This window comes from Mya arenaria, chromosome 17, assembly GCF_026914265.1.
Source record: "Mya arenaria isolate MELC-2E11 chromosome 17, ASM2691426v1".
Classification (NCBI taxonomy): domain Eukaryota; kingdom Metazoa; phylum Mollusca; class Bivalvia; order Myida; family Myidae; genus Mya; species Mya arenaria.
In genome coordinates, this window is record NC_069138.1 from 48,044,514 (window position 1) to 48,105,461 (window position 60,948).

Genomic DNA, 60,948 nt, shown 5'->3' on the forward strand with positions numbered 1-60,948 from the left:
ATGAGCGGTTTCATTAAACAATTGACTGTACAGAACATAGACGGAAACTGCGACATATTTTGCATATACCAAGGTATACGGTGCAGGACTTTTTTAAACCAGTCTCGAGCGATGTTTGATATTTAACCTTAGAATGCTCAAGGTCGTAGGTAACCGATTAAAAAGTTTTAAGTTATAAAATAATTATTGACAATCTTACTTCATGCCATCAATGTATTGAGTTATTCAACAGGTACTGATTTTAAGAGATGTACAGTTATGTACAAAGTAAATCTACACATAGATGCTAAGCTGGTATTGTCATTTGCAAAAAGGTTTGTACATTATCAAATATGATTGTAAGTTATCAATTATTAGACACGGCCTGGGGGCCGCGTCTATAGGGATACATGTTTGCAATTGTCAATGGGGAAGTGTATACGGATAAATTTTAGTTATGAAAAAAAGAAGATTTGTTAATGATATCAACTCTTATTCAACTTTACTTAAAAATTTCGTCAATAACCGTTGGAGGTAGCCGTTGATGCGTGTAAAGCTTCCAAAACGTCATATAAAACGAATAAGCCTAATGCTTAAAACAGGAAATTAAAAAAGGTTATTTTCTGTGTTTTTGTATTGATTGGTCGCCGGTCATACGAGTTCGTTATTTTAGAATTTAATTTCTGTGAAAACGATTTATATACACGCTGTGGTAGTAAATAAGCATGTGAGAATTTACGGGCATATTGTGAATAATAGTTTTAATTATTCATAAGTGCCTTAACACGACATTATTTGACTATTTTAAATTTAAGTGATATAAAATGGAAGTACAAAGCATAATTCACACGATTTTACTAACAAATATAAGTCGCAATAACGAAATTAACACAATTTAAATTTAACTGATGTAAAATGAAAGTTCAAAGCGTAATTCACACGATTTAAAACAAACATTAATGAATAAAAGTAGGCCGAAATGATATCTCGGCCGAATCGACCCGACACCAATAATTTTATCGGTGATAATGCAGGGTACTTGTCTAAATAATTTACGCATGCCGGAGACGATCGAGTAACTACGATCTAAAAAGTTGATTAAACTGTCATAGTTCGGCTATGTCCGTGTTTATAGCGTTCTCCTACATCTTTTTGCGGGGAAAGAAAACGCGAAAACTGATAATGGTAAGAGGTGTTGTACCGCTATGGCTCTGGTTGCATTATTAGCCTGTTTTAGTTACGAACACAACCACATGTCCTCATTAACGGCTGTCGATGTAGACTGTATACTGAATGAGGGAAATGCTTTGTATTCTATCATAGTTGAAAGTATAAACGAGGCTCGATATTTATCGCATAATGATTTGCCAACATCCGTTAGGTTTAGAAATGATTTATTTTGTCCGCAATATATGCTTAATGTTTACTATGGTAACGTAAACGGTGATAATGACGTCCATTTGGGTCAATCCCCATGTTTCATGAACATAAATAGATATATATTAATATTCAATAAAACCCATTCAGCCGAGTCTTTGATGCCTAACATCAACATTCGTCTTGTTATCCCTTGTATCTATTCTTAAGTAAACGTGGAAGGATAAGTGCGTTGGTAGTGGATTCGCCGGATCACTTGCAAAACGCCCAAACCAACTGAAAAACCGGGTGACTGGTTCTTCCCAACAAATAAATTATACAACCCTATTAACCTTTTAGGCCGACAGAGGCACTCCTGCCGTTTACTGCTGCCACCATTAAAATAAACCATAGAGGAAAGTGCCCGGAGTTGGGATTGAACCCACAACTGCCGAAACACTAGCACAGCGCTCATACAAACTGAGCTAACAGGGCAGCTGGTTATTACCCACACACACTACCATGCATTAGACAGGTTGTTTCCAAATTCTATTTTAACTTGGAATATCAAGATTTGTTTCAGCAAAACGTAAAAGTAGCCTGATCGTGCTCGGAGTGTTCGAACTATCCTGTTACCTTGACAACCAGTCATACCCCCATGCGAAAATCGCCCTGTTCAACTACCTACGTAAAGACGACGGATATTGACAGAAATGACGACAGTATCAGTATCTAGCATAGCAATGTGTACCTGAACAGAAATAACTAAATATTCAAGGAACCCAACAGAGGACAAACATCAATGTTTCACCTTAAAGACCACAGGAACATTGAATGAAGAGGATAAAGGTAAATAATGAGGGTTGACCAATTTTAATCGATATTATTTTTAAGTGATGTAGATACAATATTTGGTTAAAATTTGGCCAGTTGATATTGCATAACCTAGTTAGACTATTCCAAATTATCTTTTAAATATTTGTTTGTAAAAGGCTTGTTTCTAAAGTCAGAACGCCTCATTTTCAGTTCCAAAAAAAGAAAACGGAGGGATTTCTTTGAAACAAAATTAAATGCGTCGATGATGACGAATGGATGTGGATAATGTTAGGATTATCTCATGCGCGGTTCTGTAAGGTATGCGTCTGGCATAATTTACATTCCACACGTTGCGATTCTTAGTTTGTATCCAAGATTTGTCTTTATAGCCAGGTTAAGAGGTACCATAAGCCACTTTGTGTCCAGGAGGTACACTTGTGGGTTTGAGTATTTACGTGATCAGTTGTGTAATTGTGTAATAACTACCTTATTGTTCTGAACAGGCCCGGGGGATGATGACGAACCAGCCAGATATTAAATTGGTGTACCGCAACGTCTGGTAAGCATTTAGTGATTAGATAACGGTATGAAAGTTTCTTAAATACCAATCATAAATCCACATGAAATACGCACTACATATCACAAAAAGGTAGTCTGTACCCCCCCCCCCCCCCGCCCTAGTGTAATACGGTCGTACTCTACTGTCTGTCTGTCTGTCCGTCCGTCCGTCCGTCTGCCTGAATGTCAGGCTGTCTGCGAAGTGGTTATAGGACATGGCTAACCTTATCCTTAGTATGGGCAATAACCGCCTATGTAATATATTTCATGAATGTTCTCAAAATCGTTGAATTAATGATCTCATCTGCGCTATTTTTCAATGGTATGGCTACATATTGACTTGAGTATGCCTTAAATGATTGTGTACAGTTATTTGTTATCCATTAACAGAAGTATGTATAAAACATTGTGTCTTCTCTGCAGATTCTGGTGTGCCAATAAGTTTATCCACAAAGCAGTCAAGCAACGTGAGACGACGACATGCAGCTATGAATCAGATACTTCAGGTGGATGAAGATGTTAGTCACTCCTGTAAGACTTGTTTGTGTGTAGAAACATACAAAAAATGAATAGTGTTGTTTTCTTAAATGCGTGCCAAGTTAAGCCTTATAAACAGACACTTAAATATTAAAAAAAATCCGGCAAGGGATGTTTTTCTCTACAATTTCTGCATCATGCGGTCATCTGACCAATGAAAACACAAGCAATTATTATGAATCTTTCAGTTTTTCGTGATATCTTTCCATTTCTCATAATTCACCATTTTTCCGAGAGTTAATCAGTTTGGCATATTGTCTTTTAATACATGTCAATCTTTGCATACTGTTAAACTATTAAATTCTGTAAAATATGTAATCACAGGTTTGACAAATTTAATCTTTTCAATTGGACTCTGTCACTTTTACGTTAAAACCTAAGCTGATTTAACAAATAAAATATCTTATTCTGCTTTGAAAAGAGAACTTGCATAGTGGACTTGCCAGGTAAATGGGCTTCCTTTTAGACATCATCGAAATGTAAAGGTAAATGTAACTTGATATAATTCTTTAAGTGCATAAGGAAAAAATGGCTGTTATATATTTGACCGAAATGGCTATTGCTGCTTTGTATGCATTTCACAAAATCTAAAACTTGTTATCTACTCTGTCTGGGCATAAATGTTACTAAAATGCTGTCACAACAGTAAGAAAATGGTCAAGTATCAATATGGTTTTAAAGTTGAATCAAAGACAGGAGCGTTTTGTTTGCATAAGGCTTAACATAAGAACGCAAATTTAAACATTTAAAGTTACCAGTATAAATATGTAAACTATCATAGCCCTTGGAAGTCTGTAAATTAGTTAATTTATTGCGATCACATGTTGTGTATTTGATTTTTCATCAGCTGCCAGTTCCTTGTGTTATTAAATAGGGACAGTTTACAACTTTAAATCCCGATTAGTTTTGGTATGAGGCGTATAATAAAACTGACTATGACCTCAGGCTAGTGATACAAGTAATATCTGAGAGAAAATGTATTATAAACCTTTCACCAAAGGATTTGACATTTGTTTTATCTGAGTTAATGTAATATTTTCTGAGATATTAAACTGAAAGAAACAACACAAATTGCTTATCTTAAGTACACTTTATTTCAAAGCAATCATTCATTTCTTCATTCTTTTTCCGTTGTTGGGGATGACACGAGAGTTGCATAAAACTGTACTCGGTTCGATTGTCCGACAGATGTCTGCGTACACAGGACCTATACAACTTTACAGAAGAAAGAAGTGTATGTCTTTTCAGTAAAGTATTAAGTATTGGTAATGAAGACAAACATGCAAAGAGCAAAGCTGCACAAAACGTCTAAGTGCCGTAGTATGTGTGCTTCTGAAATTGAATCGCACAATGTTACCGCAATATATCAGATGCTTGAAATAAAAGGTAGGGATGAAGATAATTCATCGTTTCTTTGTGAGCACTTACACATGTACACAAATAATACAATTATATATCTTTCCAAGATTCTTGAGATACCAAGGCATTGGTTCCGACGAATCATTCTACATTTGCGTTAATGGAATCAAAAAGCTGATTTGGAGTGAATCGCAACAGTGGGTCCTGTATTCATTGAACAAACATCGCCTTTGAATAGAACCGGTCCGAACATTATTGTTGACTTTTTTTCTCCTTTACAGCACATAATGGTATTGCTTCTTCGCCGTATCTGGAATGGCGTCTAGATACATTTTCCCTGTACCCTACGTTCTCTTGTGGATGCCTTAGTTATAAACTACGCCGTTTACAATTACAAGATGCGGACAATAATCGCAAGATTGACATTAACAAGCATGCGTACAACAATGCCGGTCATTATCTTTCTCTAGTAATTGAACACTTTCTTCACCAGTCAAAATATCCTCCCGGACAAACTTTTATATCTGATATAGATCCACCAGCGAATAACAAGTGACAAACAACTCGGCGCGTATGACAATTAGTGAACCGTTGTACGTTGGCTAACGATTTATCATCAACACTGCATACTAAGCAGTTGTATTTTCGGAAGATGGATTTGTTCCCACAGAGAGCAAAGATCAGTTTATTGTCCCATTTGTAAATATATCTGGGATTGTAATAGAAGTTGAATATCCAACCATTGTTTTTTCAGATAACTGATGCATTTATATGACATGGAGATACGTGCGTCCGTGTCAAATTACGTTGGTCAATTGCGGAAAAGGCAATTGCTATGGCATTCTATCAATGGACGTTAGTTAGCTCACGACGAAGAGGGTCGAAGGATCCTTCTCACGTGACAATCTATTATCTATCGATATAACGGTAAGAATATGGTTTGGTTTCATTCCTCAACAATTGAAACATGCGGTTGTATATTCTTAATCTTAGTGTGAAAAGTCATATATTTGGAGCACAACCTACACAAATATGACATAATGCTGATACATTCATTAGTTTTCTACATGAAGACATAAATTTAATCTTTTATAAGGCGAGCTATGACTTTATCGTGCATTTCTTAGCTACCACTGTTTCTGAAAATTGACCTCATTTGCAGGTGGTGTTTGTATCCGTCCGTTCTGAATCGAAATTACTTTATCAGTTTATATTTTATTTTTTACTCTATCATTCATTGTTCCATGTTGATGCCTGTTCTGGTGAGGTTAATATTTTTAATTTTGTAATTTCTCATTAACGTTTGTACAAGTCTGAGGTTATTGCCATACAAACTAGTTTAAAAGTGGACTCGTGTTTCAGTGAAGTCGTGTTTCACTGACAGTTTCAAGGCGGTAATCCTAACATTTATGTGTAATTATTTTAATGAGTGTGTGGTCAATCTGGAGTGTTTGTATTGTTGTTTGGACCCTTACCTTACTCCTCTGAACAGGGTTTATTTTTTAATTTGTGACGATTGCTGTTCCTGTTGCAGACATATGAAGAAATATGTCCATTGATGGACAGGACAACACATTCTTCGACATATGACATAAATACATATACATATTAAGACTAAATAATACTTTGAACACAACTGTATCAAAGTATACACAGTCAACAAACAATTTTTGAGTAGCTGCAGAAATGTCGCAAAGACTAATGGTGCAAATGTTGTTTTCAACTTCCATACTTGATCTGAATCTTAGACGAAATTCAATCGGTATACCCTTTATATTCTTAATGTTTAAAGACACTTAACATTTAGTGTCGCTTCAGTAAATAACAGAAAACTCAATGATATTCAAATTTTCATTTAGCTTATTTCCAATCTCTTTATTTGATTTTTCACAGTTTGGATTTTGGCCACATGTATACGTTCCTACATGGCAACCTACTTGACAAAACAAAGGTATAAGGGGAGAAAAGGATCAAGTTACACACAAACGATAAAGAAATATATTTTGCAAGACATGATCATTTTTGATACTTGGTATTGGTTGTTTCCACAGAGTTGGTAACGGACACATCGCCACCCACGGAGGGAAAAACAATGAGCTAGTCGTTTCAATGTTTGAAATTACAGGGAAAACATGCATGGTTACACCCCGCGTTTTGAAATGCAGATGGACCTTGGTTATTAAGCTGACATATACACGATTCAAAGTAGGTCGGTGAACAGACTACTACTGTACAGACGTTATATCATTTATGGTTGTCGGTTTAATGCAAAGTAAATCAAAATGTGCATTCAAAGTTTCATGTGTATTAAGCCAGCATTCGATGTTGTCTTTTGACACTCAAGACTTTAAACTTTATTCCAGGCAGCATTTATTGAGGAGTTGTCAAGGCCATTGATGCCACGGGACATAAAAGTGATATTATGGTAACACCAGGGGTAATCATCGATCCTCTTCCACCCAAAGGCTACGATTGTAATCTATTGTAACCGATTTGAACAAGTTAAGGTCATTGCATTGTTAGATAATTTGAAGGATAATCGGACGAAGGCAATTGTTGCAAGTTAGACAAAGATGCATTTGATAGAATGAGAGGATTTATCGAAAATACTTTTGTAGACTCAGTTATTCTTCAAATCAATCGTTTCATGACCAGAGTCCAAACTGCTCTAAATTATAAACACATTACTGCAAATGATAATACTAATTTCAAAAAAACATCTTAGAAACAATTTATTGACAAAACAAATGTGCGTCTTTTATTGTAAACAAGCAAAGCTTTTCGTGTTCAGCAAATAAGACTGGATAAATGTTCACTTGAAGACAGTGGCAACTGCTAGAGGACTTACATTACACAATACAGAAACATCAAACGTACACATCAGGGCTACATACAATGGACAACATAGCCTCCCTATTCACCATCATCCATCCTCCTGCCTTGTCAGGTAAGACTATACAGTACCTAATAACGACTTCAAATACTTTTGTTATGTTTGCGAAATAATTTAGGCAAAACTCTGCTTTACACTAAAGTTTAATTGTGATAAAAATGTATTGATTAGTTTTTAAATACTAAAATAAAAAGTGCACAAAGAAATTAACTGCAAAAAGCATTATCGAATAAAAAAGAAAATCACACGGTATCAAATTATTAGACCGACCATTTTACTCAACGATTTAGACATATCAATTGTTTTAGGATTTGCGATGGAGAGTACAAACATTTTAGTTTAAAAATTATTTTACAACGATTGTGAAGGAAGTTATGAAAAGTTATACTAAGTCACTTTCGTTGGCACGATGTTGCGCGAGATTGGTGTCTTGTGTTGTAGGGGAAACATGAGTGCCCGGAGAAAACCCACTTGTGCACTTGTTCGGCTTGGTGACCACTAAACAAATTCGCCTTGGTGAGAAGCGAGTGCGCTAAACACTGCGCTAACCGGGAAATCAAACATGTTCAAAGATAGCATTATATAATCATGGTATATTTAATTATTATCATTCCGAATTGTCTACATTATGTCAATCTGTTTTGGTATACATGTTTAGAATAATTATACTGCTCGAACCTAGTTATGGTGGCTACATTGAACTTTAAATAGGATTGCATATATAACTATGTACATGATTAAATTGTTTAGTTGCAGCTTACCATGTTTATTTTGGTAGAAAAGTCAGAGGTCATGCCAAGTTAATCACATAAAAAAATGTGGGCTTAGTTAATCTTCTTAATTAGTACTTAATTTCTTATAAGGCTGACTATTTGTGATATTTTACAAACAATTATTAATATATTTTCAGGAATTCCAATGCTTGCATCTAGTAACAAACATTCCATACACTTCCGGGAATTCCAGTTTTGCATAGCCCCGTTGTGGGATCAAAAAAAGGATTCACCGATTCTTGACTTCTACTATTACACCGCACATATGTATGACATTTTGGCTCCGTCATCTACGATAATTTCTCCGAAGATATCAGAGTTATTCCTTACTATAACATGATTGTACATATCCAGTACGGATTTAGAGTGCTCACAGGACAATATTCACAATGTAATAATTTACTTGTTCTATGTCTTTGGCGTTTACCCAGTGTCATTAAACCAGGTTTATGTTTGAACCTTTTGCTACTGAGCTTGTTTCTATAGTTTTTGAAATAGGTATTGGTAGTGGAAAAGCGTAACTGTTGCAAATCTGTTGTTTTTTATAGTTCATTATTTAGCTTTCAATATATTCATAGCTGTGCCTTACTGTAGTTTGATGTTTTATCTTAATTTTGTTCTTGAAATTTATTTATTTTTGATATCATGTATCATTTAAACGTCAACTGTCGTTCGTGTATTTGCTGTATAATCATCTATGCTAGTGTTTATAGTTCTTTTGGCTTAGATTTCCATTGATTTACTTTTTATATGGTCGCGTTGCTGTCTGTTTTTAAACAACGTTGAAACAAGTTTGATTGTCGTTTCCTTTAAACCTAATAAATATCTGTGTGTGGTATTTTTGTGTTCCTGCAATAATCAATATATCTGATTGTATGACCTTAAGATTGCAAGTCATACGAAAAAAGTCAAACGATATACGAATTCCATACAAAATATGACAGCTTCATCACAAATCAAAAGAAACGTTTACGTACTAAGTAGTTACATGATTACTAAGTAATCCTTAGAGGATTTTTTTCAGAAAAAGTGTTAAATATTTTCAAAAATATATTATTGTAATGGTATGTGTTTTCCTGGCAATCAATTTTGCAACATCAAATAGTTATGGCATTTGCTTATTAAGTTGATATGATGACGACTTATTTTTGTCGACATAACCAATTGAACCTTACTAATATGTTGATTTTATTATTGGTATGTCGACATACCGTGTTAATCTGATTGTGGACATATATTTCAGCAACATATGTGTTAACTGGTTGATAAGTCGACATAACGTTAACACTACGTGATGTTATTACTTCTAATGTCGACATAAAACAAGTCGACAAGGCTATATGATCTTTACACATATACGATATGCTCTTCCATAATAGACATGAAATATCAGTTTACAATCATTTTTGCCTCGATTTTCAACTACGAGATCCTCACCAATACATCAATATTAAAATAATAAGGGATTGTATCAATGACAGCATATGTCGAATAAATGTACACCGAGTAGTTTCAACGGTGTTGCTAAGATGACTAACTGGTGGGCATTCAATGACCTGTTAGGAGAAATATAGTGAGGCAAACGATAAAATACAACCTCGCTGTGACGCAGGCAAATTCTATGGATGGTTAGACAACCAGGCGTGTGTTTTCAGACAAGGGACCAGATTTTCCATCAACATGGAATAAAAATCGCATTTGAAAATGTATTTCATGAATATGTATTTTATAGAAATTTTGAAGTTCTACAATAAGAAATAACTAACTCACATAAAATTAAATAATTATTTGAACTCATTTTAAAATTATTCATATCATGGGAGAAAATAGAAATTCTAGAGTTATTTAGAGGTGTTTGACTTAAAATGTGGTTTCATGTAACTGGGTGTCAACACGTTAAAAACAAAACATGCTGCTGAGACCTTGTTTATCATTTAATAAAAAAAACCGCTAGAAGCGCGGACGTGCAGCAGTGTAAAACATGCTACCCTGTACTGTTTGCCCGATGACCACGCCTAGAAAAGCGTACGTGCAGCAGTGTAAATCATGCTACGCTCTACTGTATGCCAGATTATCAAGTCTAGAAGCGCGGACGTGCAGCAGTGTAAACCATGCTACCCTGTACTGTTTGCCCGATGATCACGCCTAGAAAAGCGTACGTGCAGCAGTGTTAATCATGCTACGCTCTACTGTATGCCAGATTATCAAGTCTAGAAGCGCGGACGTGCGGCAGTGTTAAACATGCTACTACGCTGTACTATATGTCCGATGATCACGCCTAAAAGAGCATACGTGCAGCAGTGTAAAACATGCTACGTTTTACTGTATGCCCGATGATCACGCCTAGAAGCGCGGACGTGCAGCAGTGTAAAACATGCTACGCTCTACTGTTTGCCCGATGATCACGCCTAGAAGCGCGTACGTGCAGCAGTGTAAACCATGCTACGTTTTACTGTATGCCCGATGATCACGTCTAGAAGCGCGGACTTGCAGCAGTGTAAAACATGCTACGCTGTACTGTATGCCCAATGATCACGTCTAGAGGCGCGTACGTGCAGCACTGTTTAACATGCTACGCTGTACTGTATGCCCGATGATTACGTCTTGAAGAGCGTATGTGCCGCAGTGTAAATCATGCTACCCTGTACTGTATGCCCGATGATCACGTCTTGAAGCGCGGACTTGCAGCAGTGTAAAACATGCTACGCTCTACTGTATGTCCGATGATCACGTCTAGAGGCGCGTACGTGCAGCAGTGTAAAACATGCTACGCTGTACTGTATGCCCGATGATTACGTCTAGAAGCACGTACGTGCAGCAGTGTGAAACATGCTACGCTGTACTGTATGCCCGATGATTACGTCTAAAAGCGCGTACGTGCAGCAGTGTAAATCATGCTACCATGTACTGTATGCCCGATTATCACGCATAGAATAGCGTTCGTGCAGCAGTGTAAAACATGCTACGCTCTACTGTATGCCTGATGATCATTTCTAGAGGCGCGTACGTGCAACAGTGTAAAACATGCTACGCTGTACTGTATGCCCGATGATCACGTCTTGAAGCGCAGACTTGCAGCATTGTAAAACATGCTACGCTGTACTGTATGCCCGATGATTACGTCTTGAAGAGCGTATGTGCCGCAGTGTAAATCATGCTACGCTCTACTGTATGCCCGATTATCACGCATAGAAGAGCGTTCGTGCAGCAGTTTAAAACATGCTACGCTGTACTGTATGTCCGATGATCACGTCTAGAAGCGCGTTCGTGCAGCAGTGTAAATCATGCTACCCTGTACTGTATGCCAGATTATCACGCATAGAAGAGCATTCGTGCAACAGTGTAAATCATGCTACGCTCTACTGTATGCCCGATGATCAGGTCTAGAAGAGCGTTCGCGCAGCAGTGTAAAACATGCTACCCTGTACTGTATGCCCGATGATCACGGGTAGAAGCGCGTTCGTGCAGCAGTGTAAATCATGATACCCTGTACTGTATGCCAGATTATCACGCATAAAAGAGCGTTCGTGCAGCAGTGTAAATCATGCTACACTCTACTGTATGCCCGATGATCACGTCTAGAAGCGCGGACGTGCCGCAGTGTAAAACAAGCTACGCTCTACTGTTTGCCCGATGATCAAGCCTAGGAAAACGTACGTGCAGCATTGTAAAACATGCTACGCTGTTCTGTATGCCCGATGATCACGTCTAGAAGCGCGTACGTGCAGCAGTGTAAAACATGCTACGCTCTACTGTATGCCCGATGATCACGCCTAGAAGAGCGTACGTGCAGCAGTGTAAAACATGCTACGCTGTTCTGTATGCCCGATGATCACGTCTAGAAGAGCGTATGTACGTGCAGAAGTGTACAACATGCTACACTCTATTGTATGCCCGATTATCACGTCTAGAAGAGCGTACGTGCAGCAGTGTAAAACATGCTACTCTCTACTGTATGTCCGATTTTCACCTCTAGAAGCGCGGACGTGCAGCAGTGTAAAACATGCTAATCTGTACTGTATGCCCGATGATCACGTCTAGAAGCGCGTACGTGCAGCAGTGTAAAAGATGCTACGCTGTACTGTATGCCCGATGATCACGTCAAGAAGCGCGGATGTGCGGCAATGTAAAACATGCTACGCTCTTCTGTATGTCCGATGATCACGTCTAGAAGGGCGTTCGTGCAGCAGTGTAAATCATGCTACGCTGTACTTTATGCCAGATTATCACGCCAAGAAGCGCGTTCGTGCAGCAGTGTAAATCATACTACGCTGTACTGTATGCCCGATGATCACATCTAGAAGCGCGGACGTGCGCCAATGTAAAACATACTACGCTGTACTGTATGCCCGATGATCACGTCTAGAAGCGCGGACGTGCAGGAGTGTAAAACATGCTACGCTGTACTGTTTGCCCGTTGATCACGTCTAGAAGCGCGGACGTGCAGCAGTGTAAAACATGCTACGCTCTACTGTTTGCCCGATGATCACGCCTAGAAGCGCGGACGTGCGCCAATGTAAAACATACTACGCTGTACTGTATGCCCGATGATCACGTCTAGAAGCGCGGACGTGCGCCAATGTAAAACATACTACGCTGTACTGTATGCCCGATGATCACGAATAAAAGAGCGTACGTGCAGCAGTGTAAAACATGCTACGCTGTAATAAATGCCCGATGATCACGTCTAGAAACGCGGACGTGCGGCAGTGTAAAATATGCTTCGCTGTACTGTATGCCCGATGATCACGTCTTGAAGCGCGGTCGTGCAGCAGTGTAAAACATACTACACTCTACTGTTTGCCCGATGATCACGCCTAGAAGAGCGTATGTGCCGAGTGTAAAACATGCTACGCTCTACTGTTTGCCCGATGATCACGCCTAGAAGAGCATACGTGCAGCAGTGTAAAACATGCTACGTTTTACTGTATGCACGATTTTCACGCATTGAAGCACGGACGTGCGGCAATGTAAAACATGCTACGTTCTACTGTATGCACGATGATCACGTCTAGAAGCGCGCTCATGTCGCAGTGTTAAACAAGCTACGCTGTACTGTATGCACGTTGCTCACGCATAGAAGCTCGGTCGTGTTGTTATGTAAAACACTATACTGTATGCACGATGCCCACGTCTAGAAGCGCGTTAAAACCGCAGTGTTAAACATGCTACGCTCATGTTTCCTCTATGATCACGTCTAGAAGTGCTTTTATGCCGCAATGTAATTAATGTTACGCTCTACTGTGCGCATGATGATCACGTCTTGCGAGGCGTTCCTGCTGCATTGTAAAGCATGGTACGCTCTACTGTATGCACGATGATCACGTCTAGAAAAGCGGACGTGCGGCAATGTAAAACATGATACGCTCTACTGTGCGCACGATGATCACGTATAGAAGAACGGACGTGCGGCAATGTAAAACATGCTACGCTCTACTGTGCGCACGATGATCATGTCTAGAAGGGCGTTCGTGCCGCAATGTAAAACATGCTACGCGCTACTGTATGCTCATGATCACGTCTAGAAGAGCGTTTGTGCCACAGACTGTGGCACAGTGTAAAACATGCTTACTTGTATCAGCTCGATGTCTTGTCATTGTAAGGGCTTTCGTTGCAGTATTGCTTACTGCGTTGATTTGGAATTAAAAATAGCTGTTTTACTCTCGTTCAAAAAAGTGATATTTAATAGATTACATAGCTTTTGCTCTAGTGGGAAAAATACTTCATGGAAAAACGCATTCAGCCAAGATGACTCTTAATCTAATTGCAATAAAAGAGATCGAAGTATTTTAACTGTCATTTGGCAAATAATCTCTCTGTTTCTGCAGAAAAACACACTACCTGAGAATTATATGAATCCAACAACACTTTAAGAATAAAAAAAAGTTGAAATGTCATCCTCACAGGCTTATTTTCAATTACAAGGTTTTTGAAATGTTCTAGCGCCGGTGAAACCTTTATATAGAATCAACTTTTCGAGGACATTTTGGTTTGGTCGAAGACCGATGATCAGAAAAAAGTTTGACCCTTACATTTTTGCATCAAAATCAGAGGACACTTAAAGGTTGTTTTCATGACCGCAGTCACTTAAACATTATGAAGGAACATAATTATGTAAGGTGTAGTTTTACTTGAAAGTGTTTATTTGATTTTTAGACAATTTGTTATGATATATTTAGTTTAATAACGATTGTATGCGTTTTGTGTGTTTTAAATTTTGGCTCCATTTGTCATCGCATACTGCAATTATTGATAATAGTTTTAGGCAAATAAGTCATTGGCTATTTAACATGAAAACGAAGCTGAAATGCATAAGCCAACCTACGATATAAATTGAATGGTTATCTCATTTTATGTACTTAATACATGACACACACACACAAAAAAATGCCCAGTAAGTAAAGATTTTATTTAAAAATAATGAGTTATCGCGTTGAGATTTGACCTTGTTTAGATCTTCCACTATCTTGAAACCAATTCCCGATGTCCATTAAAATCAATTTTAGAAATGTCCTACGTTTAGAACAGTAATTCACAACGTTCAAAATGTTGTTGAATATGAACGATAAGATAAGGTGAAGAGCGCAATGCCTCATTTTGAAATAGGAAGTTTATGTTATCAGTCATATTTTCCATAGATTGTAGCAAATTTTAGGCATTTATTAGCATTGGTATTTTATTGATGCTTTCACCATCTAATTGTCTTCGAATTTAATGCTGATCAAGTTTGTTAAATGCACAAAATAATAGTTTCCTGGAGTGTATTTCACGAAGTCTTTTTTCCACGCCGACCAGTGTGTTAGATATGTTGTTTATGGGCAAAATGTTCAAATGCCATGTTTTATAACTTTAGGTTGCTTTTGATTCGCTGAACGCGTGTTCCATAAAATATCTCAAATTTCAGGCGTGGACATTTTGTTGCATTTATTTGGCAGACATTTGTGAAGTATAACAGATAAAATGAAATAGTATAACACAATACATACCTTCACTTAATAATTGCATTTACCTTGTTTGCACACCATCCTACATGTATACCTAAATTTTGTCAATGACTGGTATTTTTACCAAATGTGCTCATAGTTAGAAGATATATGGCAATGCTACTTATATCAATGCTGTCCATTTCAGTCCATTCAAAATAAGCCTCGGAAAAAAACGCCTTTAAGCTAAAAATAAAATGCGGTTATGCATTTTGGACATGGCCAATTATGCGATAAAGTTTTTTTTTATTGGTATTTTGCCGCGGTGTAAAATATATTCGTTCACATTAATTAAGTGGTCCTTATTAAGATAAAATGCTGAGTAACGAATATCAAGGATACCCTGGTATCTAGATAAGTAGGCGAACTCCCAACCATGACACGTCTGTTTTTGTTAAGTACTCTAGTCTTTTAAATTAATATCTATCTGTCTACCTAATAACCGATTATCTAACATATCTCGTCTAGTTCAATGAGATACTTCCTAGTTGTATTGGTATTTTGAATACTCAGGTTATCTAAAGTGCTTTTACTGCAATGTCATATAAGGGCAAGGATCTTTGAAAGGGTCTTGTCAAAAAATCAAATTAAAGTGAGAAGAAACACTTAAACAATTTCCGAAGAATGGAAACAAATGAATCACGCAAGTTGTAAAATGAACAAAATTAATATTGTTAGTATACATAAGAGTCTGAGTTGCAGGAAGTATGCCAGTGTTGTATTTTGTTTGTAAATTTCATAAAGCAAAATTTCGGTTTGTAAATTTTATAAAGCCTTAGATATTGTGTTTGCGGGTCCTGCTTCAGGGCAGTAACGCCAACAAAGTTTATAAAATGGTTTATTCATACATTGGGTAAATGTAAATAGATTATGTTGTCCAGTACGTGTTTTGTTATTTGCCTTTAAATACGTATTCCTTTTGAGACATATTACATATATTTTACTGGTAATGTTTGTCTTATTTATCACCAAAAGATAGATCTTAACAAATATACAGCAGGTTTAATTGGTACCAAAATACAATATATTCATTTTTTAAAAGTAAATATAAAACCTGCAATCTGTTATTCAGGCAGCAGTCTTATATCACTGGTTTCCATAACATTTGCACTTTAAAAATGCTTAGCAAAATCTCTCTTAAATAATCAATTCGCAAATGACTGAAAGATGCCCACAATGAGTGTTTTAGAGTTTTCTAATTTCACAATATCTGCTTTTCGCCCTGGCACCGATTAAAACTCGTAGCTCTGATATCTAAACATCTTAAATGAGAGGAAAATTTCCGCTACGATACTTTCTACTTGTTTAAGAAAAATGACATTCTCGACAGCCTTCGACAAAAAGTTAAAATATGTCAAAACCGTCAATCTATGAGGGTGCCGCTTGAAGTACCCGAAAGCTACAGAAAGAATAGGTAATCAAATGCGTGGAATCTTTTAGTATTGATATTCTATTACATTATACTAATATTACTTTAAATATAAAAATGTGCGATCTGATTTTTTGTCAGCAGTCTTATATAACTGGTGTATATGGTTTGCGCAAAAAATGGCTCGTTCCAAGACAAAAAATAAATAAAAAATTGACAAAACGTTCAATCTGTGAGAGTGCAGCTTTAACTAAACACTTCCTTATACGAGCGTGCATTACCATTTGGTCTCTTCTACTTGTTCAATAAGTGATGAACGATTCAAACAATAGTATGGGGAACAACGGACGATCGATGGTTTAAACGCTTTGTATTCACAAGTTTTTCTTTGTTGACTGTTATAAATACACCATTAAATTAGTTTATTTTGTAAACTGATTGGCGTCCACGTTGTCGAACAGTGTAAATTGGACACAACCTCATTTGAGGCTTGCCATTGAGAAAGTGTACAGAATAGTGCCCCGCCTTTTTTGGTAAGCCAGATTGTCTCATGCCATTGTATTGATGGTTTCTCAGTTTAAGCTGACAGTGTATGTTTTGGTAAGTAATCTAGATAAGAAGGATAATGCAGATATCACTCTGCATTCAAAATATGATTAAGTTTACCATGATTTAAAACTGTGAAATCTACTTCAAAATATTTTAGAAACAAATCGTACTCTTGTTTTTTTATGCATATATAGGGAAAGTGGAAATCTGTATATTTTTTTCTACTTTCCAACATGTATGTTTTACGAATTGTTCAATGTTTACCGCAACTAGTTTACAGTCCAAGAAGTGCATACCAAGTTGAAGCTAAAGATAAACACCTCAGCCATTGGTTCAAGCCCAACTTATCGTGTAAATATAATATATTCATCAAGCGCTTATCTATGCTAAAAGACGTTTTGACGCGGTTGTTTTCATTTGAAAGGAAATGTTAAGTCCTTGTCGATATCAATTGCATTAATCTTTGTTGAAATTTGACACCTTTCTTTCAAAATGTTTAATTCACAAGTCAATTGTTACCACGCCCCCCCCCCCCCCAGGTTCGGGGAATATCGGGGACTTTGACTTTCGGTCCAGCCAACCCCGGCTAAAATCCCTAACCTGCGGGGACGAACAGATGGTAAAATCCCCGCCAAATGCCCCCGCATCCCTAGGGACCCTAGGTAAGGCCTATTCCCCGCTATATTGAAAGCGAAGACTGCGGGGCCACCTGAAAGGTAAAAACACGGCCCATTTCCCCGGCTATCCTCGGTATACCCTCGGACCTTGGGGGGGGGGGCGTGGTTACAATTGACTGATGCATTACGTCAGACATTAAATTTGCTGCAATTATATGTCAGTCAACTCAACAAGGAAGCATTTTTTCAATAACTTAAGTTTTGGTTTTGGGAGTAGTCCAACAAAATAACCGTTTGTCATCATTTACAATCAGGTTCTTATCTCTCGCTGTTAACAAAGATAATTTAAAACGCGCATTAAGGCTCGGTAGTAAATACCTCTTACGTACCGCAGATGATAGTTTTGCGTACGATTTCAGTGTTTTATGTTATTCATCTACATATGTGTTCCACGAACGCAGCAAGACAGCTGTGGGCCTACCACTATCACATAATAAACTATAACATTAAAGTTTAACTCTACAGGCAGATATATCAAATGACTTTGATGTACATTAAATATTAGAACAATTTTCATATTCATGTAAAGCATTTTGAACATCATTAGCATTTTGAGGAATAAAACGGTACCGTAAGCATACAGATTAGTACAAAAACTTGTAATTATAACGACCTCTATCAAATTGCAAGTTTCACTCAGGTGATTAACTTAAAGCCATCATGGCACTCTTGTTTAATTATTCGACTATTTTCGCAATGCAATAGCATATAACTCATTGAAATGTCATCTTTCATTTTGATAGAGAGTTTATGGTGTATGTCAACATTTTGTTTGCTGCCATTTAAGAACTTAAATCATCTGACATTTCTTTTTCGCCAGAACACGTTCATCAGCATAAATCCAAGGAAGAGGTTTTCAATGACTCTAGTCGTATGTCTATTTTTGATAATGATAGTAGATGTGCCAATTGATTTGAGGTCCTATAATACCTTGTTATCATTGTTAATACACATATGCATATCTGCTTTTATACGAATCACGCGTGGGGATTCGGTCATACAAATATTTCATTTGACACTGAGTTGGCCACGCATGCAGTGGACTAAGTATGTTGTCTATTACTTTGCATCCACAAACTTATGTTCAGACGGTTCGGTGTTGCGCTGTGTATGAGGTAAACTTTGGTAATCATGGTCGGAATGTTCTAGAACTTGTGGAGGTGGCTAGCAAATTGTGTTACAAACATAGAATTACATATGAAACAACTGCACGTTTATATTAAAATGAGCTCGGCAGAATCAAAACCAGTCGGGGTTTCATGACCGATACCAATGCAATACCTAGTACTATAGTTGCGGGTTTGTTTGACCGTATTTGTGTTTAAGTAGAGTAAGGATGAGTAGATAGATTACTCAGATAGATTATGATCATTATTATACACTTACTTTTGCAGACTGTCTTTGATAATTCCAATTTGACAGTCCAGTTTCTTGGAATATATATTTTTTTCTATGATCATGGTAGCCAGAGTAAATTATTCTGTATTTTGTATGATGTATTTATATACTTTTGCAGTGTTGAGTATCTGTTTAAAAACAAAGAAGATTATAGCATAAACAGATACAAATATATAAACGCAAGTCCTTAACCAGTTACCTTTGAGGCTTTTATCAAAATTTACAAGCATGCTGCCTTAATGGTATGTTAACCTACTGATATGAATCAACTTCCCCTTATCGCTTCCTGACATAATCATGATGAAAATCTTACCATAAAAAGACACGTTCTCTTCGCAGTAGTTGATCTATCCGCGATAAAAGTGAGTTTAAATACACAATATCTTATTTTTCCTGAGCTCATAATCAGTAACATTAAGTCTTAAAGAGCGTCCTTATGACTTATACTTCCCTCCCTCGATATGTTACCATATGAGATCTGGAATCTCGCACTTGTTTTGCTATTTGATTTCATTGTCTTCATCAATGGCGTATTTGATAATTCAATAATAGTAACTCAAAGCTCTAAATACTGTTTGAGTTCAGCATGACTCAACGTATTAAACACGTTATATATTTTGAAAATTTCAAAGAAGCTATCAAAAACAAATGTTCCGAAGTTATCATGCTTTTTACCGATGTGGACTGCCACTAAACTGGGTTTATGTTTAAACGTTTTGCTACTGGGCTTGTTTCTGTAGCTTTTTGCAAAAATATTAACAGTGAAACTTTACAAGTTATCTTTATTTAGACCCGTGTCTCTCCAACTGCTTTAGCTTTTTTCGAAAGACGTCAAGAATCAGTCAATTCTACATTTTAGGGAAAGTCCAAACCAACATTCCATAGACCAACAAACAGACCTCATGTGTCTACTTCTTGGCACAGTTGACTAGTCACACTTCTCTTTTTGTCTCTATCTTGACTTTACCAACCTTTCTCACGAACACTTACATCAAACACTTGAACTACCTTTCAATATATATCTAATAAAGCGCTAGATGTCACATTATTATTTTTCTTATTTTTCGTTACACAAACCACAACCTATCAAATGCAGCTAGGACAAATGACAGAAGCGAGACCTGGAATAAGTTTTTTACATTCTTCTCAATTTTGTCTGAAGTATTCATTTACTACATACTTTTAGCATTTTGTATATCGGATGTGCTTGTATATCTCTTCGTTGTATTTACTTGCGTATCCGTAAGGTTCTTTATTCTAATTGCAAGTAATTTTTCTTTTCCTCTATCACGGCCTGTATTCATAAAACTGTAGAATATCATTATGCTATTGTATGAATGATGGTCTCGTGTATGGATCAGAAAGACATGTTCAAAATAAAGTATATTTTTACTGTTTTATCATTTACATAATTATGTGTCAATACTGCTGCAGTTGGATGCCCTGATGGTAAAAGTAGGTGTTAATGGACTAACTGGGAACCTTGGAGTGAATGTTCTAGGACGTGTTGTTGTGGATACAGATAAAGGTCGAGAGAACTTTGCTGTAAATCGTCGTGGTCGTATAATGAGTGCTTTAATGATTGTGAACTCTAAAATGACAACTATGATTCGGAAACTTGTAATGGAATATGCTATAATGGGGTATATTTAGCTCACCTTGTTCTTATACAGACGCTTTGTACGGATCTTGTTGTCAAACACGAAAATGATATCGTTAACTATAGTATAAATACATTTTCTAGCATACCGGATTATAAGTATCTTCCATGGCCGAGAGTGTAAGATAGGTTCATTCCGACCCGAGCGTAGGGTGTTTAGCGGAAACGGGGTTTACCGAGTTTCCGCAAAACACCCTGCGCGAGGGTCAGAATGAACCTATTTTACACGAGCGGTTATGGTAGATGCCTTCTCTCCCACCTCATTTAAACAAAATTAAGTAATAATGTATTTTTGCTGGAACTTTTGTGTGCTTAGTTAAAGTTATTGCGTATGGATATGCGATAATTCGTAGTTGTCATAGATATACGCACAGTGATACACATTATGTCAATAGCCAAATAGTTCTAAGGAGAGTGAAGCATTATTTCTTGAAAAGTGCGTGCAAACTGTTTAATGGTAACAATTGAAGCGAGAAATAAATAACTAGCGTTCTAAATATTGCCATAAGACAAGGTTTCCATGATGCTACAGACGACTGTTTTCAACAAGGGAGGTAATTACTATGCGGCGACCATTAAAAAGGAGTTCCATACGGGTATTTTATCTTCGCCCGTGGGCAAGATAAGAATTTCTAGCATTGTTAAATTTCGGATCTACTTATCTGAGGTTGGAGAAAAGCATTTCCAGTGGAATCAGTCGTGCTGGAAAATTCTATCTAGCACCCCGATGCTACTTAAGTCACGCGCTGTGATGCAATATTTTTTATTTGTTTTGTTATGGTCAATTATCTGAAGAAACACCTGTCCCCCTCCTTCACGAATCAATCGTTTTGCAAGGATTTGAATGTTAAAGACGGACATACATACACACTTAAAGTAAAGGCTATTGATATAGCTGGAAATACTCTAAGCCATAACCGATCTGTATTTATTGATCGCTCGGAGCCATACCTCAGCGATATTTGGCTTGAGAAAGATGGGCACGAACTGTTGTATGTACATAATAGCACGGATCTGTCTAAGATGAAAATAACATTCCATGCCCTTGACAAACACAGTGGAATTTCATTTGCCGATTGGATATTTGGTAGTGCAAAGTTCGACAAAGATCTTGTTTCATGGCAAATTTGTGGTCAAAAGTTTACGGTACGTAGCTTAAAATGATGAACGAACGTAATAATTAAATGCATTAAAACATTTTTGTCGAATTAGCTGTTACTGTTAAGGCCAAGGAACATTTAAGAGGTAAGATGTATGTAATTGTATACCTATTGCATCTTATTCAATTAGCATAAAAACGAAACTGCCCTGTCTGACAATTGGTTAAAAAGTGCCATTTGCTTCTTATTCCAGGAAATATGTGATAACGAGGGAACTAATAAGTGCTATTGTCCGCAGATTGGACATTGTGAAATTTTTAAGTACTATGTCGACCTAGCAGAATACATGAACGAGCAAAAGATCATCGGTGTACAGAATAAAGAATACTTTTTTTAATATATCGGTCATGAACACTGCAGGACTGATAAGTGAAAAAGGGATTACTATAGTTGTAGATGAAACTCCGCCACAATTGGGAAATGTGTTCATAGAACAATCAAATTCAAATGGTAATTCCGATTGCATATAATATAAAAATGTTATAATTAGTTTTGCTGTAGCTTTTTGCGTATATATTGCGGACATATTATGATTCATGTTAAAACGGTCAATAATACATACCTGATTTGAAGTTAAAGTTCGATCTTTCAGATGTTTGATTTTGTTAGCAGATTCATCGATCCTTCATCTCAATTATCAATTGTAATGAATTCTTAAAATTCTCTAATTCAGTTACCAATGATACGGAACGATACATAGCTGCACACTGGCAAGGATTTTCTGATCTGGAGAGTGGAATTAGATCCTACCGTATAAGTATTTATACCCGATGTCTGATGAAGGAGGAAATGTACAGTTACTCGAAAACAATAAAATCGGCGTTGTTTTATGAGCTTTCTTTTAAGAAAACTTCGAAAGAGATGTTTGACAATTTCACCTGTACACCTTATATCACTCTCATTGCATTAAACAACGCTATGCATCGGTCGTTTGTATCAAAGTAATTACAAAGAATGACAGAGACAGTTGTAAAAGTAAGTTTTGCATGACTTCTAACTTGAAATTGAAATCAACAAAAAATAATTTTATGAATGATGTTGTCATTTAAAACGCAATAGTTAATGTTCTTAATTGAATTTCAGGTTGGTAATCTTTCTTACTATTTCTAGGTTATGATTACCAGAATTTCAAAAAAAATTCTCCAACTTAAACACGTTAAATGCTAGCTATTTTTGTGCAATTTAATTTTTGAAAGATGAAACTATTTTGACCTTATCTAAGGATGCACAGTCCTAGTATACGAAGTACGTGTATATTTTATAAATGAGTGTTGCTCTTTTACCCGACGCAGCAGTCATGCATAAAGAAGGTCATACGGTGTTGGCAGTTTCGCTTTCCACTTCTGGAGCAATAGTTGTTATTATTGGGGCGGTTGTTGTTGTTGTTTATCTTGTGATAAAAGGGTAAGTAAGCCTGATTTGCTCTCATGTTATATAGCTAAATATGTTGTATTCACTTTGTTCTGGCTTTCATTGTTTGTGTTCGTTTTGTTTGATAAGTATATTTGTGGTATTAATCTTGTTACAAATTATTCCATTTGTCATTCGGTTGTTAATTTACTAGCACATATAAATTCTTAAATTTATTTAGTTTAACATTTTGAGATAAATGTACGTTCTTTATTGCAATTGAAAAAAATGTATTAGATTTACAAAAAAAACCTTTAAGATATAATTTTGAACATAACAGCATAATAATAAGAAAAAATAGTTGATAATCTTCTCAAGTATCTTCTCAGCAATTCATTATCCAGGCGGCGATCCAAGTCAGAAGCAAGAAATGAGTTTCGGGTATCTCATCATAAAGGTATCGATATTCCGTTGGCTTTACATAAAAACTTGTTTGTTTTTTTTTTGTTTCAAAGCATGTTTGTAAGTTTACTTATATGGTTTTAAGATAGATGCATCAGACTATCAAACTATTTTTATGAACAATATGGTCTACTTTCACTTTCGACTGTAGCTCCACATTTCGTTTCCAAAACATGTAATAATTTCACTTTACTGGCATCATAAACAATAAAAATCTGTAAACGTTTTGATTGTATGTTAACGTTTGTCTTATATATTGCCCCCATTTGAGAACAATGGAACATATGTTATCTAATTATAAAAAAGGTATCGCAAAACCCCAGAGAAGATATGTAGGAAGGCCTAGTTATCTGCTCAGTCTATGAGTTTTAATGTGCATTTATTAAGCACATTTTTATCGTTAAATAGGTAGATTACTAGTGTTGTACATTGAAGACCTGAAGTTAGTTATTTCCCTTGAAATACACAATGTTTTGAAATCACTCACTCATTTGATTATTTCCCTTGAAATACACAATGTTTTGAAATCACTCACTCATTTGAGTACTGTTTCTCAACAATTTAGGAAGTATTGTCAGCTAAAGTCTGTATCCCTAAGATAATGAAATACTTGATAAAGCCATAAAATTAATTTCATAGTTCATATTAAGTTTATTTAGGTCGATTGTGCCGCAAAATGAAGGACCATAGAATCAAGTGCGAGTTCGTTTGACATTCATGAGTAGATTAGCAAACCCATTAACAACCCTCAAAACGAATATATTTTTACTGTCAGATAATGTTTCCTTCGAAAGGTCTGAGCAACAAAATGATATTGCTCAATCACCGTACAGTGATTTAGGTAAAGGTATTGAGGAAAATCCCTACGAATCTATATTCGATGAAAAAAGAATTTCCTCCGTGGACAATGCAACATACATGAATCTCCAACTCAAATCATCATGATTTCTCGAAGGATCAGTTTGTGGTTAAATACATTTTTAATTCAGTTACAGCATTGATATCTTAAAAGTTTGTAAATTGTTCCGCCGATACCTATGAAACAAAAAGGAAATACTTATAACAATACGATGAAAAATACACTTCCTATATATATGCATTAAGCTACAGAAAAAAGCTTAGTAGCCAAGCCCATTTGCATGATTACATTATCGAATAACTTCCTAAAATACACAAGGCTAAGGCATAAAAGTCAACCACCGAGAAACACGCAAAGTACAAAACAATTCAAACGGGTCACACCAAAAATACGTTACATCTGGACATAATGTTTACCGCCTAGATCATATTAACTATACTATCCCATTTATGCCTCTCGAGGACCAACGCATAACATAGAATAAAAATCCCGAATAAGGTTATTGTCAAGTCTGCCGTAGTTGAACAGAAGACTCACCTCTAAAATTGTGTCAAAACGCCTTGATAAATACAAATTATTAAATTCTTAACTAACTCTTGAGTTAAGCGCATCTCATATATGATATAAGCAAGAGTAATGTAGTTTAACAGGAACGTAAAACAGCATGTGCAAGTATGCATAATGTGTATGGCTGCTCTCATAAAGTGCTGAGTTATGGCAAATGACTTTGGTAAACAATAACCTACATATATTTTTACGCACGAAACTCTGTCTCCGGTAGGATAACAGTAATGAGCATCGACTTCACATAAGAAGCATGTCCACTTATGTCGATATTAATTTTAACCATATAGAGCTTTAAGCTGTTAAGTCTGCATGTCATGTTAGATAGCATATGAAGATGTGCACCTAAGTTTTATGTCGAGATCACTGATACTAAAAAATAGGAAAAAGGTTTACTTAACTAATTTAACCACAGTGAAAAAATGTGTAGGTCTTGGTCTTGAAAGTTAAATGATTATATAGGAAGTATGTGCGGAAAAATTGCCCTAAGTTTTACGACAAAGTCAAAGATTGGAGTATTTCTGTTGTTCAATTACATTTATGGTTCAAATTAGGTTGAACAAATAGACAATTGAGACGGCTAAGTGTTGAGAATTTTTCAGAGGTGTTTTGGGTACTTAATTAACGTAATAAGATTGTCAAAGACTTTTATACTTATATTAACACACTGGGAAAAAATGTTCACATGAAATTAAGGAACCGGTTTACGTCTTGTACCCAATTGAATATATATGTATAACATGTGCGTGCAATTTTCAAACTTAGATGTGCACTTAATATGCTTTAGATTTGAGTTTGTGTTCGAATAAAGTTTAAGGTAGAACACAGTAATTGATTTACTTAAATCATTTCAATTTAACGAGACATATTATTGAGTATGTACTTATTGATCAAGTATCGTAATTGTTTTATATAAGTGAAAAATAAATTACAGTTGCATGCAACCTTAAAGGGCCGTCAAACATTTATCAATTTCAATGACGATGTCTTAGAAGCCATCTGTTTTTGTGAACGTTACGATTATGTTATTTATCTTCTATGTTAGCCTTGGTTTTATTTCTTGAACAATGTCACATGGGGAACACTGCAGTTGGCATGAAGTTACGATGACGTGTAACGACAGAAAATAATATTCCTCGTCATATTCCAATACTTTAGTGAAAATACTACGGAAACAAGCTCAGCAGCCAAAGGTAGACAAATTCCATATTTAATTCTTCAGTATCAGTATGAGGACGTTGTGTACCACATATTGTCATAGCACGCTTGACATGGAAGTAAGGATGTGTGTTTGACACTTTTTGAGAAATTAAGTAATCTATTAAATCTAAAATCAAAAGACATCCATTTAGTTTTATCAACGAATCGGCTTTTGTTCGCCTGGTTAAATTAGAAACGATTGATATTTCTGCCAATGGCGTTTTGTCCCTTAAATCAGTTGGCAATAATCATTCGGTTGTTAATTTACTAGCACATATAAATTCTTAAATTTATTTAGTTTAACATTTTGAGATAAATGTACGTTCTTTACCTTGAAGGTGAAATAAACAGTTCATGTTTGGTACGGTCTTAAATCGGATACCTTAAACGTACGAGGCGTACACATGTTACAAAATTACGCATTTAATAAGAAGGCGGTCTTAAAGTACATGCATTTTAGAGCGTTTACAAAAAAAAACTAAAAATGCTTTCTTTTCAATGGTCGGACAGAGTGCCCATCCTTAACCCCTTAGTGACCGTAAATCTCTACAGAACAAAAATAATGGCAATTGATCTCAATGGCTCCAAACTCTAGATCCCTATGACTAACGGTGATACTATATTATATGACATTTTGGCACTGATGTGTTCCCAGCCTAGACGATCATAAATTCGTCAGGTTTGAGCGACCAAATGACTGTTTAAAGTAACGGGACAGTCCTTTATACCAATAACACAGTTATACAAAGAGTAAGCGTGACGGAAAAAGCTATTATAACGGATTACCAGGTAATCGTCTAAATAATGATGATGACACAATTAACTGATCATTATGAAACTGATCCACAAATACTTGCTAATTCAAACATTCTACGTATGAAACAGGAACGTGATACAAGTAATGCGTTATTCTGTCGAAGTGATACTGGCTATATTGACGAATGTGAATACTTCTGACAACTATTCCTGCCCTAGCAGTTCTTCCAGGATTAAGACACCTTACTCATAGGCTTACCAAAAGACGACTATGCGGGCGACATTTTAGAGCCCTGTAACGAATATCGGCGCCGTCTCTTGGAAAGGGGTAGGACACTTAAGGATAGTCCGCAAACACGCCTGGTCAATAGGCGCAACTCCTGTTAAGTTTCAAGAGAATTTAAATGTTCTTCAGACTGTTACACGATCAGATACGCGAACAGTCTAGGGATATACAATACGTATTTGTTAACATAGCAACGAATGAAACTATCGTTATCGAACCATAAATGGACACTAACGTTACTAAAGTCCTGATGTGACTTCAATAATTCCATTTTATAGATAAAAATACGCTATTTATATTTTGTATGTATATGCCTGCAAATAATGCTATAAAGTATTATAAATCTAAGTGGTTTACAATCATTGATCTCGGTCTATTCTCAAATAGGGAGCGCTATTGCTGCAGGGGATTTTAACGGCCAATACGTAAAAAATAGATGCCAAAATACGTCTGTGAAATCATTATTGTTGACAGACCTTATTGATAAGACCAACCTTATATCCGTATAACACAGTTTTGGATTAAATGAAGGAACTTTCATACCGACAGGTAACATAGTTGATCATATACTAGTTAAACGTGCATTTATTGTTGGTAGAGCGGCAAATTTTAAATTAGTGTCTACATATAATGAAATAACCTCTGACCGTTTGACTTTGCGTGTCACAAATGTTCAGCGGATAATATTCATATTTATACGGAAGAAATACATCAAGGCCTTAGTAACAAATCAATAAAAGGCGTAGACCCAGACATTTTAAATGATTTAAAAACAAATTAGCTGAAAATGCAGAATGTCATTTACCGTACAGTAAATTCAATAAATGGGCTAAACTCTGCTGGGACCGTGTGTTAAAGACGTCTATACAAAAGCGTAGAGGGGCGCCCAAGACGAAACAACCATACATCCTTCCGCTTGTACAAATCAGAAAGACTTTCGACGAAAACAAAAAATGTGAGAAATAAGGTGATAAATGATCTAAACTTAGCAGCTGAGTTAGACTTCGAATTATTCTGGAAACTACTACATAGAAAACAAGGTAAAGTGCCAGACATCTGCAATGAGCCGATAGTTTTATAATATCACATACACAGATGAAAAGGTTATTCACGGTTTTAAAGTTCGACCAGAAATCTGCATTTGATATGGTGTGGCACAAAGGTCTCTTCCTCAAGCTAGGATGACTAGGAATTGCTACGTGTATTAGTATTTGCTTATATGGGATTAAAAGTGTAGTTAGGCTGTATTGGGAGCATTCCGAAGAAATACCAGCTCTTAAATCAATGAGACAAGGAAGCGTATTGTCAACTTTGTATTATCTCGTGTACATAGATGAACTCTTTCATTCTTAGATACACTGGTAAATAGTAATCTAGGATGTTCCGTGTTTTCAACAAAGAGAGGTTATCCTTCATACGCTTATGACATTTCACTCGTCGATTTATGTCCCTTGAATTTGCAACGCATGCATGACAGTTATATAATTCAGCAAGAAGCAAAATGTTCCGCCAGTTCTATGGACTAGGTTATATAAAGTATCTTACCAGTGCACTTACTGTTCATAAGTTTGCGTGCATGATGGTTAAGAAATAAACCTGGTGCATGATGGCTGAACAACCGAGTGAATCAGGTGGAGGTTCCTCTGTGAGGTAGAAATGGGATTACGTCAACTTATTTGGTGATCCATGTAAAAAGATCATGTGCAGAAGTCTACACTCGGATTTCATGAAAATATCCTTCCCTTTTAACAGGAAATAAACACTATCTAATCGAAATGTTGTCTATTGAAACAAAGTACTACACGTAATCTATAAATTCATTCGAGTACTTAAGGTTATTTGAGGTTTGTATGTTAATAAAACATAAATAGTGAATACTAGGTTAGTGCCGTGAATAGAGAATGTTCATCCGGCAAGGCGGAGGAATATTTTCCATACCCGAGCCAGATGAACTTTCTCCCTCCACGGCACTAACCTAGTATTATTTTTATTTTGCTACTTTGTTTGATTTAATTCATGTCGATGTTAAAGGATAAAGTGTTTGATGTTCAGAACTGCACTTCCTGTTTTAAGTGAGATTTTGTCATTCCCTGAATACACTATAAAACCGCCTAAAGGAAACAACAACATCAATACTTTTCAATGGCATTATTTTGGAAGTCTCACTCAGAGAAGCAGTTGGGAAGCCGAAACATTTATACAACATGAACTTGCAACGTGAGCAAAGTATGTTTAGATAACAACATGCTTGACAAAAAATGGAGCTTACAGACGTGGTCGACTGACCTAGAAAAAAAACTGAGATAAAACCCTCCTTCTGGGGAAAACTCAGAAACCTCTGCCCATTTGTCATCCAGATTTACAGGATTTGTCTTGTACCACTAGATGTCGGGCCTCCTCACCCATAAGCTCCTTAACAAAGAAGTATAGAAAAAATATCATTTTCATTATTTATGTATACGTATTATGTAAAGTTATGCAAATGTATATTACTTTACTATGTTCTTTGGAGGAAAATGAAATGAAATTGACCACCCATTTGATGAGATTGCAAAGTAACAGAAAACTTTTGCAATAAAATTTTATACCGTAAATTTAACAATTTATTGACACGATGTGAACGTATCGGCTCCCCAAAGCCAAATACCTTTACATTCATATGCGCACGAAATAGTCGTGCTTATAATTCGCCACCTGGCGGTTATTTCATTTGAAACAAGGGGAAATATTTTTCTTCTTATGACGTATGAAATTATATTTCGTCACAGAAATGGAATTAACTATCGATGAATACTACACAGATTTCAGAATTTGCGGGTGGGGTAAGTTCACATGTAGATCTTCCGATTTGTGTGGCAGTGTCTTTATCATACGGTTCCTGCTGCATGCTCAATATTCCTTTTATTCTTTAAGACGAATAGTATTTTTATATAAAATAAATAACACATGAACATCACATTGTGTGTTCTTTTAAATTGCCGGATCTGTTGTTACATCAAAGTTGCAGCTTATGTGAACTTATTTAATCGTAAAACAAAACATACCAAAATGAATCGAAGTCCTACATAGAAAAGTCTTATAATTTTGAACCTTAACAAGTGCTAGGCAGATGCATGTATAAACTTTGGTTTGAAAAGATACGTTCAGTGATTTAGCAAATTAAACATAAAACTTCCTGAATGTGCATGCTTGAAATACATCAAGATTGTGAAGGACACTTTTACGGACGATTGAGAAGTTACCTAATTTGTCTGAGAGATAAATATTAACTCTTAAAGAACACTTACAAGATTTGAAGAGAATAAAGTGTGTCCGTGTTTTAAAGTGTCAAAATAGTTTTGTAGCACTCTGTTGTAAACGTTTTTTCTCAAGTAGTTTTAAAGCTGCACTCTCACAGATGGAAAGTTTTGACAACTTATTTATTTTTTATCTTTGAACGAGCCACTTTTGCGAAATTCCATGGAAACCAGTGATATAAGACTGCTGACAAAAAATCAGATCGCAGATTTTTATACTTATGTTCAAAAATTAATGTTTTTGTGCATTTTCCTTAAACGGTTAGTAACGGTTTAAGCCATAAAACATTAATCTTCGAACAGAAATATGCAAGTCTGCGATCTGATCTTTTGTCAGCAATCTTTCATTATTGGTTTGCAGATATCTGCGCAAAAATTTGCCCCTTCCAAGACAAAAAATATAATAGTTGTAAAAATGGTATATCTGTTAGATTGCAGCTTTAAACAAACTATGGTATTCGTACAAGTAGGTAATTTTCTTACTTCGAATATCAGGAAGTTTAGTTAAACATTTTTGTTTCGTGACATGACATGTAATCATTTGGATGAGGCACAACTATATTGATAATTCTTAAATGTTTACCATTTATGGTGTTAGATCGGGCTTACGGCTTTGACGTATGTCACAAATAGCCTTAATCAAATTGACCGCTGACGTAGATGTACACTTTAATGTTTATGCAGTTAAGTCTATATGTGTTAAAATCATACAGAGGGCTTTCACACTGATATTTTAAGGGGTAGCGTAATTTCGTTCATTCAATATTTCATTTGCATATTAGATACCATTTGATTGCTTGGATACTATTTAATACTTGTTTCTGTATGCTGCGTTCTTTTGTCTATTTGGACCACACGTAGTTAACTATTTGTCTTTTGATATTTGAGTTTCAAGATTATGATAGAGTTTTTTGTTATAATTTTGTCACTGGAATGATAAACTAAAACGCGAATAGCTCATAGACGGGATGATAAAATAATACTTTATTTATTGTCCAACCAACTTTTTGCGAGGTGTATCATCATTGTGCGTTGTTCGCTTAAAACAGAAACTTCAATTTCCTAACAGCTGTCCAAACCTCAGCCACATCTTCGTTCGAGATTGGGTTGTTACAACTAATTATCGGAATTTTATAAAACAAAATACATTTATACAAGTGTTAATGCACTAGTCAATTGTAACCACGGCCCCCCAGGTCCGGGGAATAGCCGGGACTTAAATTTTCGGTCAAGCCAACCCCGGGTTAAATCCCCGTATTGATGTTTAAACCCCGGCCAATTGCCCCCGCACCCCAGATACTCTATATAAGGCCCAATCTCGGCTTAATTTGGCGCTATGACAAAACCACCGCGGTCACCCGGCCCTCTGGGGCCACCTGAAAAGTAAAGTAAAACACGGCCCTTTTCCCCGGGTAACCCCGGTATACCCCCGGACCTGGGGAGGGGCGTGGTTATAACTGACTGGTGCATAATCAGATGTCGGATGATAAAAGTTCATTCTTTCTTACAAATGTATAATAGATGCTAGATTAAACATGTAAATTAAAAATCAAAACCAATCACATTGTAGTACCCACTGTTAAGCATGTACAAGTAAAAGGAGATTGTCAACACACTTCATGGGGACGTGATTATGAACAGTCTCAAGTCTAGACTCAGACTCAGAAAAGCATTTTGATAAAGAAATAAAAAATCATATTTATTTCATTTCTTTTACAAAAATGAATGTTAAAAATAATAAAACATTCAAATATTAAAATATTTCAGCAAATTTTACTATCAATGCTCTGATAAAAGTAAAATTACAATAAAATGAAGTTTTGCAATAATGAGTCTTGAGTTTAACTTCAGACTTGAGACTTTTCGTAATCTCTGCCCCTGATTCTTAAGTCTATTTCTTCTGACTTACCTTTTAATGGCAATGACTGGTCATTTTAAAAACATTGGATATTCCTTTTTCAAATAATGGAGAGTATGTAGAAATAAAGCATGAAACGCACTCTAATAAACGTTACAGAGTACAAAAAACAGTGGATGACAAACATGTTTTAATTACTGATATAAAACGGTTGAAAAAGCTTAACTCCCTAATAAATCTGTGAATCACACTACTTAACTTAACCATGATATAAGGGATTGCACATGTTTGGCTTTTTCAAAATGAATATCATAATTGAATATTTACGGCTAGTAAAAGTGAAAGCCGTATTTACGTTGCGATTGACTGCCAATAAGTACTGTCGTCTTTAACAATGAGTTGATCTGTTCAACTAAATGCTGCGAACACACTTCTATTGAAACACATCAGATATGTGTATGGAGAGATCACTAATCGCAACATATCGCAAATCTTACTCCTGCTGGACACTGACGACTCGATTGGATTATATAATGTGTCATTATTCATTGATAAAATATCATTATAACGTAATTGGTCGATTGGATGGTTGAATGAGTTGCAGCGTTTGGTTAACGAGTCTTAGGTCCACAATGATTATAATTATTAAAAATCACTGGTTTATAACTAGATAATTAATTAATAATTTAGTAAAGTTAATACATAAAATTAGGCGCAAGCTAATTTATAATACCAGTTTACTACTTACTTATAATTTTTATTTTTCAGGAGCGTTTAATACAAGGTCTAAACATCCGTCATTGACTAACTTCATGCATCAATTTTGGCGCTAAATGTGATGGCGACACTTCAAATACATTTCCTTAATAAAACGTTGCCTTCCACACTGTGGTAGCAGTGTATCGGAATGTGTAGTTAAGTTGCGGAGTTAAGATATATTTAACAGTTGTGTTTTCTAATGCCGTCGTGCAAGATTTGTTGTATTATTTGACTATTGAGTATAGCTGTGTAAATAAAAAAATATGAACACTGGAATGTGATCGCATGGACTATTTATGTTTAGACCATTTGTATATGTTTTCAAAATTAAATAAAACTATATCAAAAGCAAACAACAATGTGGAATTTTAAGTGATTCTGAACAGAACGATTCGTATCGAGTAAATAAATCTCTGTTAAAAATAAAGTAATATAAGATCTGATGGATGGAAATATCCGTCAATAACAATTGGTCGCAAGCAGTCTGTGAACTGAAGTTAATTAAATTTTGTGTTTTCTGTTGGAAGGTGCAACATGTCAAGTAACATTTTCAGAGTAGTTGTTTGTTACATGGCTGTAGTGTGCACATTTGATAGTATTGGCCCAAAGTTTGTACAGGGGGGATGGAGAGGAGAGTGTGTAAGACAACCTTGTGAATGGACACCTTGGAAACCGTGGTCGGAATGCTCTAGAACTTGTGGAGGTGGTACAAAGTCGAGAAGTCGCTCGTTTTGTTGCAGAACCGCTTTTGAAAATGCCAATGATGGATGTGTAAGATCCTGTGGAAAGAATCCAGACGGGTTTCACGAGCACAGTGATTGCAACGACTGGTGCTATAATGGGGGATGGGTTTCATCGAATGGGTGTAGCTGTCCTGATAATGCATATTATGGCTTCTGTTGCGACTCAGGTATTAAATGCGCAAAGGATTTTGTAGCATTTTTTAACGATTCTTACTATTTGGTCAACTTACAAATTCAACAATAACTATTACATGTGTATGTTCATTTGTATAAGTTGTTGTAAGAACACATTTGTCCTAAGCCGAATCTTTGCTTCCATAGTTTATTAACATTTTTATTGGTAAAACGATAAAAAGCGTCATTGATATATACAAGCTCGTTTGAGCGGTTATTCCGATGAATCGTTATCTGCTACATTTGTCTTCCATACTCTTTGAGCGTATCTGCTACATACAAATAATGTATATTTAATCATTTGGAAATACATCGAGTTAAGAGCTCCATGAAGGAAAATTTACAAATATTCACTGTGATATTTTAAGATGTAAAAATCAGTACATTACAGGATAAATAGGTGATACATACCATCGTTCCTTATCAAATACAAAAATATGTGGTAGAAAAAGGTATACATCTTCAATGATCTCGTTTAGATTTAAAGAGCAGTTTAATAAACAAAGTAAGAATAGTCAGTCTGAGAAAAATATTATCATTTGACTTTACCTCATCAAATCATGCAGAATTGTATTAAATAGTCAATTAAGGTGTTACAAATAGTATGAAACAGACAAACCTTTTCTCAACTGCTTCATAGATATTATTTTGCCTCTTCATTGATGGTTTTGTTTTCATGTTTAAATCTGCACTCTCGCAGATTGGTTGTTTTTACAATTTTGATTTTTTTTGTCTTGGAATAAACCGATTTTGGCGTGATTGTCTGGAAGTCAGTGATAAAAACTCCTGACAAAATAACATATCGCACTTTTCAAATTTCAGTTCGAAATTTGATGTATTTGGCTAAAGCGTTACTAAAGCTTTAGAAAATAAATGAAATTTTCGGTAGTCTTCCACACAACTATGATCTGTTCTATTGTGAGTTTTCTTATATAACTGAGTTTCAGTCATTGGTGCCAAAACATAGCTAAATCTGGGAAAAGAACAAAATATAAATGTCAAAACTTGCCATCTGTGAGAGTGAAACTTTAAGGTAAAGTATGTACTTCAAATATTAACCATTGAGTTACTTTAAAACGTAACACACGTACTTTTTAAATAATTTTATTACCACCAAAATTCTTAAGTTTGAAATGTAACTTTTTTCACAAAAAATTGATACTGGGCGGAACGTGTTTAAAAGTTCATCATAAACAATGTCCATAATACATGTATTGCGTTGTTAAATTGTCAACGTGTAACAATAACGTAGCATACTGGGGAATCCTATGGATAACTATAAAATCCTTCCAGGCCTTTTTCTACAGTACCCATGGGCATGGGTACCATTCCCAAAGCAAAATATAGGATTTTTTTCCAACTCTTGAGGAACGAAATCCCAATCAAAAGAATATATTCATTTTATGAAAGTCTCATTCAACATTCTTATAAATAATGTGATGTAATGTTTTGGTGATCATTGAATTCAGAAATCATTGAGAGATCAATTTGAAATAATATTTCTCATGACTTATTGCAATAGATATTAACACCCCAAGGATTTATATTTCAGCCGTTTCAGGTCTTTAGAAAGAAGAAAAAAAGCTTATATTTAATAAGTTCCTCATTCGCAGAAGAATAAAAAGCCTGTTCTTTTAACTGTAAAATTTCCCAATTTGGGCATATTTCGCGACGTTATTTTTCCCAAAATGTCAAGGGTCTTTTTTTCCAAAACGGGCAGAAAACATCCTCTCCTTACTTTTATAAGATAAAGGGCTTAACATTACGTTTAAGTTGATATCCATAAGTAAAATTTTATAAAACAAAGCTGTCCTGTATTTATTGGAAAGCTTAAACATTACGTTTATGGCTTGTTTTTTGAAAAACGAAAACTCCTTAGTTGTTTTTCACATTTCATTTTCTTATAAAATTTCTTTAAACGAGTAGTATATATTTGAAAATTATTCTTTATAGTACAACTCAATAAAAAAATAGTTTGATTAAAATAACAATAAGCGTTTGTCAGCAAATTAGCGTATATTCACAGAGAAAAAAATATATAGTTGCACTATTTACTGAATACCGTTTAATAACCTTTGATACATATCTTTTCATTACACTTACGTATCACACAATACATTAATAACCTTCAACGGTTTTACAACATCATTTAATTGTATCTTCAAGATAAAGAAAATGTAAACATATTAACTTGTTCATAATACAAAGAAAAAATATACTGACAAAAATATCATTTCTTACGAGACTGTCCTTTTAAAGAAATCAATTTTAATGAAGTGAACTCATCGGTCCCCCAAAGCTGAATGCCTTTCAAAAAATCTTAATCTACACAAATCACTTGTGCATATAACGCCCTCTAGCGGTTATCAAACAGAGAAAACAATGTTCTTCTTATTCGTAATACTGGAACGTAGGAAATTATATAAGTATGCACTAATGTATTAAAAGGAAAACTGTTATAACATAATTGACCCCTTTAAACGTTGGCAGAGTAATGCCATGTTTCCTGGTATCCTAGCTTCGAAACACCATCACGCAGGAACGCCACGGAATGATCGCCATTATGGCATTTAAGCGGGGTAACAATACGTCAAAACGAAGTATTTGAGGCGCCAACACTTATTTTATAACACGACACATTAAAATGGCACATTCAATTGTCGTGTTATTATTCTGGGGAGTATAAAAATGTCGTTTAGGCCACAAGTAGCTACTTATTCAGGGACTACGGGTTCTTTTTAAGTATGTCCATCAATCGCCGAGTGTAAATACAGAAGCTGCACAGCGTCCTACAACGTCTATTGCAAAGAGTGTAACGACGACAATGTTTTCTTCAAGCGTTACAACAGCGACAAAGAATGTCAGCGTAAGGATCTATTATTTGAAATCCAAATTAATTACTATGAAAATATATTTTTGTTTTTGATTTAGAAGAGTTGTTTTTTATTGCCATACGCCATCATTATTCTATAAAACATGAGGAATATATCAACTCATAAATCAATAATGAATATATAACAGTTACAAAAACCGTTGTCTTTTCACAGACTGAACCATATAAACAGGTACCTAACAAATGACTTAGGTTAAGAATCGAGTGAGTCATATTTGTATACGGATAATTCAAACATGTCTTGTAGGGATGTGTTCCTGGAACAACCACTACTGTTGGCCAGGGAGCTGCAGAAATGGTCTTACCAAGGACTGCTTGTGCGCAGCGGGGTTTAGCATTGTTTCAGATTCTTGGGAAACATCATGTCAACCAACTAAAAAACCATCTATCTTAACATGTGACACTGTGGTTATTGGACCAAACGGTGAAAAGAAGAGAGCAATGTCATCGAGCAGTTCAACCGCGTGTCAGTATTTACAAGATATGTATGGAAACTATCAGCCGACGACGGTGAAATTTGATTTGAGCTCTGAATACACAATTTACATTCCCTATTCGAGCCACCCTTCACATATTGCTGAAGAAAGGTTCGGAATAACGGACGCAACAGTATATATGCAACGCCAATCCGTATCAGGTATGTGTCTAAAATATTAGATGCAGAATTTAATTGCCATACATATATAGATTTTATTATTTATTATTTATTATTTCCTTCGTTATTTCACGTCAATAAAATAGAAGTGCACTGAAGTGTTTATTTCAAACTTGCGTATGAAAATATTTTGGTAAAGCTCAATTTTTCAGGTTCATGTTTTCAGCTGAATTACATAATATAACATAAGAAAATATGTAAACACTTTAATCCCATTGTGTATTCTTAGAACGATGCCAGACTGTCTATACGTGTACCATTATAAGGGCTTGATTACGCTGAAATAAAGTACAGCCAAATGTTTTTGTATCATTAATAAGGTAATGACATACTATTTGACTGTATTTGTTACAGGTTCGTTCACCACTTTATCAACAAACAGACGACTTACCTACTCGAGTCAGTCTGTTAAGAGTGTGCATCATGATAAAGATACTCTAACGACTTCCCACACATTCCAAAATGGCCAGGCGTAAGTTTATTTTTGTTTTTTACGTCATTATATTTATTGTCATCGACAACTTATTGAAAATGTCAAAAGTACGGAATTAAATTTTAGTATTCCCTAATTTGTTATACAATACATTTATGTTTGCTGCTTTGAATGAAGTTTATATTTTTCTTGGATTGATTATATCCCCGGTCAAACGTATGAAAAGTTTCCTTCACGCGCTATGACTTCATTTCAAAAATGTATTTATAGACGGCAACGAAAACAGAAATTGCCTTTTTTGATTCGATACACGTTTGATCAAGTAATTACACAGTTATTTCATGGTCTTTCTGCCTCGGGCAATAGTTCAGATGCCATCCCCTCCGCCTCGGGACAACAGTTTTGACTGTTACAAAAATAAACACCGATAACGGAATACTATCATTTGATATTTGTAAACAGGTTGTGTTTGCAATACGAGGTAAAAGGTGGTGGTTACTTGAAAGCCAAAGATACACACCACACTGTTTACAGCGCTAAACCTTACCGAAAAAATGTGGAGCAACGAACAGTGTGCTATCGCTATGACAGCCAGCCACCTGAACACTGTTCAAAACTATCGACATGTGACTCCGATCCTCTCTATTTTGACAAACGTATAACGCGGGCATATTTCCACAAGGTCGAGTTTGAAGGTTGGGTAGATCCCGTTCCTCAAGGAGGAGTTTTGCGCACCGCGTCATCCATTGAGAGCTACGAAATTCGGGTAAATGAGGTTTTGCCATCGAAGGGGACACTTAAGGTAGATTACACAACCAACGTTTTAAGCACAATGGTAAACCACACTGTCACAAACATGTATCTAAATCTTACTTCTGTCGCACCAAGGCTCTATTGTTTAACACTTGAGGTGAAGGATGTTGCAGACAATGTTCGACAGTGTCGCCGTTTTATTCTCTATGATAACACTTCGTCTATTCAAATTTGGAATGAAAAGCCTTTCAGATTTACATCATCGTCCCCTGATACAGATTACACATGGCAAACCCATCACAACGATGTTTGCATAAGCTGGAAAGATTACTTTTACAACGATTTCTACATACACAATGAACTACTGAATCCAATTGAACCCGACCCGCACGGTCTCATTACCGGCTCATATGAGCAAATAACTGGAGAAATACCTGCCTCGGGAACAACTAATGTATACGGTATTATTGCATACCATGTTTTTTGGAGCAAGAATCATGGCTCATTCTCTGTAGAAAAACCTGTCCCTTCATTCACGAATCAATCATTTTGCATTGATTTGAATGTTAAGGACGGAGAAACATACACACTGAAAGTAAAGGCTATTGATATAGTTGGAAATACCCTTAGCGATAACCTAACTGTATTTATTGATCGTTCAGTGCCACACCTCAACAACATTTGGCTTGAGAGAGATGGATACAAAATGCTGTATGTCCATAACAGCACGGACCTTTCCAAAATGAAGATGACGTTTGATGCACTTGATCCACATAGTGGCTTATCTAAAATACATTGGACATTTGGAATAGCGGACACAATGACCGAGCTACTCAGTGAGCACCTTGCTGTTTTTTCCATTAATGTAAGTATATGTATAAATTTTTATATATATTCTTTAATAATTAATATATCTAACTTGTCAGTAATTTTGTATTTGCATTTTACAATTTGTTTTAACGCACTGATTCATTCGTTTCAGGATTCATGCTCATCCGCACAGTGCTACTGTCCGGATATAGGTGAATGTGCATTCTTTAACTACACAATACCACTCAACCGTCTAAATGCAAAGGACATGCACATTGGCAATCACAACAGGAACTATTATTTTACCTTAAAAGTCACAAACAAGGCTGGACTTTCCACAACGGAACACATTGACGTGCTTGTTGATGATTCGCCTCCTTCAGTAGGTGTTGTTTACGAAGGTAAGTAAATAACACACTAAATATAATTAGCATAGTGTTTGTATTTTTTTTAAATCAAGCAACGTATGCCGTTCTATTATAGTTTTTATTGTGTAATTTTTATCTTATTATCTTTATCAGGTCCAGAAGATTCCCCTGATATTGACTATACAAGTGACGATTCCATTCTCGTGCACTGGCATGGTTTTATAGACCACGAAAGCGCCATCAAGCTGTACAGGGTTGGGTTGTCCAACAGATGTCTAAGTACACAAGATCTTTTTAATTTAACAGAAGTACGAAGTATATCAATTTTTAGGGAGCTTCCTTTCTACGAAGAATCGGTCCGAATCCCTACAACTTTTACCGGAAAGCGATTTGTGACTGTTATTGCACTAAATAATGCCATGGAACCTTCGAACCCTGTGTGTTCAGATGGCGTTACCCGTGATCTTTCACCGCCGGAATTTAGAAATATGACTTTACAGCATGGACAATTATCAGAAAGCCTAATATGTTTGCATGGCGAAGTATATGTAATGCAGACAAACATGCAAAGAGCAAAGCTTCATAATACGTCCGTTTGCCAGAGTGTTTGTGGTGATGATGTCGAGTCACACAAGATTACCGAAATCTTTCAGATAGATGAAATAAAAGAGAAGGATGAAGATATTTCTTCGTTTCTTTGCGAGCACTTACCCTTGTATACAAACGATATACTTATCTATCTTCCGAATGATAAAATATTTATCACTTGGGATGTTGAGGAAGTCGGAAGTCAAATTGATGATTTCTTCGTTGGATTAGGTGTAGGTCCTACCGAAAAAACGAGTCCGTCCATTGTAGCGTATCAGTCTACGCAAAAGAAAACATACTTCAAACGAAAACATGAAGGCCTAGGTTCTGACGAATTATTCTACATTTTCGTTAAAGTGATCAATAAAGCTGGTTTGGAGAGAATCGCAACAATAGGCCCTGTACTCATTGATCAAACTCCGCCTCTGAATAGAACCCTTCCTCAAGTTATTGTTGAATCGGAGCACATTGTATTTGGATGGGATAGCAACACATTCTATGACGAAGAGCAGACTGCACAAATCGATCAAATATATTTCCAGATTGGTAGGTAAACGTTTTGCTTAACTCTTGTATTAATCATTGATATGGGCAAATCAACATCGTATTTTGCTGCATTTGTATCTGATAATAATCGCAGCTATGTTTCTACACAACAGCATATAACGGTACTGCTACAACACCGTTTCTTGAATGGCGTCTGGATACATCTTCCCCGTGCCCTTCGTACTCTGGTGGATGCTTTCGATACCCCCTACGCAGTTTACAGTTACAAGATACGGACAATAACCTCGAGTTTTACATTAACATGCATGTGTATAACAATGCCGGTCATTATCTATCAGTAACGAGTCAACCCTTTCAGCTCTCATCAAGATATCCTCCCGGACAAACTGTTATATCTGATATAGATCCATCAGTGAAAAACAGTAATATGGACGTTGACGCTCATTTTACGAAGGAAGTGCTTTGTGCAAGTTGGCAAGGTTTCTTACACCAGGATAAATTAGCTTTGGAAGTAGGAGTAGGACTCTCAAATGCTACTGATGACGTATTGAATTTCCAACTCATAAGCAACAGCAACTCGTATTGCATACACTCAATTGATATCCGACCACATATCAAATACGTTTTCTTGTTAAGGTCATACGGCACCGGAGGAGTTTCAGTTTCTTTTTCTGATGGCATAATGGTTTTAGACAAAGACGAAATAACGCATTCACTGTCCGTCAGTATTGGGTATGACTGCACCAGTCAAATTGCAAATACATATCATTTTACCTTAGCAAACAACTCAGCGCGTGTGACCATTAATAAACCGCTGCATGTTGGCCAACGTTATATAATCAACACTCCATACAAAGCTGTTGTAACTTCAGACGATGGAATTGTCTCAGCAGATGGCAATGAAACATTCATTAGACCATTTGTGAACAGACCGGCATTGGTCATAGAAGTTGAAAACCAAACCATTGAGCGTGACGTTTTGGTTTTTTATCTCACTTTATGCCCAGTTCAGAACGTTCTTCCTCAGGCTAAACAATTAGTTGTTAGCTGGAAGTTTCTTCCTGAGCATCTGGCATCTCTTTATAAAAACGTTGAGCTAGCATACAACGTTGGCGTCAGCGAAAGGGATTCAATCCTAGGAGAGCAAAAGACGTTTATTGTACCTTTCCAACCGCAAATCAATAGCAGTTATGCAATTCTAAAAGAGCTTAACTTGATAAGCAGCCAGAAGTATATTGCTGAAGTACAGGTCTGTTTAAAACTGGAATGTGTAAAACCGGTACAATCAAATGAGTTTTCTTTTGAACGGCTTTTGAACCCCGTTTTGCGAATAAACGAAGCATCTCTATTGCTTGGAGGCACGTGCGTTCAGGTCAAGTTACATTGGTCAGTTGAGGATAATGATATTGTTACGGCATTCTATCAATGGACGTTAGCTCATGACGCAGAGGGTCGAAGAACTCTTTTCACATGGAAATCTATTACCAATGACTCTATCGATATAACGGTAAGAATATGGTTTGGTAATATTTGTGGACATATTGTAATACATATATTTTCTATAGTGCTTGTGTCAATGGTCATACATTTGGAGCACTACCTTAATAAACATGACATTATCCTGAAATAATTAACACTTTCTTACATGAGCATTTATATCTTAGGTTGAAGACTGTGTGGTACTGCCTGTCCATGGACATATTTCATCGTATGCTTGTATTAAAGCATACTCCATCAGCGGACAACTAATGAGTAGCTGCAAAAAGCTAACAAAGTTAGATTTTGGTACTTACGACGCAAATGTTGTTTACGACTTTGATACAAGATCGGGATCTTGGACGCAAATCCAATCGGTAACCCTCCAATTTCGAAATGCCCTTACACTTAAGAATTTGGTGTCGCTTAAACAAATCAAAGAAACCTCAATCGTTTTCATATTCGTATTGAGACTTATTTCTGTATCTTTATTAGATCATTCACAGTTCGGATGTTGGCGACATGTATACTATCCTACATGACAATGAACTTGACTTTGGAACGAGTAAATTAAGGCCAGCTGCAGCAGTTATGCATGCCAATGAACGTAACGTTATTTGGTATTTGATGACATCACGCCATGTACCCGATGAATGCGACACAGATGTAGATTGTTTAACGAAAAAGGTCACAACGGATGGTTTTGCTATTTTCAATGAAACCGATGTGTTCCTTGATACACCATTCTACTTGTGTGTTTCGTCGAACACGACTGTTGTTGAAAGGGAATGGTTTTCTGAAACATTGGGCGAAATTCGGTCTTGCAGTGACGGATTTATTTTAAGTAACACGGCTCCAATCCCTGGAAAAATTAATGTTCAAAACGTCAATGGGTATATACCTGACATCGATCATGTTGTTATAACATGGGAACCTTTTAATAAAGAAACAGGCGCAACTCTATTAGGATATCCAGATAACATACAACATTACGCAATCGGCGTTGGTGCGTATAAATTCCGAATGCATCGATACAACAAATAATTACTCGGTCATATAAACGATAATGCTACATGTTGTGCATTGACATTCTTATAATACGTTTCAGACTATTCTGCAAACTTGTATTCAATATGTAAGGAAGAATTAAATTATTTATTAACTTAAAATACTTCAAATCATTGAACAGAGATTCTATAACGATAAAGTTTTGCTTAGTCTATATGTTCTCGTTCGTTATTTACTCGTTATGCTGGTTTTACAGGCAACAGTCCTAAGAGAGACGATATTGTGTCTTTCCGTAACACAGGAGGAGAAACTGCTGCCGTGTTATCTCTACCTGCAATCGCTGATGGCACCTCTGTTTATTTTACTATCAACGGTAAGAATCAATATTCAAGTATCGAACTATATATTCATTTAACCAAAACTGCCATATATAAACAATCAAGTCATCTAGGTATTGCAATATACATCAAAACAAATACGAATTAGCGTTGCTATGTTATAGGTTGCTTCGTAGCATGTTGTAATATGTACAACTTAAAAGGATAAGGAAATCAGGACCATGCTTCACATAGACATTCATCAATATTTTTTCAGGATCAGACCATTTCGAACATTCGTCAGTGGCTGTTTCCACGGTGTTTGTAACGGACACATCACCACCAAAGGAGGGTATCATTCACTTTGACCAACAACATGCATATTACAGCAGTGACACAATTAACATAAGACTTGTTGGTTTTTATGACGATCACAGCGGAATTAGTTATTACAATGTCGGAATCGGATCAAGCGGCATCATGGTGGATACATTATCTATGGCGAAGTATTACTCAGATATCTTGGACATTGATCTTCGGGAATTAAATATTCTTGATGGCCATGAATACTTTATTTTGGTGCAGGTAACCTTTTGTCAAATTTTGAAAATGTAAAGAAAGAAATAGTATCAACCTATGAATGAAAGATGGAATTTGTGTACCAATGCAACAAAATGTAAGTATGTTAATATTGTAATTGAATTATTACAGGCGATAAACAATGCAGATATCCCGAGTGCAATCGTGTCAAAACAATTTATCGTAGACAGGTCACCACCCTATGGAGGTCACGTTTTGGATGGAAACTGGGAAAGCAAGGTGGATTTTTTGGAATGTTTGAATTTAATATATTATTGTCTTAATTGCTTAAGCTATATTTGATTGATATAATGATAAATTATACATGGTTGACAATGAACTTCGGTTCTTAATTGACCCAGTAGGAAGCATAATTGCCCGCGGGTAAGTACTTGTATGGGTCAATTATCAACTGAACGTCATTGTTACCCATGTCTTAATCTATATAATACATATGTTATGTCAGTTGTCAAATATTTAAACCGGTTTTGAAAATTAAAATGTATATTTACATATATTGTTTAATTAGAAGAAAGTCTTTAATGTTAAAACATGAGACATAAAAAATTGGCTTGAAAGTGCAAATGCTATTAAAAATAACGAGTAATTGGAAGTTAAAATAGCAATCCTTTTCACGCGTGCTTTGGTATTAGACGGCAAAATTACTTTAAATATTTATTTAACATCGGCTGATTTTGACGTTCATTTTAATATATGAGCACTGCTTGAGTCCACCAAGCCTAAGAGAAGTTTCATGAGTTTCTTGGCTTGAATGACCATAGCCATTTCACTGGAATTATTAACATTTCTCAGTAAAAAGGTAACAAAACATGTCTTTGTCTCACTGCTTTTTTACCTTCACCGGATGTAATCATCCGGTACGGTCCGGAATTACAGGATACTGAAACTTTGAAGGTGTCATGAACGGTGAAACTAATTTCACTTTCCTTGCACTGATAGTTCTGGTTAAATCCCTTAAAAGCTTTGCTTGTATTAATGTTTGCCTACCAGGTATTCGTCGGCCATTTTTATATTCGTGAAAATGACGTCATGATACAAGTGCTCGTCTTCGTTGGGCAATAATCGCTCTCATGTGCAGTGATAATCTTGCGGGTGGAAACGATTATCATTTTTGCGGGGTACTATATTTAGCAAAAATTGTATTATAAGGCGATAATCTACATCAATGCAGTTTGTATGTTTATCCGATCAATTTCTCCGCCTTGCCAGATACACTTCTTCCATCCACGGCACTTGTAATCAACCTAGTATTCTAGTTATCTGGTCACTTTCTTATAAAAGACGAATGCTTACCTTTTAATGGCACTTTTGTTTAGCCGATAACCGATTACAGTTTAGTGTCAGATATAAACAAAACGGCTCGTTTTTTGCATATATATCGTTCTTTAACAGTTTTAATTCTGAAATAGGTGATCAAATAATGTGGAAACAAAACTATAATATATAGAGTATATCATGTTTTTTATTGGATATACTTCATGTACATATATTAAATAAAATTTAGTCCGTTTGCGCGATTACTAGGTCACGTGACCATCTCATTGTGGATAATATATATTATCAAGAACACCAGCATGACAGTAAAATAAGTCAATGAAAAACACAGGGAAAGCATGCATTTCCATAAACAGTAACTGCGAAACACGCCACGTTTAACATTGCAGGTTGACCTTGACTATCAAGCCGACACATACACGATCCGTGCAAATTGGAAAGATTTCTCAGACATTGAAAGCGACATAGAATATTATAAAGTAGGGCTCGGAACAGACCCCCTCTCTACAGACGTTCGATCATTCATGGATGTTGGTTTGAAGCAAGGTGCACTAAAATGTGTATTCTTTATTTCGTGTGTATTAAGCTAGCTTTTTATGTTTCCTGTTGACGAGCACACAGCTTTACGCACGCTTAACGATATGACCTTTTGAATTTGTTTCCTTGGTTTTCAGATATAATGTGGAATGGTCCGTTTATCACAGGAGAAAAATATTACACAACAGTACAGAGCTGTAATAAAGCTGGCCTTTGTACACAAAAATCCTCAGATGGAATTATACTAGACAATTCGCCACCAATCATGGGCCGTGTACAAGCTGGGTCTGGTGTTCGACACAGCCGATATTTACCATTAAAGTTAGTATAAAATAAAAATATTCAACACGATTTTAATAAGCGGTTTTCATGCAAGTCCACACACTTTAACATTAAAACAATAATATTAAAGATATTTTCAAACGATCACTTAATTATAGTTTAATGTTATTTGCAGTACTTCACTGAGAATACAATGGGCTGGATTTGAGGATCCTCAGTCAGATATTAATCATTTTGAAGTGTGTTTAGGACGTCAGAAAAGCATGTGCGATATTGTTCCTACATCCAATGCCCTTCTTCAGTCTTATATGATTAAGTCGAATATATCTCTGCCAATAAATATGCCTATTTTTGCAACTGTTTGGGCCTTCAATGGAGTCGGAATGAACGTTTCAAGTGCATCTGATGCGATTCTCGTGGACATAACTGCACCTTACAACAGAATCAAGCCTTCAATAATGCTTGAGTATAACACAATAACGAACAACTCCGCTCAATGGGAAAAGTCAATTATAAGTGTGTTTTGGGAATTTTTAGATAACGAAAGCCCGATACTCAATCACGAATTATCTCTGTTTACCCATCATGAAGGACACACTCCTTTTGAAAGAGTACATATTGGATCAGAAAAACACTACACTATTAACTTAGATGGACGTAATTGGCTGCACAATGGCGACAATTATTTTATTGTTATTACTAGTTGTAACGCAGCAGGCCTATGCTCAACAGAGAGAACAAATGATATTCTTATCGACTCTACTCCCCCACATCAGGGTGGTCTAAAACCACAAATGCTTTGGGAAAATTATAGAGATACCAGTGGACTCCACTCCAATGTTTCCATAACTTGGTATGGTTTCTACGATCAAGAGTCTGGTATAGATAGATATTATGTTACTGTTTCAAGATATTTCAGCAAGCAGGAACTGTCCGGTGGTGTCCTTATCCAAAACCATGAAAACTCTTCTGTTGAACAACATGGCAATTTCACACTTCAAGAAGCTTTAAAACCTGATGATCTTATTATAGTTTCTGTCTGGACTACAAACAGTGTAGGATTAAACAGCTCGGTTGCACGTGTATCCCTATTTGCATTGTCAAGTATGCCATCTTCCGTTAATATTGAAAATCAGCGGGGAATACTCGAACTAGAGAAGCACTCTTGTGACGTTCATTTTTGCAACAAGGACTGCACATGCGCTGTAGTTGGAAAACCATGTATTGAAGCTGAAACAAATATGTCCTGCGTCGAGATTGATGCATTTAACTCGACTGATAGCGACTTGACACGGTTTGTAGTTTTTGGAGGCCTTCACTCCAAGCCTTTGACTTTAACGGCATCATCAGCTTGTCTTGCCGGGCACTGGACCAAGATCGAACACTCGAGAAAGGATCCAGACATTCATAGATTTGAGTGGAGTATTGGAATTCATAATCAGCCGCACGGAGAAGGGATTTTCGATTTACAAAAGGAGTTTCCCTGGGTTGATATAGGTTTACGACAAGAATTTGTTCACTGCTTGCCCATTAACAGATCTCTTATTCATGGCGAGCTCTACGACATTTACGTTAAAACATGGTATGGACCAAGTAAATTCGCCATATTTACGTCGGAATCTATTAAAATTGATCTTACTCCCCCAAATGTGCGTAGAGGACGATATATCATCGAAGGAATGGACGATTGTTCAACAGACCTTGACTTCATATATTGGACCGGTCAGATTTCGGCTTGTTGGTCCGGGGTCTTTAGTGAGCAGCAAAGCGATATACATCATTACTTGGTTGCTTTAGGAGCTTCACCGAATGGTACATAATAATAGCAGCTGTTGAAATCTTTAGCATTAATCATTGTTTACAAAATAAGCTAATTTCGTTTTAATAAGGTTTTGATAATGAGATTGTTGTTGTAAAATGTTACATTTGTTTCAGTTGATGACGTATTTAAATCAGAAAATATGGGATTGAAAACAAATATTTCCATCGGTAATCTGACTTTGGAGCACGCCGTTAGATACTATTTTACTGTCACTGCCGTGAATACTGCAGGACTTCACACTTCGGTTTCGTCGGACGGATTCATAATCGATACGACCCCACCATCAGATGGCGTTGTTTATAATACAAATGCGTATAAAAACGTTGCATACCAATCATCCGTCACATCTCTAGGAATTTCGTGGCATGGGTTTCAGGACCATTGTTCAGGAATAAAAAGTTACTATGTTGCTGTTGGGGAAAAACATGAGCCTCCTTATTCTAGTACGAATTTTACACAAGTTTATCTCAAGACGAGTGTTACGTTTAAGGATTTAAATTTATTGCCTGGAAGCGTTTATTACGGCGTGGTCAAGGCCATTGATGCCGCGGGACATGAAAGTGATGTCATTGTTTCCCCAGGAGTTATCATCGATTCTTCTCCACCAAAAGGCTACAACTGTGACCAATTTGAAGACACGGGTGTTACTGAGTTGTTGGACGATTCGAAGAATAATTGGACTAAAACAGTTGTTGCAAAATTAGACAAAGATGAAGTATACAAAATCGAAGGGTCCATTAAAAATACTTTTGTAGACTCAGTTATTCTTCAAATCAATCGTTTCATGACCAGAATCCAAACTGCGCTGAATCATAAACAAATTGCTGATTTTTCATATACGTTTGTGTCAATTGAAAAAGGGGCCCAGAATATTACCATAAGTGTTGAAAATAATATTAATAATTTCAAAAACATCCTAGAAACAATTCATTTACAAAGATGTGTGTCCTTTATTGAAAACAAAACAAAAGCTCTTCATGTTCAGCAAATAAGACATGATTCTGTAGATGTTACTGCTATGATTCAGGATAAAGAAAGTGATCTGAAAATGGTAGGAAATAGAAATTGTAGTCATTAAACTTAAAGCTAGTCATATAACCATATTAGATACGTTGAACATGATGATAACAACACTCACTAACATTGATAAATTAGTAAAATAGCGTAATGTTTTATTTAGGTATTTATTTATGTATTAGTTCATAATACAATGAGAAATACAGAGACAAGCCAAGTAGTCCAAATTCCTTAAAGAATAAACCCTGTTTATGGGCACCAGGCAAGGACCTTAACGTATGTTTGTATAACTGTCTATAAGGGAGGTTTATGCATGATGTATAGCTATATATATTTGGAATGTAATATAACTGTGTTATTTTTCATTTAAAGTGTTTTTGTATTTCATATACAAAACAGATGGTGATGAGCTTTATGCTATTTTATTATTTAATTCCAGGTACATATTGGTGCTGGTTCTACACCTGGAGGGTTTCAAATTCAGCCATTAACTGCCATTCATGCTAATATAATGAGTGTGATTGTTAAGGGCCACCTTGTGCATGCAATGAAAGTGTACACGACGGTTATTGCTGAGAACAATGCAGGACTGACATCTGTTTTCAAGTCAACAGAACCAATCATTATTGACCACACTTCTCCAATTATCACTGATCTGGAGGCTTTAGCAACGGTAGTCTATGTAAATGAGTCGGGTGAAATAGATTCAAGAGTTCAGATAAATGCAACCTGGAATGCGCTAGACGACGAGAGCGATATTAAACAGTGTACTTGTTCTATTGGTAAGTCTAAATGAAACATAAATGTTAGTATAAACAGTAATTTTGCTAGAGGAACTAGTGTATAGTTAAAACATGAACATAGCTTATAAAAACTAACCCCAATTTGTTTTATACAACAAGACGTATGCAATTCATACTCAATGTTCCATTTTGTTGCAGGAATGCTTCCAAACAATAACAATATACAAGAACAATGGTATGCAGATACTCTGTCATCGTGTGAGTCGAACCTCCTGCAGCTTCAACACGGCGATAAGGTGTGGGTCAATATCAACTGTGTCAATAATGTTGATCTAGCAACGACGAAAACTGTAGCTTCAAATACCGTATCCATTGATGTCATTTCTTCAAACCAAGCGACAGTTAACATTCTACCGGTAAACGAAGGTCTGATCAGCTCAATACCGCTTACTGTAGGCCCAACTAAAATACAATCAAATACATCCTTGGTTCAAATCAGTTGGTCAGGATTCGAAGATACATCCGGTATTGACTTTTACGAATATTGCATATCGGACGAAAGAAATGCCACTATTGTAGACTGGACAAATGTTCTCTTGAAGACAGTGGCAACTGCTCGCGGACTAACATTACACAATACAGAAACATTGAACGTAAGCGTCAGGGCCACAAACACTGGACATCATAGAAGTGAGGCCGTTCATGCTTCCTTTTTCACTATCAGTCAGCCTCCAGCTTTGTCAGGTAAGACCATATAGTACTTTACAACGACTTTAAATATTTCTGGCGTGTTACTCACGTATTCATAGTGAAAAGTGTATTCGAAATTAGGTTTAACATTGATAAAGGAATTTATAACTTTTTAAACAATCATAAAATTGATTTGTAATGCTCACAAAACAAAGCTTCGGAAATAGCATAATATCATAAGTTTGTCCACACTGTTTGTCTTAAAAAATTCAAAGCATTTGCGAGGAGACTTAAAATACAACGAGTATTATTCACAAACAATGTTCTTAAACGATAAATTCAAATTAGACTGACCGTTTTACACAGCAGTTCCGACATATCAAGTTGTTAAATAGTGACACGGACAGAATAATATGACTGCGCTACATTTTAACATTGTACTTGTTCTATTGGTAAGTCTAAATGAAACATAAATGTTGGTATAAACAGTAATTTCGCACTTGCCTACAGTGTGTCAATAACAACTTCGATAAACATATTTAGAAACATTATAAAGCTAAAACTAATGTCTGATTAGTTTTAACTTTGGATTTGTAGATATAGTAATTGTGTCCATATGTTATTTGACACTTGTGAACATGTAAAATAGACATACATATAATTTTGAGGAAGTAGTTTCAAAGGTAGCATTCATCTCTACAATGTATTGATCTTTGAAATATAATATACAAATTTAAAATAGGATTTGATCATACTGAAACACTGTGAGGCGACCACAATAACTCCTGGTATTTTTTTAAAGCTAATGTGTTTTGTGATAAGCGTTCTCTCAACTCAAATGAGTGTAGGACATATTAGACTAAATATCCATTGTTTGTCTAAATGATACTATGAAAACTTCAAGGGCAAGCAACTACTATAATTTCAGGAAGCCCTATGTTTGTAACTCGAAACGAGCATCTTATTCACATCGATTGGGAACAGGCCTTCGATACTCTTCCGGAAATTCCAGTTGTGTACAGCCTCGTTGTGGGATCCAGAGAAGGATTCACCGACATTCTGGATATCGCCTATTACTCTGGACATACATATGATATTGTGGCTCCATCGTCTACGCTTATTTCCCCGAAGATAACAGAATTGTTCTTTACTATAACATGTACTTATCCAACAGGGATGTCCAGCGTGTACAGGACAATATTCACATTGTAATAATTTACTTGCCAGTTGCAACGCTTGTTTTTTTTGCAAAGCTGGTGTTTGTGTTATTACATTTCATAAGGTTGCTTTTAGTATATTTACATGTATGCCTTAATGTTGTGTGAGGTCGTTACTCTTTTTTATTGTTATCTTAACCATTGTAATTCGATGCAGGCGGAAAACCGTGGACTAATTATTTCAACATAACGTCTAACTATATTGCTTTATAAAAATACTTTGTATTTATATACGTTTGCCGTGATTTATTTTCAATCTTTGCATGTTGTTTGGTATTAACATACTAAATTGAGTCGCGGTGTGTGTTGCTTCCGTTTCTATAGTTACATATATCATTGGCAATATAATCATTATATCTGAGGTATTCTGTTTTTCTACAATCTTAACCACAAACTCAATTTATTCGGTATTTAAGGTCATCGACACAATACACTACGTTAATAAAATAAATTAAAACATAATACATTCGATCAAAGTTCTGACAGTGTGCACACATACGCGGCATATGGAGCAAAACTATATGCAGAAAATCATATCATTATGCCGTATGCATAATTGTATTATTATGCTGAAGAAAATGAGATTTGATGAAAGCACTTTTTTTACAAAAACAGGGTAAATTGTACAGGACATTAGATAATAATTTACTAAAATTTATAAGTTTATTTTGACTTCGACTAGACATTACATGGAATATCTAAAAGTAATTACATTAAGATTATATCCTGAGCAGCCTGCTACCCTATTTTAAAGAATATAGAAATCGGTTTATATCTCCAACATCTTATGATCTTACTATCGAATTATTACCTACCTTGAACAATGTATTGAAGCAACAAAGCAAAGCTGTAAGTATTGAGATTGGTTAAATTTAAACACTTTATATTATCAAAAGGACAAGACTTGATCACAAATATCATTAACAATATATCACATTTCGGGGAAGAAGTAATTGATGATTCGAGGGATGCAATCACGTCTAAAATACTTAACGGGTTTTCAATCTATTATCTGACAAGATTAGACACTATGGGCAAGAAACTTGGTCAGTCAAGTTCCATCCAGTCCACTGTAAATGAATTAACAACACGTTTGGATAAAATGGAAAGAAAATCAATGATTTTGAGACAAGCTAAAAATTCATAAGTGAACAAAACGATACTTTCAATATATCTACAATTACAAATAAATCAAATATAAAAACATTGAAACAGGATGTTGCCTCTTTGAAATCGTCCAACAAAACACTGTCCGAAGCAAATATGTAGCTACCAATTGATGTTATAGATCTCAAATGTAGGTCAATGAGAGACAATATGCTATTCTTTGGTATACCTGAAAGCCAGTGATGGGAATTATGCACTCAATCCAGCCAAGCAGTCCTAAATACTGAACATCGCAATGACACCACCAATCCTGCAAATAATAGTACAACGACTCCGAACAATCAACCACCAACCTCTAGAGATGCGTTGTCTGTCTCTGAGAACTGCGGAGCAAAGGTTTGTACATTCTGTAAACTTGGGTTGAACATGCAGGGTCCTGAAACAACAATATCGATTGATCGCGCCCACCGAATAAGCAAATTTAAGCAAGGCAAAACTCAACCCGTAGATGCGAAGTTCAAGGAAACTGCGTCCAAACACTGTTGTAAACAAGCTCTTAAACAAGTCGATCTGAGAAAATCTATAACGTGTCGGATCAGTACCATACAGAAGTTAAAGAGCGCAGAAAAGAGCTTATACTTGCGATGCTTAAAGCCCGATCGGAGGGTAAACTTGGCAAAGAAAACATAAATTCACATTAAATGGCTATAATTCAATTTTGGTACCTAGAAAGAATAATTTATTAAAAAAATCCAAGCGAGGACATGGAGAAATATGTTCATATTTTTATGGACCACCTTAAAAATGATATCTCTGTTGAAGGTATTTATCAAAATGTTATTTTATGGTTAAAATAAACAAAAAAATATTAGAAAATACTCTGAAGTTGGTGTCGTTTCAGTTATTGATGAATTATTTGCAAGGTGTGGCAATAAAACGGATATTTTGTCCGATACAAGTTATTATGAACATTAACACGAATTTACAGGTTTTCGATAGAAAATACTATTAATTCATCGGTACTAAAACTGCTTGAGATGTGTTTAAATAACTAATGTAAAATAGTTATTGGTTGCTTGAGTGACGATGCAGGGGAAGGTAATCTCACATGTCAAGAAATGGTAGTAGCCTAATTGATTAAGCTATATGTTCGCATTGGTTATTCCCCTTTGTTGATAACTTTATTATACATGATTTTGAATCTTGTTCAACGCATACCCCTATACAATTTGATTTGCACACATGTATGTTTATTACCAAAGAACAAAGTAAGTATATTATTAAAAAGATCAACCATAAACTGATGAATTATTTACATAATTATCAGCATTTTCATCACTTTAAAATAGATATTACATAATTTGGAACAAAAATGTAGTACAAAATGTATTTATATGTAGCAATTTAAAAAATGTTCCAATCTTGTACATGAATTACTTATCAATTATCATGACATCATGTTGAAATGAATTTAATATTTTTCTAGCAAGATATAACATGGGGAAATGCTGAATAAAAAATCATATTTACTTTTTTTTTTTTTTATTTGATATAACAATGAAGATATTTTTTACTTTACAAAGGCCATTTCAGAGTTTGAGTCTGGAGTTTTACTCAGAAATGTTTATAATAATGGGCTAAATGTTAATAACTGGAACAACACTATAAACCTGAACATGGTTCTTTAAAAGAAATTAGGCGCCTATTTAGCTGTCTTTCAAAACAGGTGTGGCATACAGAATATCGACATGGGAGCTGACATTTTGAATAGGATGTTGCGAGACTTAGCTCCCCTGATTTTTAATTGCCGTATAACCCCGTATAAATCCGTACCGTTTCCCGTTTTAAAGAAAATCAGTACATACACAACACGGTTACTTCCCTTTGCCGTACATTAGTGATAATCGATTATGAAATAATGAAATCGATTATCGCCGACCTCGGACACAAATAATCGACTTTCGACAATACTCAATTATCGTTTTATCCCTATTTTTAAGGCAAAATGGGGTACTCACAAAATCCATAACCAGATTTAGTCCCTTTTACGCGACTTAACACAAGTGTCACATCATGTCACAAAATGTTATCCTCGGCATTCCCTACGTCCTCTCAACACCAGAACGTCCTTATACACGATGCTGCTATCCATATTTGGCCTAGCATACACGCGCTTCTAAAAAGATTCTATGTGATTTAAGGTTACAGCTGCAGACCACGAAACCTTCACAACCAGAAGTTATAAATAAACACTGAGGTATGTAAATGATTTCAGTAATATTTGACCGCCGACGGTATCGATCATTAATTTGACTTGTTCTGCGTTTATGTCTAGAAATGGGCCTTGTACTTGTGCTCAAATCAGATACGGAAAATGATCTGTTCTGGCTGTCCCAAAACAGGTTTAGAAATAGGGTGCGGCTCAAGCAGCTTGGAGTCGTTCACCGGTGAAAGGCGTACTGGCTGTACTTGGATCTGAGCAGTGGAGCTTCAGGACCTAATTACAGATGGTGAATACATCATCAACATCATTTTTTAATTTGCATTAAGAATACTGTACTCTTATAAAGTTTACTATGTGTGTTGTGCAGGCGGGTCGGGTCGTTCGTGATAGCTAGACCAGACTTTGTCATCTGTAGAACGCCTAATCTTGGGAGCCAGTATGCCTTCTTTGACCTCCATTTGTACGTACATACAAAAATCATGATGACACCACACTCAAAAAAAATATCAAGTTAACGTTCAGTTACACGAAGCGTTTCGGAATCTCGGAAATATAATTGCCGTACATGTATGTGTAGGCCCCTGGACGGTAGACGGTAACGACATCGTCACACCACGCGGATATCGTTTTTAATGGGAACCGGTCAGCCATACCGTACATGAAAGGGAGATTTTGCAAACGTTCGTTATGGCCAATTATAACCTTTCTGGTACGCGAAGCTACACGTTAACATTTAAGTAAAGTTTAACAGCTTCTCTCATAATAGCATTTTTACAGCTGTACACGTATTTCAAAAATGTGTAAGCATTCTAATTTTCATGCACACATTTATTAAGGTAGCAACCCTTAATGAAAGCTTTTACATGAAACTCTTCAATTTTAATACTTTAGCCTATGTTGTTAAGCACAGGAATACACATCTTTTGAGGGTTTCATGTTAGCGGTTCGAATCGATCCAGAGACATTTTTTTCTTCTCTTTTTTTTCTTTTCTTTTTTCATTAGCTAACATTTTTAACAACCGATTATTGAGTATTTTCATTTAAAAGTAAATATTTCATTTCCTACACATAAATATTAGCTTCTTTGAAGTCACGGCTGAAATAGGTTGCTAGGAATTTCAAATCCGTATTTTATTTTAAACAAGACGGTAATACATTCTGATTTTTTTGCATAATGTTCCAAAACGGTAAATGTTAAATTGTTAATTATCATTAGTATTTCTAGAACTTGTTGATTTTGCTTTAAACTTCAAGGTTCCAATTTAAATGCGTCAAAACAGTATTTTAAAATTGTAATACCATATTGCTATTTCAGTACAGTTTGAGTATTTTTGTTGATGATGTGATCAATTGCGTATTTTTTATTAAATGATAACCAAAATGTTGAAAAATAAATGAAATAAAGGATTTTTCCTATCTTGGGTGATGTAGATTTTTATCAAAATATCTGAAATGGTGGAAGGCTAGTTCAAATTTTAATAAAATTGTTATTTGATAGTAAATTTCTTTTAAATGTTATTTTTGAAACCAGAAAATGATACACATTAGAAATTATCAAGCTGGTCATAGTTTGAAATGATGCCCATTAGATGTGTGCTACCTTAACATGCCTTGTTAAAAATAGTTTATGCAAGAACCGAAACCCACATTGAAGAAGTAATCTATTTCTAATTTATGTTTTCAATCATTTTTCGTAACACTATTTTGAAGCGTATGTGTTCTGTTTGTGGTGTTTGTTTTTATGTGTGTGGTGTTGATACGTTTGTGTCTATTTGTAAGTGTCGATAGTGCCATTGTCGTGTGCCTTTAAACATTGTTTTTTAATGTTTGACAACTGGTCTTGTCCCTGTAGGTACTTTATTGATTTATCGTTTACAGTGTCATTACAATAATATTAGGGATGTATGTAAAGCGTTTTAACACAGAAGTTGGAATCCCATAATAGTTCATCTTGATAACATGGAACTGTACTAGTCAACAAAGGACGAGTTCTGTACTGAGACATCCGAAAGCCACTTCAACGTGAGCGTGGGTCTCCTTTGGAGTCTAACGTCGGTGGCCGCCACGGCAAAGCTGCCTTACCAAGACATCATACAGGATGCTTCCGTTAAGGGCATGTTGCACTAAGGGAGGTGACGATGATTAGTTTTGATATTACCATCTTTTTTATTTTTGAAACGAAACATGAAATGTTTACCATAAACATCTTAAAACCATTTTGTGTTGGTATAATATTTGCTTAACCTAGAACCCCAATTACTCACAATGACTTAACTATCTACAGCGTTGATACCAACGCTACATATTTAGATTACACCAGCAGTACACATGCAAATGATAACACTTGTGTTTGTGTTGATTTGGGCTGCAGTATCAATATAAATATGAGGTGACAGTTAAACAAAAACATGCTTTGCTCGTAACTACAGAAAAATTGTATCAAACAGTGTGATTACTAGTGAGAAATATTACCTTCTTCCTCAAGGATATAGGCCTTTCTGACAATGAGATTTATTTTTTTCTATTACTGACTGATCTACGAGGGGCGCTCATTTACGATGTGATCAAACCCACATGGCCATGTAGTGGAACCCTTTTTTGTATTTCTATTTATTCTCTCAATTTTATTTTACACTTGTGTCGGAAGTGTTCTTGATTCCTCGGTGAACCAAAATGTATGCCTTCTTCGATGGAAAAAATTTACAGTCGCAATCAATGCTTCTCTGTTGCATATTTGTTTCCATCAAGCATTTTCTTCAAGTCACTGAGAGCAAGGTCAAAACTGTAAGGAAAATGTTGACGAGTTGTTAACAAGTTGGTTTTCAACAAATTCTATGTTTCGGTGGCTATATATGCCTGCGCATTACATATCGTACAAATTGAACACATAACTTCTAAAGGCCGTGACCACATTTGCATTTAAATTTTGGGAAACTAACATCAGCATAGTATTTTTCGGTGACGGTGCGACCCAGTTATCGCAAAATAATTATGGCCATCACAGTTCCAGCTAAAGACAACCCATTGAACATCTTTGGGGGGAAGGAGAACCAGTGCAAAGACAAGCTCTTACCCAATGTTTAGACTGCATATTGGATTAAAACTCAAAATGATGATTACATATATCATATTGCCTCTTGATAACTGTTTAAGCACATATCTAGCACCAATCTTGTACATGCCCATTTTAAACCCTTGGAGATTCGAAATATATAAGCAACTTCTGGCAAAGTGACTTTAAAGTCATTCATGCTATGGGAACGTTTTTAGTTGGGTCACTATGGCTGTTTGACGCCCATTGCATATGTTTCTTATCTTAATGGTAATGATGTTAACTAAATATTCCAAGCGTCTTGTCTGCAATGTAAAGTGCGTGTTATTTTCTATAAATACATTGAAATCCAATACAACATTCCATATAATAATTCAACTATTTAACTAAGGGCTTTTCATTATAACAATTGATATACAGCTTTTGCGTTAAAAATAAACGCAATTGTACTTCCTGAATATTGCTTGTGAAAGATGCTACCATTTAAACGTACGCTTTTAACAGATGCTCATCAGTGTTCGCTGTGGAAAAATATAGCGTCATTATAAAGCAAAAAATAAAAACTATGATTCCTATCGTTTTGATTCTCTCTTTTCAATCAATCATTGATTGCGCATGGTGGTCTGGGGATGATAAATGCGAAGGTCTCGGCCAGTGTGATTGGTTTCAATGGGAAGCATGGACTCCGTGTTCTAAAACATGTGGTGGGGGTCGGAGATACCGTAAACGAAGTTTGTGTTGTGATCCTGACTGGAGTTATGATAAATGTTTAAGGGAATGTAAGTTAGAAAATAGAGGGTCAGAGGGATCAGAGTGCAACGCGATTTGTTACAACGGAGGCTCCTACTCTCAGTACCGATGTAGCTGTCCTGATCATATTTATGGCACATGTTGTGAAAACGGTAATACCTTTATTTCGTTTCAAAGATTACCGTAGCAAAAAAACTGTTATATGTATATAACAATGTTTGACATTAACAGATTCGTAGGTGGGTGCTATTATGCCAACAATAGTTATTTTCGAACGGATTAAACATTTAACATAAAACAGTCACAGTTTTAATGGGGGCCTTTCTGGAATGTCTGTCTTCATAACAATCCGATCTGATAAATAATTAGCATGAACAAGTGTTTGTTCCTCTCTCGTGTCACTGCACTATGGACAGAAAGAAAATTGTTTTCATTATTTTGCTTCATTAGGGAAAATACCTTTAAACAGATTAATATTAATTGCAATTATAACCATTTTTGAGATTTAAGATAAACCTTAAATGAAATCCAGACAGCCATTGTATTATTATATTGTACACATTTAATATTAATGAAATCTGAGGTATTTTTGTCATAACAGTTTCATGTGTATTTTGTGACTTTAATTTGCATTTCATAATAATAAAATAATTAAATAAATAGCAGTATCATCCTGTTTTAATATAAAATGATTACAATGATTAAACTCCTAGTATGTTTTAGAAATGTTAGTGGCACTAGGACTGTTAATGTTATATTTGTTTCATATGTGTTTACTCTTGCACCAAGGTTAATTGTGAAATTGTATAATATTCCTCGTGTTAATGCGTTTCAAGTTAATAAGTGCTTGCGATTCTCCTGCAAACAAATTTAAATATTAAATTATTATAGCAATTAATTAAAAAATGACAATCAGTAGATCTGACAATAATTTAGGAATTACCCACTAAGAAAACAAATCAGAACACATTGTCGAACGGCATGGGTACCGGTTTTTAACCAGTTTATCTCTTATGGCGCAAACAAAATTGTTTGAGTATTTTATTTCTTACATAGTTATTATGGCTTTCGGATAGGCATTAATGAATATCAATCAAATTGATACTACCAATTAACCGAAGTCGGCGATCTGCATTCGAAATAATCGATTTCTTACGTGAGTACATAGATAACCCGCTTCGGAAACCAGCATACATGCTGTATGCATGACTTGGCATTTTTATTAGTGTGATTAAAGGGGCTGTACTCCGTATGATGAAATAGCGAAAAAAAAAATGTCGAAAACAGACATAAACTTGGTATCGATGTGTACAATGCATAGAAACTTACTAACTGAAGTACCACATAGTTTACAATAAATTTATCTTTCGCAGTTATTTCGTATTTTGCCATTAAAAAATACTAGGTATGTCTTCCTAGTAGAATTCATTCCTTATGAGTCGATGTTATC

General features: G+C 35.7%; 1 protein-coding gene and 1 long non-coding RNA gene across 5 annotated transcripts; both read left to right on the forward strand.

The window, feature by feature from the left end:
• The first annotated feature begins 375 nt into the window (after nt 1–375).
• LOC128223168 (uncharacterized) lies at nt 376–9,106 on the forward strand. Of its 4 annotated transcripts, XR_008259308.1 has the most exons (10): nt 376–2,184; nt 2,362–2,469; nt 2,655–2,710; nt 3,133–3,240; nt 3,668–4,480; nt 5,360–5,532; nt 6,657–6,810; nt 6,969–7,552; nt 7,940–8,089; nt 8,409–9,106. It is a non-coding gene; the product is annotated as an uncharacterized LOC128223168 (long non-coding RNA). The 4 variants fall into 4 exon arrangements; XR_008259307.1 differs by lacking the exon at nt 7,940–8,089 and having other exon boundaries at nt 6,657–6,814; XR_008259306.1 differs by lacking the exon at nt 7,940–8,089.
• A 24,436-nt stretch (nt 9,107–33,542) lies between these two features.
• On the forward strand, nt 33,543–52,726 carry LOC128224179 (uncharacterized). Its single transcript, XM_052933926.1, has 20 exons — nt 33,543–34,367; nt 37,118–37,240; nt 37,515–37,904; nt 38,277–38,394; nt 38,818–39,973; nt 40,091–40,319; nt 40,440–41,420; nt 41,534–42,888; nt 43,046–43,234; nt 43,353–43,863; nt 44,122–44,238; nt 44,460–44,767; nt 44,894–45,001; nt 46,447–46,603; nt 46,732–46,915; nt 47,052–48,688; nt 48,812–49,749; nt 50,155–50,497; nt 50,657–51,202; nt 52,077–52,726. Exons 1-20 carry the CDS (start codon nt 33,992–33,994, stop codon nt 52,358–52,360), a joined length of 10,050 nt encoding a protein of 3,349 aa, XP_052789886.1. The 5' UTR covers nt 33,543–33,991; the 3' UTR covers nt 52,361–52,726.
• Nucleotides 52,727–60,948: the final 8,222 nt, after the last annotated feature.

What these genes read in the sequence shown, in the direction of transcription:
- LOC128224179 (XM_052933926.1), top strand. Translation starts at nt 33,992, where the DNA reads ATGTCAAGTAACATTTTCAGAGTAGTTGTTTGTTACATGGCTGTAGTG. An exon ending in ACATTACGCAATCGGCGTTG is followed by an intron (nt 43,864 to 44,121) that starts GTGCGTATAAAT and finishes CTGGTTTTACAG; the next exon opens with GCAACAGTCCTAAGAGAGAC. An exon ending in ACAGTGTACTTGTTCTATTG is followed by an intron (nt 50,498 to 50,656) that starts GTAAGTCTAAAT and finishes ATTTTGTTGCAG; the next exon opens with GAATGCTTCCAAACAATAAC.